Source organism: Oncorhynchus kisutch, linkage group LG9 (genome assembly GCF_002021735.2).
Source record: "Oncorhynchus kisutch isolate 150728-3 linkage group LG9, Okis_V2, whole genome shotgun sequence".
In the NCBI taxonomy this organism is placed as follows: Eukaryota; Metazoa; Chordata; class Actinopteri; order Salmoniformes; family Salmonidae; genus Oncorhynchus; species Oncorhynchus kisutch.
Genome location: NC_034182.2, coordinates 40722075 through 40794163, shown reverse-complemented (window position 1 = coordinate 40794163; position 72089 = coordinate 40722075). Strand labels below are relative to the sequence as shown.

The 72089-nt window shown below is 43.9% G+C and overlaps 1 protein-coding gene across 7 annotated transcripts; it reads right to left on the bottom strand.

The window, feature by feature from the left end:
* Positions 1–18907: 18907 nt before the first annotated feature.
* elavl2 (ELAV like neuron-specific RNA binding protein 2) lies at positions 18908–69724 on the bottom strand. 7 transcript variants are annotated; one of them, XM_031832595.1, is made up of 8 exons: positions 69365–69724; positions 51545–51635; positions 43593–43836; positions 37158–37261; positions 31996–32149; positions 30654–30840; positions 28684–28722; positions 18908–21652 (listed from the first exon to the last, which is right to left on the bottom strand). In XM_031832595.1, the coding sequence occupies exons 2-8, from the start codon at positions 51614–51616 to the stop codon at positions 21322–21324; spliced, it is 1131 nt and encodes a 376-aa protein (XP_031688455.1). In that variant the 5' UTR covers positions 51617–51635; positions 69365–69724; the 3' UTR covers positions 18908–21321. The 7 variants fall into 7 exon arrangements, with proteins under 7 accessions (XP_031688455.1, XP_020347322.1, XP_020347321.1 ...); XM_020491733.2 differs by having other exon boundaries at positions 30615–30840; positions 69365–69722; XM_020491732.2 differs by lacking the exon at positions 69365–69724 and adding an exon at positions 67444–67628 and having other exon boundaries at positions 30615–30840.
* Positions 69725–72089: the final 2365 nt, after the last annotated feature.

The following is a 72089-nucleotide window of genomic DNA, read 5'->3' as shown; positions in this document are numbered from 1 at the left end:
GACATTAGACTGGTGGAAATCTGTCCTTTGGTCTGATGAGTCCAAATTTGAGATTTATGGTTCCAACCGCCGTGTCGTTGTGAGACACAGAGTAGGTGAACGGATGATCTCCGCATGTGTGGTTCCCACTGTGAAGCATGGAGGAGGAGGTGTGATAGTGTGGGGGTGGATTGCTGGTGACACTGTCTGATTTATTTAGAATTCAATGCACACTTAACCAGCATGGCTACCACAGCATTCTACAGTGATACACCATCCTATCTAGTTTGTGCTTAGTGGGACTATCATTTGTTTTTATACGGGACAACGACCCAACACACCTCCAGCCTGTGTAAGGGCTATTTGACCAGAAGGAGAGTGATGGAGTGCTGCATAAGATGGCCTGGCCTCAACAATCACCTGACCTCAACCTAATCGAGATGGTTTGGGATGATTTGGACCGCAGAGTGAAGGAAAAGCAGCCGACAAGTGCTAAGCAATGTGGGAAATCCTTCAAGACTATTGGAAAATATTCCAGGTGAAGCTGGTTGAGAGAATGCCAAGAGTGGTGCAAAGCTGTCATCAAGACAAAGGGTGGCTACTTTGAAGAATCTAAAATATATTTTGATTTGTTTAACACTTTTTTTGGTTGACATCTTCACTATTATTCTACAATGTAGAAAATATTAAAAGAAAAATCCTTGAATAAATATATATATATATATACACACACACATACACACAGTGGGGCAAAAAAGTATTTTGTCAGCCACCAATTGTGCAAGTTCTCCCACTTAAAAAGATGAGGCCTGTAATTTTCCCAAACCTTCTGTAATGAATGGGGCCATGTATCGTGAGATTTGAGTGAAAACCTCCTTCCATCAGCAAGGATATTGAAGATGAAACGTGGCTGGGTCTTTCAGCATGAATGATCCCAAACACACCGCCCGGGCAATGAAGGAGTGGCTTCGTAAGAAGCATTTCAAGGTCCTGGAGTGGCCTAGCCAGTCTCCAGATCTCAACCCCATAGAAAATCTTTGGAGGGAGTTGAAAGTCTGTGTTGCCCAGCAACAGCCCCAAAACATCACTGCTCTAGAGGAGATCTGCATGGAGGAATGGGCCAAAATACCAGCAACAGTGTGTGAAAACCTTGTGAAGACTTACAGAAAACGTTTGACCTCTGTCATTGCCAACAAAGGGTATATAACAAAGTATTGAGATAAACTTTTGTTATTGACCACATACTTATTTCCACCATAATTTGCAAATAAATTAATAAAAAATCCTACAATGTGATTTTCTGGATTTTTTTCTGATTTTGTCTGTCATAGTTGAAGTGTACCTATGATGAAAATTACAGGCCTCATCTTTTTAAGTGGTAGAACTTGCACAATTGGTGCTGACTAAATACTTTTTTGCCCCACTGTATACACACACACACACACACACATACACTACCAAAAGTATGTGAACACCTGCTCGTCGAACATCTCATACCAAAATCATGGACATTAATGTAGAGTTGGTCCCCACTTTGCTGCTACAACAGCCTCCACCCTTCTGGGAAGGCTTTCCCCTCATTGTTGGAACATTGCGGCAGGGAAATTCTTCCATTCAGCCACAAGTGCATTAGTTAGGTCGGGCACTGATGTTGGGCGATTAGGCCTTGCTCGCAGTCGATGTTCCAATTTATCCCAAAGGTGTTCGATAGGGTTGAGGTCAGGGCTCTGTGCAGGCCAGTCGAGTTCTTCCACACCATTCTTGACAAACCATTTCTTTATGGACCTTGCTTTGTGCACTGGGGCATTGTCATGCTGAAACAGGATATCCCTTGCTTGGAACTAAGGGGCCATGGAAAAACAGTCCCTGAATATTATACCCAGTTCACAAATTATTTTATATTTTTTATTTTACTAGGCATAGTTGGCACTATGCATTGGGGCAGGTAGCGTTCTCCTAGCATCCGCCAAACCCAGATTGATCCCTAGGACTGAAAGATGGGGAAGCGTGATGCATCACTCCAGAGAACGCGTTTCCACTGTTCCAGGGTCCAATGGTGATTGCTGCAACCACCCGAGCTTCAGCACTCGGTGGTCCCGTTCTGTGACCTTGTTGCTCCTAGACATTTCCACTTCACAATAACAGCAATTACAGTTGACCGGGGCAGCTGTAGCAGGGCAGAAATTGTACAAATTTGACTTGTTGGAAAGGTGGCATCCTATGACGGTACCACGTTGAATGTCACGGAGCTCTTCAGTAAGGTCCTTCTACTGCTTCTATGTTCGTCTTTGGAGATTAAACACCTGTCAGCAACAGGTGTGGCTGAAATAGCCAAATCCACTCATTTATCCACGTAGTTTTGTACATATAGTGTATCAACACACACCGTAGGAGGGTTATGGCCCCAGCTAGTGCAATCTATAAGAGTGTCCGGTCTGTCTGCCATGGAGGGAGGAAAAAACAGTCCGCTTCGCCTCCCCCACTCTCTCTCTCTAGTCTCCTCGGGCCCTCAATTACGTTTTACGGGGGCCCGGCGAGTGGCTGTGTGTGCCGAGGAAATGGAATGGGCATCGGCGGCAGGTACTCACGGGGCTCCCGGTGTGTGACTCTTTCTCTGTCAGGGGCCAATGCACAGTGGGACAAAAACAAGGAATTTGGCTTTTTGAAATCGCTGGCACACAGGGACCCGCACTGCACAATGCCCCACGAATACGCCTACAGCACTTGTACGGTAACTGTGAAACGGACATTCTATTATGCGTTTGTATTGTTCCACTAGGCTGTATGAGAGAATGGCTGGTGTGTCAGCTGTTGTCGTGTGCGGTCACAGTGCGAGTCCTCAGAAGAAGCGGTGTATTGAATTCATATAATAAACCTGACATGCTCGTACTGTAGAGGTCAGAGTAATGCTGCCTCGTACTGTAGAGGTCAGAGTGACGCTACCTCGTACTGTAGAGGTCAGAGTGACGCTGCCTCGTACTGTAGAGGTCCGAGTGACGCTGCCTCGTACTGTAGAGGTCAGAGTGATGCTGCCTCGTACTGTAGCGGACAGAGTAACGCTGCCGCGTACTGTAGAGGTCAGAGTGATGCTGCCTCCATTGTCATTCAGGTCAGTGTTTGCATCCCGGAAGGAAATGAGCAGCGGCCTCCTCCACCATTCAGTAGATCTGGACATGTAGGTATGATGATTTCATCGACTTGATTACTGTAAGGCTGCTACTCTACTTCCTAAGTTAAACACACTAGTTACACCAAGTGTCATTATTCCATGCCATCTATGGAAGCATTGGAAGTTATAGGCCGTCTAGTAGTACAATGAAAAATTGTTGCTTTTCTTGACATGCTTGCCGATCCCAAAAGCAGACCACAGAATCATCCCGGCCATCCCTTCACCACGAAGACTGAATGACAGTCGACATGTCCCCTGTTCTTCCAGCTGAACCCTTGAGGAAGACTTGTTGATAATGAGCATTGGAATAGCCCTCACAGTAGCCCTCCCCCTTGCTTCATCTGGGATGATTACTGATGGGCAGCAGTCAGAGGAATGTATTTCTTCTCTATTTCCTAACAACCGATATTGCGAGAGAGGAGGAGAGGAAAGGACTGTTTTGTTGATGCTGTCCTTGCGCCAGCGGTCTTCCACCACAGAATGTTTCTTCTCTGGGCTTGTTTTTTTTTGCGTGGGGGGGGGTGGGGGATTTTTCAGTCACACTGCGAAATGGGAAATTACATGCTTTCCCCCACGCGCGACGCCTCATCGGCCTGATATGGATTAGTTAAGGATGTTATTCTAATCTTCCCCTCTTTTCTTCATAGCCTCATTATGAAATGGAGGTGCCAAGACCTCAGAGAGAGTTACAGTACAGAGCACAGCTCGAGTGCTTTCTAAAAACACATGCTTCTTCCTCACTGAAGGTGATCACTACATCCGAAGGCCGGTCGCTACATCCGAAGGTCGGTCGCTACATCCGAAGGCCGGGGCGCTACATCCGAAGGCCGGGGCGCTACATCCGAAGGCCGGTCGCTACATCCGAAGGCCGGGGCGCTACATCCGAAGGCCGGTCGCTACATCCGAAAGGCGGGCGCTACATCCGAAAGGCGGGCGCTACATCCGAAGGCCGGTCGCTACATCCGAAAGGCGGGCGCTACATCCGAAAGGCCGGTCGCTACATCCGAAGGCCGGTCGCTACATTTGAAAGGCGGGCACTACATCCGAAAGCGGCGCTACATCCGAAGGCCGGGGCTCTATATCCGATGCCCGGGGCGCTACATCCGAAAGGCGGGCGCTACATCCGATGGCCGGGGCGCTACATCCGAAGGCCGGGGCGCTACATCCGAAGGCCGGGGCGCTACATCCGAAAGGCGGGCGCTGCATCCGATGGCCGGGGCGCTACATCCGAAGGCCGGACGCTACATCCGAAAGGCCGGGCGCTACATCCGATGGCCGGGGCGCTACATCCGAAAGGCGGGCGCTACATCCGATGGCCGGGTCGCTACATCCGATGGCCGGGGCGCTACATCCGAAGGCCGGGTCGCTACATCCGATGGACGGGTCGCTACATCCGAAAGGCGGGGCGCTACATCCGAAAGGCGGGGCGCTACATCCGAAGGCCGGTCGCTACATCCGATGGACGGGGCGCTACATCCGATGGCCCGGGGCTCTACATCCGATGGCCCGGGGCTCTACATCCGATGGCCCGGGGCTCTACATCCGATGGCCCGGGGCTCTACATCCGATGGCCCGGGGCTCTACATCCGATGGCCCGGGGCTCTACATCCGATGGCCCGGGGCTCTACATCCGATGGCCCGGGGCGCTACATCCGATGGCCCGGGGCTCTACATCCGATGGCCCGGGGCTCTACATCCGATGGCCCGGGGCTCTACATCCGAAGGCCGGGGCGCTACATCCGATGGCCGGGGCGCTACATCCGAAAGGCGGGCGCTGCATCCGATGGCCGGGGCGCTACATCCGAAGGCCGGACGCTACATCCGAAAGGCGGGCGCTACATCCGATGGCCGGGGCGCTACATCCGAAAGGCGGGCGCTACATCCGATGGCCGGGGCGCTACATCCGATGGCCGGGGCGCTACATCCGATGGCCGGGGCGCTACATCCGAAGGCCGGTCGCTACATCCGATGGACGGGTCGCTACATCCGAAAGGCGGGGCGCTACATCCGAAAGGCGGGGCGCTACATCCGAAGGCCGGTCGCTACATCCGATGGCCCGGGGCGCTACATCCGATGGCCCGGGGCTCTACATCCGATGGCCCGGGGCTCTACATCCGATGGCCCGGGGCTCTACATCCGATGGCCCGGGGCTCTACATCCGATGGCCCGGGGCTCTACATCCGATGGCCCGGGGCTCTACATCCGATGGCCCGGGGCTCTACATCCGATGGCCCGGGGCTCTACATCCGATGGCCCGGGGCTCTACATCCGACGGCCCGGGGCTCTACATCCGACGGCCCGGGGCTCTACATCCGACGGCCCGGGGCTCTACATCCGACGGCCCGGGGCTCTACATCCGACGGCCCGGGGCTCTACATCCGACGGCCCGGGGCTCTACATCCGACGGCCCGGGGCTCTACATCCGACGGCCCGGGGCTCTACATCCGACGGCCAGGGGCTCTACATCCGACGGCCAGGGGCTCTACATCCGATGGCCGGGGCGCTATATCCGAAGGCCGAGGCGCTACATCCGATGGCCGGGGCGCTACATCCGATGGCCGGGGCACTACATCCGAAAGGTGGGCGCTACATCCGAAGGCGACCGCTACTTCTGACAGTAGGTGCAAACCCAAGTGGAGGTAATGGCTCCGCACCATATTACTCCAACTGTTGGCCAGTCGGATCCTTGATCACTTGGACTATGGAGGGCTATAGGACGGAGACAGTGCCACTGACTGGCATGAATACAGTATGTGCCTTGTGAATGTGAATTCTGTAGTTCTGTATGGAACAAATGAATCATTTCAGTCACTAGAGCAAAAAGGTTGTTCCACAGAACTGTGACCATCCTATCCATCATTTTACTATGGCCTGCATGGTGTACACGTTTTAGCTGTAGGATACGTTGTAAACTGTCACCTCTCATTTTGATTGGCCTAAAATTGACAACAACCATAGAGTGTGAACCCAAAGTATTAGGCAATTATCCTTTTTAAACCTGCATGAAAATGTCTAAACCTCTGTCGTTAATTACTTCAAAAAGGATGTTTCAGAAGGTGCTCGTTGAAAAATCACTGCAGAGAGGGCCCTTGTGACTGTATCGTTGAAGTATCTGTGATACTTTGCCATTAGAAAGGACCACTCAACGTCATCCACTTAAGGTCTTTTCATTTAATACGTTCAAGTGTTAAACCGGCAGATGAAAGACATTCGTATTAGGCCACATTTTTTAATGAATAGCCGTTTCGTGAGCGACCTTGTTTTTTTTTTTTTGTAGAGCTCTGGTCAACAGTAGTGCACTACAGTATATAGTGAATAGGGTTGCATTTGGGACACGGCCGTTGAGACCCTCTGGGTTTCATCCTCTGCTTTTTAAATGTATTTATTTAACTAGTCTGTTAAGAATTTGGTTCTTATTTACAATGACGGCCTACCGGGGAACAGTGGTGCAGAATGACAGGGATTCGATCCAGCAACCTTTCGGTTACCGCCACTCCACTCTAACCACTAGGCTACCTGCCGCCCCTCCACTCTAACCACTAGGCTACCTGCCGCCCCTCCACTCTAACCACTAGGCTACCTGCCGCCCCTACACTCTAACCACTAGGCTACCTGCCGCCTCTCCACTCTAACCACTAGGCTACCTGCCGCCCCTCCACTCTAACCACTAGGCTACCTGCCGCCCCTACACTCTAACCACTAGGCTACCTGCCGCCTCTCCACTCTAACCACTAGGCTACCTGCCGCCTCTACACTCTAACCACTAGGCTACCTGCCGCCTCTACACTCTAACCACTAGGCTACCTGCCGCCCTGCTACAAATGAAAATCCATTGAGTTATTTTATCAATACAAATAGCCAATGCAACCGATTATGTATTCAAGCATGAACCCTTTCAACGAAAGGAATTACGTTTTGTTTAGCTCCTGAAACTACCACTTATTTTTTTAAATGATTGAATAACGGGCCCCTTGCTTTTGGGATTCCATGCCAAAATATCTCTTGTTCACCGGACAAAATAAGATTGTCAAACTTTGTGGTAGCTGTATCCATGGGGTACGATTACATTTGCACTGAAACAGTGACACTACAAAGATACAGGTTTCCTTCCTCTCTGGCAACTGAGTTAGGAAGGACGGCTGTATCTTTGTAGTGACTGGGTGTAATGATACACCATCCAAAGTGTAATTAATAACTTCACCATGCTCAAAGGGATATTCAATGTCTGCTTTAAAAATTAAAATAATAAAAAACACCAATAGGTGTCCTTTGCGAGGCATTGGAAGAACCTCCCTGGTCTTTATGGTCGAATCTGTGTTTGAAATGTACTGCTCGACCGAGGGACCTTACAGATAACTGTACGTGTGGGGTACAGAGATGAGGTAGTCATTAAAACTAATGTTAAACAATATTATTGTACACACCGAGTCCATGCAACATATGTGACTTGTTAAGCAGATTTTTACTCCTAAAATTATTAAATAGGAGTTGGATACAGCTTTTTAAATGTTTTATTAATTAGTAGAAATTTCATCAACAAATTCCACTTCGACATTACGGGGTATTGTGTGTAAGCCAGTGACATTACGGGGTATTGTGTGTAAGCCAGTGACATTACGGGGTATTGTGTGTAAGCCAGTGACATTACGGGGTATTGTGTGTAAGCCAGTGACATTACGGGGTATTGTGTGTAAGCCAGTGACATTACGGGGTATTGTGTGTAAGCCAGTGACATTACGGGGTATTGTGTGTAAGCCAGTGACATTACGGGGTATTGTGTGTAAGCCAGTGACATTACGGGGTATTGTGTGTAAGCCAGTGACATTACGGGGTATTGTGTGTAAGCCAGTGACATTACGGGGTATTGTGTGTAAGCCAGTGACATTACGGGGTATTGTGTGTAAGCCAGTGACATTACGGGGTATTGTGTGTAAGCCAGTGACATTACGGGGTATTGTGTGTAAGCCAGTGACATTACGGGGTATTGTGTGTAAGCCAGTGGAAAAAGGGGCCATGGGATGGGACTACTTTCTGAAGGCACTGTAGTAACACCCACCCGCAGAGAAAAGAGGAGACGAAAATGGCTTCATTGTCGTTCGTCTGCCGAGCAGTGTTGTTGACAGGAAGATAGGTGCTATAAATGAGTGTAATAGAAAATCCGGCGTACCATATATCACGTCGACAGACAGCCGCATGTAAATGTGTTTATGGCGTCTTGCTGACAGCGGCGCCAGACCGAATTTACTGACATGTCCCATTCCACCCCCCCACCCGACTGTGATTTGAGCTAGTGGAGGGGGGGGAGGGAGGAGAGGAGGGGGAGGACAGGGGTAAATAACGGATGGGAGAGGAGCTAGGGGGAAGTAAGAGATGGGAGGACAGCTAGGGGAGGGGGGAGGAGGGTTAGTAAGGGTTGGGATGGGAGAGGGGGATGGGAGGAGGGGTAGTAAAGGATGGGAGGAGAGCTAGGGGCAGGAGAGCTGGGGGATGGGAGGAGGGGTAGTAAAGGATGGGAGGAGAGCTAGGGGGAGGAGAGCTGGGGGAGGGTTAGTAAGTGTTGGGAGGGGAGCTAGGAGGGGTAGTAAGGGATGGTACGAGAGCTAGGGGGAGCTAGGAGGAGGGGTAGTAAGGGATGGGAGGAGATCTAGGGGGAGGAGGGGTGTAAGGGATGAGAGGAGAGCTAGGGGGAGGAGGGGTAGAAGGGATGAGAGGAGAGCTAGGGGGAGGAGGGGTAGAAGGGATGAGAGGAGAGCTAGGGGGAGGAGGGGTAGAAGGGATGGGAGGAGAGCTAGGGGGAGGAGGGGTAGAAGGGATGGGAGGAGAGCTAGGGGGAGGAGGGGTGTAAGGGATGGGAGGAGGGCTAGGAGGAGGGGTGTAAGGGATGGGAGGAAAGCTAGGAGGAGGGGTAGAAGGGATGGGAGGAGAGCTAGGAGGGGTAGAAGGGATGGGAGGGGTTGACAATGGATAAAACATGAAATGCTAATTAGCTGCTAAAGTGGCTATCATAAAGAACTACAAATACCATGATGATCTGGACGAGACTGCCGAATCGAGGCAAAGGTAAGAATCTCTGGATTAACTACAGCAGCTAACGTTACCTAAATGTAGTAATGAATGCATGCTTAAAAAAAAATGGACAAGTCTGAACTGTCTTGCGCAAGTTTTACATTTACACAATATCTGTTAGCAAAGGTGTCAGTCAGAAAGAGATGACGTGTAGGAGCTTGCAGGGATTTGTAGTTTTGCATGATGTCTACTTTGACACTAATTACCAAATTTTAGAATCTGAGAGGAAAGAGAGACAAATATAATGATAAAAGTCACCTTGTCCGAGAGAGATTTACTCGGTTATCAAAATGTCACTCCAGCGTAAGCCGATACGAAAAACAACCCTTATTTTTAGCTTTTCTAAAATCCCCTATGGAAAAAAAATGAATGGTGGAAAAACTGTTTAGAACCATTTCCTTGTTTAACAACTAGGTATTTATGGGTATTATGACACGCCCACAGTGGGGCTCTATACTTTCTAGAGAAGCATCTTTTGGCAGCGATTACAGCTGTGAGTCTTTCTGGTTAAGTCTAAGAGCTTTCCACACCTAGATTGTGCAACATTTTCCAATTATTATTTTCAAAAATGTTCAAGCGCTGTCATAATTGGTTGATGATCATTAGACAACCATTATGTCTTGCCATAGATTTTCAAGTAGATTTAAGTCAAAACAGTAACTCGGCCACTCAGGAACGTTCACTGCATTCTTGATACGCAACTCGTGTCGATTTGGCCTCATTGTCCTGCTGAAAGGTGAATTCATATCCCACTGTCTGGTGGAAAGCAGACAACCAGGTTTTCCTCTAGGGTTTTGCCTGTTCTTAGGGCCATTCAGTTTCTTGCTTCATCCTGAAAAACTTCCCGGTCCTTAACGATTACAGGCATACCTGTAACATGACGCAGCCACCAATATGCTTAAAAATGGAGCGATACTCAGTAATGTGTTGTATTGGATTTTACTTCAGTGCCTTATTGCGAACAGGATAAAAAATATTTATATTCTGTTAACGTTTCCTTTTCACACTGTCAATTAGGTTAGTATTGTGGAGTAACTACAACATTGATCCACCCTCACTTTTCTCCCATCACAGCCATTAAACTCTGATTTAAAGTCACCATTGGCATTATTGTGAAATCCCCGAGCAGTTTCCTTCCTCTCTGGCAACTGAGTTAGGAAGGACGGCTGTATCTTTGTAGTGACTGGGTGTATTGATACACCATCCGAAGTGTAAATAGTAACATCATCATGCTCAAAGGGATATTCAATATCACCTTTATTATTTTACCCATCTCCCCCATAGGTTCCCTTTTTTGTGAGGCATTGGAAAAATATTCCTGAATTTGTCTGAAATTCACTGCTCGACCTTACAGCTAGATACTTGTGTGGGGTAGAGAGATGAGGTAGTCATTCAAAAATAAATGTTAAACAATATTGCACAGAGTCCATGCAATTTGTGACTTAAGTACATTTTTACTCCTGAACTTATTTAAAGCCCTAACAAAAGGGTTTGAATACTTACATTTCAGCTTCTTATTTTAAATTAAATTGACAAAAAATGTCTAAAAACATTTCAACTTTATTATTTTTTTTTAAATTCAGGCTGTATCACAACTAAATGTGGGAAAAAGTCAAGGTGCGTGAATAGTTGGCACCTGTAGTAAAAAATAAATAAGATACTGAATGCAGTTTAGCCCAATGGTCTTGGCTAGTTTTAAACCATGGCTTTCAATCCAAATGCAATGTCATATTTTGGCCCCTGCTGCGTGCGCTTAAAGGGTCACAGAAAGTAAATTTGGCGAGCTCTTACATTTTTAAAACCCATTCTAGCCCTTACACTTACTCATCATTCACTTCTGTGGCTAGCAAACACCATCTGAATGTCTACTCGCTGAAAGAATACTATATTTAAAAAGTCTCTTTATAGAGTACAGGTAGAGAAATCACTCACAATATATTACCATAAGTCAAAATGATATCAACTTAAAACTAACCCTGTGAGCTGCTGTTTAGCCTCTGTAGTGGTATTAGCAAAATCCTGTCACCGTGTAAATCAAGACATCGCTAGCCTGTAGTAGCTCAATCACGTTGTTTTCCGCCAGTCTGGCATGGTAAGGAGAGTCTACAGCTGGGAACAACTGTCACAAGCGCGCATTGGAATAAGGGTACACACGGAGTCAGTCAAAGACCTCAGATATGATCACTTCTGTTGCCACAAGCAGACTTCAAATGGACCAGTGTGTTTGAGGATGCTTTAAAGACCCTAAAAGCACACAGATTAGATCCCGTATCCTTTACCAGCCATGCAGAAACACTAAGATGACTTCATGATTGAGCACAAGGTAAATATTGTCTTCATTAAACTAAAAGTGGTTTGGCTCTTTTAAACCCCCCCCCCCCGACCCTTTGCTTAAGGGGCAATCTGGGTTTCATAACACAAAAGAATTCACTCCAACTTGTTTATTAAACACCTGAAGGAAGTTCTATTCTTCAAAGAATCAATGGCTATATTTACACAAGCCTCCCCCCCCCCCCAAATGAACTGTTAACGACAGCTGTTGTATCCCTGCATCCGTCCAATGCCACTTAAATGACAGACTGACAGCGCGAGGTGTCTCCGCAGCAGGGAAGCGCACTTCAAAGCAGGTCATTTCATTGCAGAAGCGGTTGGCCCTCAAGTGGAGCGTGAGGTAAGGAAAATCAATGCTCTATATCAAGCTTTCCTACAGCCCTTTTTTTGCCTGGCTCAGTGACAGCAGCAGTGCATTCTGGTGCCTGAACTATACTTCAATTAACTGTTGGGGGCAGCTCGTAAAACAGTTGGAGTTTTCTAGGACTACGTTCCAAATGGAACCCCACTCCATGTATAGTCCCCTACTTTTGACCATGACCCATAGGGTGCTGTCTCAGGATGGTAAGTTGGTGGTTGAAGATATCCCTCTGGTAGTGTGGGGGCTGTGCTTTGGCACAGTGGGTGGGGTTATATCCTTCCTGTTTGTCCCTGTCCAGGGGTATCATCGGATGGGGCCACAGTGTCTCCTGACCCCTCCTGTCTCAGCCTCCAGTATTTATGCTGCAGTAGTTTGTGTCGGGGGGGCTAGGGTCAGTCTGTTATATCTGGAGTACTTCTCCTGTCTTATCCAGTGTCCTGTGTGAATTTAAGTATGCTCTCTCTAATTCTCTTTCTCTCTCTCGGAGGACCTGAGCCCTAGGACCATGCCTCAGGACTACCTGGCATGATGACTCCTGCTGTCTCCAGTCCACCTGGCCGTGCAGCTGCTCCAGTTTCAAATGTTCTGCCTGCGGCTATGGAACCCTGACCTGTTCACCGGACGTGCTCCCTGTCCCAGACCTGCTGTTTTCAACTCTCTAGAGACAGCAGGAGCGGTAGAGATATTCTTAATGATTGGCTATGAAAAGCCAACTGACATTTACTCCTGAGGTGCTGACTTGTTGCACCCTCTACAACTACTGTGATTATTATTATTTGACCATGCTGGGCATTTATGAACATTTGAACATCTTGGCCATGTTCTGTTATAATCTCCACCCGGCACAGCCAGAAGAGGACTGGCCACCCCTCATAGCCTGCTTCCTCTCTAGGTTTCTTCCTAGGTTTTGGCCTAGCCACCGTGCTTCTACACCTGCATTGCTTTCTGTTTGGGGTTTTAGGCTGGGTTTCTGTTCAGCTGATGTAAGAAGGGCTATGTAAATAAAGTTGGGATGTTCACAGACATCCAAGTTGAAGTCAAAGCAGAACAATGATTGGCATTCTTTAACGTCCACCATTCACAGTGCAGACAAAATGACAAATCAACCGGAGCAACAGTGTTCATTATATAAAACATTCCACTATGGGAGATTACATTTCTAAAATTGTTGCAAATGTCCATCATGCACCTCTAGCCAGAGTGAAACTTAGTGGTTTTTAGTGATTACCTCACCACAATGACCACCAGTGAAAGAGACCTGTCATAACAGCGGAGCCTCGATAGGTGAATGACCTGAGAAACTTAAAGCTACAGTCTGCCATTTGAAAAGCAACTTGTCCCCCACTTGTTTTGGTATACAGCTGGGTATAGGGAGTAGTGGAGATCTGAACCCGCTCAAATTCAGACAGCGCTCTAGATGCAAGGATTGACAACTCATCACATCCGAGAGATCGTTTTAACCCTATTTTGAAACTATACAGTTTACATTTTGGGGGGGGGGAATAATGGATATATAAAAGTTAATATTTTGGGTAATTTTGAAGACCGTTGTGTTCCGCTCATGAGGCATGTATTTGTTTTTTCACCAAGAATCAATGGGAAAATATCAAGGACAGACATGACCAACGGACAGCTTTCCAAATCCAAGACTGTCGCTCTAAACACAGCACATGGGAGTGGTCACCATTACCTAAAAAAGGTGTCACAGGAACTATAGTAGCCCGGCGCTATAGGGGAGTAAGTAACAGTAACCTGCTGATACAGGGGGGGCTACAGTAACCTGCTGATACAGGGGGGGGGGACCTACAGTAACCTGCTGATACAGGGGGGGGGACCTACAGTAACCTGCTGATACAGGGGGGGGGGGGGCCTACAGTAACCTGCTGATACGGGGGGGACCTATAGTAACCTGCTCATACAGGGGGGGGGGGGGGGCTACAGTAACCTGCTGATACAGGGGGGGGCTACAGCAACCTGCTGATACAGGAGGGGGGCTACAGTAACCTGATACAGGGGGGGGCTACAGTAACCTCCTGATACAGGGGGGGGGGGGGGGCCCCTACAGTAACCTGCTGAAAAGGGGGGGGCTACAGTAACCTGCTGATACAGGGGGGGGGACCTACAGTAGCCTGCTGATACAGGGGGGGGGACCTACAGTAGCCTGCTGATACAGGGGGGGGGGGGGGGCCTACAGTAACCTGCTGATACAGGGGGGGACCTACAGTAACCTGCTGATACAGGGGGGGTACCACAGTAACCTGCTGATACAGGGGGGGGGAGGTACCTACAGTAACCTGCTGATACAGGGGGGGGGCTACAGTAACCTGCTGAAACAGGGGGGGGGCTAAAGTAACCTGCTGAAACAGGGGGGGGGCTAAAGTAACCTGCTGATACAGGGGGGGCTACAGTAACCTGCTGATACGGGGGGGCTACAGTAACCTGCTGATATGGGGGGGGGGCCACAGTAACCTGCTGATACAGGGGGGGGAGGTACCTACAGTAACCTGCTGATACAGGGGGGGGGCTACAGTAACCTGCTGAAACAGGGGGGGGGCTAAAGTAACCTGCTGAAACAGGGGGGGGGCTAAAGTAACCTGCTGATACAGGCGGGGCTACAGTAACCTGCTGATACGGGGGGGCTACAGTAACCTGCTGATACGGGGGGGGGGGGGGGGCCACAGTAACCTGCTGATACGGGGGGGGACCTACAGTAACCTGCTGATAGAGGGGGGGCTACAGTAACCTGCTGAGACAGGGGGGGGGGGGGGCTACAGTAACCTGCTGATACGGGGGGGACTACAGTAACCTGCTGATACGGGGGGGGGGGGGGGGGGGGCTACAGTAACCTGCTGATACAGGGGGGGGGGGGCCTACAGTAACCTGCTGATACAGGGGGGGAGACCTACAGTAACCTGCTGATACAGGGGGGGGGACCTACAGTAACCTGCTGATAGAGGGGGGGGGGACCTACAGTAACCTGCTGATAGAGGGGGGGGGGCTACAGTAACCTGCTGATACAGGGGGGGCTACAGTAACCTGCTGATACAGGGGGGGGGACCTACAGTAACCTGCTGATACAGGGGGGGGCTACAGTAACCTGCTGATACAGGGGGGGCTACAGTATCCTGCTGATACAGGGGGGGCTACAGTAACCTGCTGATACAGGGGGGGCTACAGTATCCTGCTGATACAGGGGGGGCTACAGTAACCTGCTGATAGAGGGGGGGGCTACAGTAACCTGCTGATACAGGGGGGGGCTACAGTAACCTGCTGATACAGGGGGGATACAGTATCCTGCTGATACAGGGGGGGATACAGTATCCTGCTGATACAGGGGGGGCTACAGTAACCTGCTGATACAGGGGGGGGCTACAGTAACCTGCTGATACGGGGGGGGACGGCTACAGTAACCTGCTGATACGGGGGGGACTACAGTAACCTGCTGATACAGGGGGGGGGCTACAGTAACCTGCTGATACAGGGGGGGCTACAGTAACCTGCTGAGACAGGGGGGGGCTACAGTAACCTGCTGATACAGGGGGGGGCTACAGTAACCTGCTGATACAGGGGGGAGGGGTACAGTAACCTGCTGATACAGGGGGGGGGCTACAGTAACCTGCTGATACAGGGGGGGGGGGACCTACAGTAACCTGCTGATACAGGGGGGGGGGGGGGAACTACAGTAACCTGCTGATACAGGGAGGGGCAACACAGTAACCTGCTGATACAGGGGGGGGGCTACAGTAACCTGCTGATACAGGGGGGGGCTACAGTAACCTGCTGATACAGGGGGGGGGGGGTACAGTAACCTGCTGATACAGGGGGGGGGCTACAGTAACCTGCTGATACAGGGGGTGCTACAGTAACCTGCTGATACAGGGGGTGCTACAGTAACCTGCTGATACAGGGGGGGCTACAGTAACCTGCTGATACAGGGGGGGCTACAGTTACCTGCTGATACAGGGGTGGGGCTACAGTTACCTGCTGATACAGGGGGGGGCTACAGTTACCTGCTGATACAGGGGGGGATACAGTTACCTGCTGATACAGGGGGGACCTACAGTAACCTGCTGATACAGGGGGGACCTACAGTAACCTGCTGATACAGGGGGGGCTACAGTAACCTGCTGAGACAGGGGGGGCTACAGTAACCTGCTGAGACAGGGGGGGCTACAGTAACCTGCTGAGACGGGGGGGGCTACAGTAACCTGCTGACACAGGGGGGGGCTACAGTAACCTGCTGACACAGGGGGGGGCTACAGTAACCTGCTGATACAGGGGGGGCTACAGTAACCTGCTGATACAGGGGGGGCTACAGTAACCTGCTGATACAGGGGGGGCTACAGTAACCTGCTGATACAGGGGGGGCTACAGTAACCTGCTGATACAGGGGGGGGCTACAGTAACCTGCTGATACAGGGGGGGGCTACAGTAACCTGCTGATACGGGGGGGGGACGGCTACAGTAACCTGCTGAGACAGGGGGGGCTACAGTAACCTGCTGAGACAGGGGGGGGGCAGTAACCTGCTGATACAGGGGGGGCTACAGTAACCTGCTGATACAGGGGGGGCTACAGTAACCTGCTGATACAGGGGGGGCTACAGTAACCTGCTGATACAGGGGGGGCTACAGTAACCTGCTGACACAGGGGGGGAAGTAACCTGCTGATACAGGGGGGGGGGGCTACAGTAACCTGCTGATACAGGGGGGGGGGGCTACAGTAACCTGCTGATACAGGGGGGGGGGGCTACAGTAACCTGCTGATACAGGGGGGGGCTACAGTAACCTGCTGATACGGGGGGGGGGCTACAGTAACCTGCTGATACGGGGGGGGGGGCTACAGTAACCTGCTGATATAGGGGGGACCTACAGTAACCTGCTGATACAGGGGGGGGCTACAGTAACCTGCTGATACAGGGGGGAGAGTCTACAGTAACCTCCTCATACAGGGGGGCGGGGGACCTACAGTAACATGGTCATTTCTCAGGTTGCCTGAACACACACTTCCATATGGGTTGTGGTCTGACGCCTGCGACCTTGTGATATGGGCCACACCCTCAGGACCAGGGACACTAAGAGTAGGAAGGAAACTAAGACAGTCATCTTTAGAACTGTACCTACCAAAAAAAAAACAAAGTGAAACATCTATATTATCAGCAACAACACAAAAATACCTCAAACTAATGACCTCCAACCAGGTTGAGTGCATTTTGCTGTGGCCAGGGATCATTGAGTCGAACTATCTACCTTGTATCTACCAGGGTGGTCTTCCTACCTGCTTTGCCGTGTCTACTGTCTGGTGGCCAGGCACCAGCCGTTCCCTTAGGGGTAAAAAAGCATTCTAAAACAGAATAATGAAAGGATGGAGATCAATCACAACCAACAATAAAGTCAAATCCACATGGACATGCTTTGCAACACATTGCGTCTAGATTGCATTTTCCACTCAATACACACAAAAGTATGTGGACACCCCTTCAGAATTAGTAGATTCGGCCATTTCAGCTACACCTGCTACTGATAGGGGCACAAAATTGAGCACACAACCATGCAATCTCCATAGGAAACCATTGGTGGTAGAACGGCCTTACTGAAGAGCTCAGTGACATTCCAACGCCATCTTTCCAACAAGTCAGTTTGTCAAATTCCTGCCCTTTGTCAACAGTTAAGTACTGTTATTGCGAAAAAATTGGCAACATCGGCGCAACGGCTCATCCGCGAACAATTAGGCAACACGAGCTCACAGAGCGTGGACAACCCGAAGTGCTGAAGAATTAGGCAACACGAGCTCACAGAACGTGGACAACCCGAAGTGCTGAAGAATTAGGCAACACGAGCTCACAGAACGTGGACAACCCGAAGTGCTGAAGAATTAGGCAACACGAGCTCACAGAACGTGGACAACCCGAAGTGCTGAAGAATTAGGCAACACGAGCTCACAGAGCGTGGACAACCCGAAGTGCTGAAGAATTAGGCAACACGAGCTCACAGAGCGTGGACAACCCGAAGTGCTGAAGAATTAGGCAACACGAGCTCACAGAGCGTGGACAACCCGAAGTGCTGAAGAATTAGGCAACACGAGCTCACAGAGCGTGGACAACCCGAAGTGCTGAAGCGTGTATTTTTATTGTTATCCAACTCACTATAGGTGTTCCGAAACTGCCTTGAAGCAACAACCCGAAAGCAGAACTGTTCGTCGGGAGCTTCAATGAAATGGGTTTCCGTAGCCAAGCTGCCGCACGTACACAAGCCTAAGATCCACCCCTGTGCTCAATGTCAAGCGTCGGCTGGAGTGGTGCAAAGCTCGCCGCCATTGGGACTCGGGAGCAGTGAAAACGCCTTTCTCTGGAGCGATGAATCACACTTCACCATCTGGCAGTCTGACGGATGCATCCGAGTTCGGCAGATGTTAGGAGACACTACCTGCCACAATGCAAAAGTGCCAACTGTAGAGTTTGGTAGAGGCTACGCCCCTTAGTTTATGTGAAGGGATATCTTAACGCTACAGCATACTATGACATTCTAGATGATTCTGTGCTTCCAACTTTGTGGCAACAGTTGGGGAAGGCCCTAAGCCAGTTTCAGCATGACGAAGTGACAGAAATGGTTTGTCGAGATCGGTGTGGAATAACTTGACTGGCCTGCGCACAAAGCCCTGACTTCAACCCCCTTCGAACACCTTTGTGGATGAATTGGAATGCTGATTTTGAGCCAGTCGTAAATCGCCCCAACATCAATCCCTGACAGTCACTAACGCTCTTGCTGCTGTCCACAACAGCAATGTTCCAGCACCTAGTGGAAAACCTTCCCAGAGGAGTGGAGGATGTTATAGCTGCCAAGGGGAGAGACCAACACCATATTAATGCCTCTGGTTTTGGAATGAGATATTTTTTTGACGAGCAGGTGTCAACATACTGTTGGTCGTGTAGTGTAATATGAGACATGTGTGGGGGGGGGGGGGGGGGGGGGGGTGCTGAACACACAGGGTCCATCCACAGGGCTGCATTTCCCTCCAACGGATTTATTGATGTACTGAACATGAAAAAAAAAAATTACAAAGTATTCCAAACAAAGAAAATAACATGTACATCCTCTTAAATACTCAAGATATATTCTATCCCCCCCCCCCCCCCCCCAAAAAAACCGCTGTGGAACCAAGTAATACTGTACAACTTCAAATAAATAGTAATCCTCACATTTAGAATTTAAATAAAGTGGTGGGGGGGGGGGGGGGGGGCTCATTTTGCCATGCCTAGATCGTCAGAGAGCCCCCTCGGGTCCGGTATCCTCAATCAAGACCCGTGAGAGGCCGGGCATGAACAAAATGGGCGGGGCCCCCCCCCTCCCCCACAGCAGCAATGTCACAGCTAATCTATAATCAAAATTGAACTTGTACAAGTAAACAAAAAAATTAAAAAGAACCAAATAAAAGTCTAAGAAAAGCAGTTGGTAAATATATAAATGTATATATATATATATATATATATATATAATGCACAGCACACTGCTCGATAAGGAGACGCATGACTAGTAAATGAGCTCAAGACAAAGCAGGATGCAGGTGCAGTACTCAGTGCATCTAAGGGCTTGATCAGACTCTGTTCGAGAGAAGAAAGATGTTGTTCGGCAATCTGTTGCAACCCTTTCTGATATGGTCACGGAACCACTTCAAGTGAATAGAGCGATATATACACACACACACCTTTTACGATTTTTAAAGACAGGTTATTATGCATTACATATATATGAATGAAAGAAAATCAGAAAGCTAAAACAGGTTTATATCCATTCTTTACCACATAAATATATATCTATATATATCTATATATATATATAAAACAAACCAACTTAAATGTCTATAGTTTTCTTAATAGCAGAAGCAAGACCATCTAAAGACCAAATCACCAACAAATCTGACACTGTAATGCTAGTCCATAGGACAACAAATCAAGTATTTTAACTGAATGTGAACTTTCAAAGTCGAACTGAAATCAAAGTAAGGCAATATCTCCCCTGAAAAAAAAAAAAAAATCTGTAAATCACACTGTAGTTAATCAAATAAAAATAAGCACTTTGCCATAAAGTCCCCCCCCCCCTCCCAAAAAAGAACAAATCTGCTAGCTAAATAGTCAACATAAAAAAGGACTTATTTACATTGCACTAAAGTCCAGGAGTAATCTTCCCCATCGTTCATTCAAACTAGTTTACTTAAATCAGCTGCCTTCGTCAGCTTGTCCTCTCCCTCCTTTCATACAAAGTAGGTAAAAACCTTTGTTTACTATAAAGACAAAATGGAGTAAATTATATAGTAAGTACACCACAAACCACCATGAGCTCTGTCTGAAGGGAATTCTTTAGGAAGAACTGATTTTTTTTATTTTTTATCCCCCAACCCCTTTACCTTGAAGGTATTTCCAGTATAATTTTGCATGCACTTTTGCAAATAAACCTTCGGATTATTTTTTTCTGTCTGAATTTCCAAAATGAAAAGTGAATGGGAGTTGCTAGTCATAATAGCCAGGATGATCGGACAACCCCAAAGACGATTATACAAAATGAAACCATCACTGCCATTGATTCTAGAATCAAAAGATAATACAAAGATCTCAAAAAGGTATCTTTTTACATCAGAAATCTCTCCAGAAATGTCAACCACTGCAAACTTCCTGGTAAGGTGTCATATGAAGATATTTCTCAAAGTATCCCAAGTCAAAATATTTTTTCCAGGTCCAGTAAAAAGTTTCTCCAAATTTGTCTTTTTATAAAAATAGATGCTTTTTTAAACCCACATCAAAGAGGTTCTTAGCTCTTTGGCAAGGTATACTGCTTTAAGATATTTGTGTGTTTTTCTCCATTAAACTTTACAATAAGCAATATTATGCAGCCAACCAATAACTAACTAACTCATATTACAATAAACATAATACTAACATTTTTTTTTTTTTTTTTTTTTTTTACGGAATAAATCAAAAATAAATACTTCGTTAACCACTTAAGACGCAAAAAGCACCAAGGCAAATCAAGACACAGAAGAAAGAAAAAAAATACAAAAAGAAAAATATCACTACACAAAGCCTTACAAAACTTCCTGTTTTTTTTTTTACAGCAGATGTGCAACAAAACAAAAGAAACTAAGAAACCTTTAGTAACATTTTAAAAGGTCCAGCTTTAAAGACAGGCGTGAAAACCTGCACTATTTTTTTTCTGGTTTACCGCAAAGTATTTTAAGAAGTTTCAAAGCCTAGCAATGAAGGAAAAGAAATTAACACATTTGGACGCTAAGTATAGTTTCCCTTCGTAACACTGATTTACAAAGATGTTTTTACTAATGTAGAAAGTTTTACGGTCAGTAGGTTTCCATTTTAGGTTTTTTCCATTTTCTGTAGAGTTTTCTATAAACAATCCGAGATGGAGATTAGGCTTTGTGCGTTTTGTTGGTTTTGAAAGAGACTTGCAGAACTCTGTCCCCGAGGCGGTATCCGTTCAAGCTGGCGATGGCCATGGCTGCCTCGTCGTAGTTAGTCATGGTGACAAATCCGAACCCTTTGCACTTGTTTGTGTTGAAGTCCCGGATGACCTTGACGTTTGTGACGGCGCCAAACGGCCCAAACATCTGCCACAGAATGCTTTCATCTGCATCCGGAGCCAGGTTATAGACGAAGATGCACCAGCCGGTGCCCGCGTGCCCTGGGATGTTGATGCCAGCCAGGCTGGTTACCCCATCGATGGCCATGGGGGAGAACCGGCTGTAAAAAACAAAGACAAGCACGGGTCAGTACAAAACCCAGACAGCAGACAAGCATCATTGAAGGTGGTGACAGTATTATTTGTCATGAAATACAGTACTGCATTTCAGTGACTTTTCATTGAACTCATTAAATAGCTTTTAGGTTTATATAACTGCACAAAAACTAAATGTTCACTTGACACAATCACTTGCAACTGCATGTTTATGACCACATTTAAGGTTGAGCCAAAACGTACCTCATTTAGGGATGACCATTTTGGTCAATTTAACTGCTGACAAAACTGACCCTCATTAAACCAATCAACAGTAAAATGAAGTGACCAACAGAAAATACTAATCAGAGACCTGTATATAAATGACACAATGCTTAATGTTTCCCGACCCAAGGAGGAAGGCAGGTGACAAGCTTACGCACCAAATAAGCCTATAGAAACGCAAATGAGCTTATTTCAGGACAGATTTTGGTGAGCATGAAATCTCTCGCTTCGCCCTCTCTGATACTATGCGTGTATACATGGACTGGACATTTTTCCCCACAAACAGCTTAATAGAAACCAACAACAATAGCAAGCCTATCGGTCTTAGTTAAAAGACTATATAGCCTACTATTAAGCATGTCAAAATGCAACGTAGAGGAAGACCACATTCTAAAAACAACACAACACGAGTAATTCCACGTGACATGAAAATCCTAGGTTAAGAAATAGAGGAATCTAATTTTTATTTATTTCACCTTTATTTAACCAGGTAGGCTAGTTGAGAACAAGTTCTCATTTGCAACTGCGACCTGGCCAAGATAAAGCATAGCAGTGTGAACAGACAACACAGAGTTACACATGGAGTAAACAATTAATAAGTCAATAACACAGTAGAAAACAAAGGGGGAGTCGATATACAATGTGTGCAAAAGGCATGAGGTAGGCAAATAATTAAAATTTTGCAGATTAACACTGGAGTGATGAATGATCAGATGGTCATGTACAGGTAGAGATATTGGTGTGCAAAAGAGCAGAAAAGTAAATAAATAAAAACAGTATGGGGATGAGGTAGGTGAAAAAGGGTGGGCTATTTACCAATAGACTATGTACAGCTGCAGCGATCGGTTAGCTGCTCAGATAGCTGATGTTTAAAGTTGGTGAGGGAGATAAGTCTCCAACTTCAGCGATTTTTGCAATTCGTTCCAGTCACAGGCAGCAGAGTACTGGAACGAAAGGCGGCCAAATGAGGTGTTGGCTTTAGGGATGATCAGTGAGATACACCTGCTGGAGCGCGTGCTACGGATGGGTGTTGCCATCGTGACCAGTGAGCTGAGATAAGGCGGAGCTTTACCTAGCATGGACTTGTAGATGACCTGGAGCCAGTGGGTCTGGCGACGAATATGTAGCGAGGGCCAGCCGACTAGAGCATACATGTCGCAGTGGTGGGTGGTATAAGGTGCTTTAGTGACAAAACGGATGGCACTGTGATAGACTGCATCCAGTTTGCTGAGTAGAGTGTTGGAAGCCATTTTGTAGATGACATCGCCGAAGTCAAGGATCGGTAGGATAGTCAGTTTTACTAGGGTAAGCTTGGCGGCGTGAGTGAAGGAGGCTTTGTTGCGGAATAGAAAGCCGACTCTTGATTTGATTTTCGATTGGAGATGTTTGATATGAGTCTGGAAGGAGAGTTTAGTCTAGCCAGACACCTAGGCACTTATAGACGTCGACATATTCTAGGTCGGAACCATCCAGGGTGGTGATGCTAGTCGGGCATGCGGGTGCAGGCAGCGACCGGTTGAAAAGCATGCATTTGGTTTTACTAGCGTTTAAGAGCAGTTGGAGGCCACGGCAGGAGTGTTGTATGGCATTGAAGCTTGTTTGGAGGTTAGATAGCACAGTGTCCAAAGACGGGCCGAAAGTATATAGAATGGTGTCGTCTGCGTAGAGGTGGATCAGGGAATCACCCGCAGCAAGAGCAACATCATTGATATACACAGAGAAAAGAGTCGGCCCGAGAATTGAACCCTGTGGCACCCCCATAGAGACTGCCAGAGGACCGGACAACATGCCCTCCGATTTGACACACTGAACTCTGTCTGCAAAGTAATTGGTGAACCAGGCAAGGCAGTCATCCGAAAAACCGAGGCTACTGAGTCTGCCGATAAGAATATGGTGATTGACAGAGTCGAAAGCCTTGGCAAGGTCGATGAAGACGGCTGCACAGTACTGTCTTTTATCGATGGCGGTTATGATATCGTTTAGTACCTTGAGTGTGGCTCAAGGTACTAAACGACTACGATGGGTTGCTAATACCAACAACTACGATGGGTTGCTAATATGACCAGCATTGTGCCTTTTGGCTTCTGGGCAATTGAAAGAACGTTGATCTGAAAACCAATAGGAGAGAAATGCCAGTTAAATGGCATAATAAAACAATAACTGCCTCCATGTTTCTGTGGATGGACCTTCACTAGGCTACTTATTTAAATTAAAACATTGAGGTTTCAAAACAATTACACTGCCTCTCAAGCTCCCAGTGCAAAGTGGTCAAGCAGTGGGTGATGCGCTGAGAGTCAACGGTAGGCAGGCTATGGTTGCAACCCTATTCAGGCGAATGGGAGGCGTGGTTTAATTACAAGTTGAGACTGAAAAATAATAAATAGCTCCTTTTTTTTATTTTTATCATGGCCATCAAAGTTAACACTCGATTGCATCTAGAAATGGTTATTTGTTGTGCAATGACTGGGCTGACCAATGACTGGGCTGACCAATGACTGGGCTGACCAATGACTGGGCTGACCAATGACTGGGCTGATAAAAGCAGACTTCACTACAGTAGCCTACAGACCTTTTGAAGATCTACTCTGGTGCTGTCTGATAGGTGGTAGACTATTCCTCTCCTATAACTAGTCTCTGTATGCTGTCTGACAGGTGGTAGACTATTCCTCTCCTATAACTAGTCTCTGTATGCTGTCTGACAGTTGGTAGACTATTCCTCTCCTATAACTAGTCTCTGTATGCTTTCTGACAGGTGGTAGACTATTCCTCTCCTATAACTAGTCTCTGTCTGACAGGTGGTAGACTATTCCTCCACTATAACTAGTCTCTGTATGCTGTCTGACAGTTGGTAGACTATTCCGCTCCTAAACTCAAAGAAAATAAACTTCCCTTTTTCAGGACCCTGTCTTTCAAAGATAATTCGTAAACATTCAAATAACACTTTACAATGAAGATCTGTGAAGTTACAACACTGTTTCCCATGCTTGTTCAATTAACCATAAACAATTAATGAACATGCACCTGTGGAACGGTCGTTAAGACACTAATAGTTTACAGAGGGTAGGCAATTAAGCTCACAGTTATGAACACTTAGGACACTAGAGGCCTTCCTACTGACTCTGAAAAACACCAACCAGAAAGATTCCCTGCTCATCTGCGTGAACATGCCTTAGGCATGCTGCAGGGAGGCATGAGGACTGCAGATGTGGCCAAGGCAATAAATTGCCATGTCCGTACTGTGAGACACCCAAGATAGCACTACAGGGAGACAGGACAGACAGCTGATCGTCCTCGCAGTGGCAGGCCACGTGTAACAATACCTGCACAGGATCGGTACAGCCGAACTTCACACCTGCGGGACAGATACAGGATGGCAACAACTGTCCAAGTTACACCAGGAACACACAATCCCTCCATCAGTGCTCAGCCTGTCCGCAATAGGCTGAGAGAGGCTGGACTGAGGGCTTATAGGCCTGTTGTAAGGCAGGTCCTCAGACTTCACCGGCAACGTTGTCTATGGGCACAAAACCACCGTAGCTGGACCAGACAGGATTGGCAAAGGGTGCTCTTCTCTGACGAGTTGTGGTTTTGTTTCACCAGGGGTGATGGTCAGATTTGCGTTTATCGTCGAAGGAATGAGCGTTACACCGAGGCCTGTACTCTGAAGCAGGATCGATTTGGAGGTGGAGGGTCCGTCATGGTGTGTCACAGCATCATCGGACTGAGCTTGTTGTCATTGCAGGCAATCAACGCTGTGCGTTACAGGGAAGACATCCTCCTCCCTCATGTGGTACCCTTCCTGCAGGCTCATCCTGACATGACCCACCAGCATGACAATGCCACCAGCCATGCTGCTTGTTCTGTGTGTGATTTCCTGCAAGACAGGAATGTCAGTGTTCTGCCATGGCCAGCGAGGAGCCCGGATCTCAATCCCATTGAGCACGTCTGGGACGTGTTGGATCGGAGGGCGAGGGCTAGGGCCATTCCCCCCAGAAATATCAGCGAACTTGCAGGTGCCTTGGTAGAAGAGTGGGGTAACATCTCACAGCAAGAACTGGCAAATCTGGTGCAGTCCATGAGGAGGAGATGCACTGCAGTACTTAATGCAGCTGGTGGCCACACCAGATACTGACTGTTACTTTTGATTTTGACCCCCACTTTGTTCAGGGACACATTATTCCATTTCTGTTACTCACATGTCTGTGGAACTTCGAGTTTGTCTCAGTTGTTGAATCTTATGTTCATACAAATATTTACGTTACGTTTGCTGAAAATAAACACAGTTGACAGTGAGAGGATATTTTTTTGCTGAGTTTATAACTAGGCTCTGTACACGGTCTGACAGGTAATAATCCTCTCAAATTAGGCTCTGATAGATAAAAATGCATGACGATTAGCAAAAATACACACATCAATTTAACTTCACTAAATGATACATATTAACCCAAAAGCAAATGTATTTTCGGTGACTAACCGATTAAACCACCATAACCCTACTTTCTCATTGCCACTTGACCACCTTAAGGGGGGAGAAGGAAGAAAATGGGATACATCCTAAATAGCACAAAACCAGGAAGGAAATCCCACCATTTCAGGTTACAAAGACAATAATGAAGTCCCCTGAAATCTCAGCTCATAGGTAATCGTGGTTTTGCAGTTTGAGAGAGAGAGAAAAAAAAAGCAAAGTGCACAGGAGAGCATGAATTATTTCCGCAGTTGTCAGATGAGATGAGCTGCTTCAGTTGTCCTCTCTGGGAACATGCATCATGACAGGTGTGCTCAGAGCATCACGGAACCAAGACACCAGCCCACGAGCAGTAAGAAATCACAAGTCTACCAGTGAAGGAAAAGGAGAGCCTTCAGAAGGCTTGAACTTCAATCAGACTTCTGGAAGAAAGGGGGGGGTGAAATGAAGCGGAAACAAAATGCCAGATTGGAGTCAAGTTCCTGAGAGGCGGCTGACACTGCCGTCTCGGTTGTTTAAAAACGGGACACGATTGTCAATAATGGATCAAGGTAAGAGCGCGAGAGGTAGAGCGCGCGCAAGAGAGAAAGGCGGAGTGAGAGCGAGAGAGAAAGGAGGAGTGAGAGAGGCAGAAAGAGTGCCCGGGATTATAGGATCAGGTAGGCACTCACTGTCTGACATGTGACCCCTTCACTGGCATCTCTCCTGCCAGCGTGAATCACCCTCAGAACCCAGCAGCGTGTTCGCCCCCTGACCGGCTCTCCTTCACACACACACACGATGCGCGGGTTGACCCGCAGTTCCTACGGTGATATCCGTGGGGCGAGTCGAATCCCGAAAAAATAAAACTTTGAAAAACATCACGTTCTTGTGCAATTTCTATCTATAGGCTACATTGAAGTTTTCGGTTTCATTAGTGAAGTCTATCTGGTATTAGTGAGTCTGAGCTTTAGAGAATAACTGTACATGGGGCCCAGTAACCTACACACCAAATACTTTTGGGAACGAGGAAGAAAAGGTTCATGTCCATCCACAGAGGTATAAAAAAAAAAAAAGGACAACGTCAACATTTAATTCAATAAGAGAAAGCCTGTGGAATGGAGAGTTGAAAAGGAGGGAGGCTCAGAACAGTAATGTTTGGGGAAAGATTTTAAGGGGTAAAAGAGGATGATGGCGGTGCCTACCTGGTTAAATAAAGGTGTTCTCTTCTATTTTTGTGTGTGATTGTGAAGCGCTATACAAATTTAAACAATCAAGATGGGGGACTTCAAATAGGCCTACGGCACCTTAAGGGAACTGTAGCCTACTGTTCAGATGGGTTGAAATGGAAACTGATATCTGGACACTGACTGTAGGTCTATAAACTCTCACAGCCTTAATATTAACTCCTGCAGAATAACATTTTACACCAAATGTTGACTCTGGAACAGGAGTGGGAGACAAAGGTTTAATTCATTCAACATTTTGAATGTTTAGTTCATAAACATCTGTGTTGACGTGCAACTTTTATCAGCATCATAAAAGCTGATTGAAAAATATTAACACAAAATAAAAAATATGTATCCAAGCCAAACTGAAATCTTATCAGAAACATGTTGGGTCATTTTCAAAGCTTTCTATGACCTTACAACCGGTCAAACTGATGCCATTTCGCACCAACATTTTTTTGGGGGGGTTGCATTGTCTCCCCGGTCCCTAAACGTCTTTGTTCCGCGAAAGAAGCAGAGATCACAGAACTTTACAGATGTGAACTAGATTGAAGCATTCATTCTATCATTCTGGTGAGCAAGGGTTTATTTAGTCTTGCAGGGCAACATAATGACAAAAGAGAAGCTGCATGTATATATAAATTATAGTCAAGTTGACTAAATAGCTTTCCCCAAAAAAATACTGGAAGATATACGCAGAAACGTATCTAAAAATCAGGCCAACAAAATCCTGCTTCCCCCTGTCAAAATCATCCCGCCATCCGACTGTAGTCTACAGAACATGTTCTATATTAGAGGGTTAGGGGTCGGGTGCAGCCCTCGGATTGTCATATCTAGTCGGGTGGTTGAGGAACAAACAGTTGACCCACACTCCACTAACACACACACCACCCCCCCCCAAAGCCCTCACACTTGCTTTACACAAAATGCCAGAATATTTGACCGACAACCTCAAAAATTCTAGTCAGTATGGGGTTCAGGGAACAGCTGAAAACAGGTCATGGAAAATGATCTAGGCCTCACCTCGGATGGAAAACACCCAATGTGTCCCAAAGAATTTCCTAATGCAAAACTGCAACTGTAGTAATAGATTAATTACCTCTTGACTCCATATGCCATGTTTAGCAGATTGTCCAACCTGAAATGAAAGTGGAGTTCAGTTGTAGCAAATACTACACAGTCTGCAGAACATTGATGAAGATCAACACATTCATAAAAGAGATACCCAATGAGCATGTGTTGTTTTCAGAGATCGTCTCTCATAATTGACTGGCTAACGGCGAGCTAAGCAATTTAACTCTGGGAATCCCCAGGGAAATTACATCCAAATGGCCTTGTTTACATTGTGTGGTATAGATGCACTAATGTTGATGTAAAAAAAGGACAAGCGTATGCCATTATATGGTTTAACAAGAATAATGAAAAGAAATACAAAACCATTGTGCACTACAAAAGTGCAACACATGAAATTAAAAAATATATATATAATTTAAAAAGGGCAATTTAAAAAAAGTGTCACTAGGGAAGATAAGTATTGTTAAAAGTCCCAGTGCAGTCAAATGTGATTTTCCTGTGTTTTATATACACAATTCCACACTATGAAGGACAGAATAATAATGTGGAAATCATCATAATGCCATTTTTGTGTTTGAAAAAACTGCCTGGATTCTCTGCCCGTTTTGGTGGGATGGAGTTTTGGCTTTGCATAGTGACCACCAATCACCATGCAGTAAATGAGCTAAATGACCAATAAGAGAGAGTTCCAAACCTCGACCAATAACAACAAATGTTCTCTTTTGTCATCCCCACTCAGTCCTAGCTAAAGGCTTTTTAAAATTGAAAACCAAAATTACAGTAAGGTACTTAAATAATTCCCCAGAAGTGGTTTGATAAAGATGTTTATTTTTTAAGACTGCATTGTCCCTTAAAATAAATATTCAGCTTTCATGATAGTTAGAATACACTACATTTCTTATACCAAGACTGACAAAAATGTATATTTGGACAGCTCAATAAGAAGTCATTCAGCAGCAATAGGAAGGGTGGCAATACAAAACATAAGCTAATTCGTTTTTTGTTGTCGTCTCTTTTCCTTGAGGTGGGGGGGGTTCAAATAGTTAAGTGTTTTAATGACCAGAATACTAAAATCCCTCAGACCCACATTCAACAAGATTAGATATTTGCAACAGGAGGAGTACAAAGTAAAAATGTGAATAGCGTAATTATTTTTGAATAACTCTGGGATGTTTTGATAGTAAGTAAAACAGAACGTTATAGCGTCATGCAGTCTAGAGTATTTCAATGTAAAATGAGACAATTCAAATTAGGTTTTTAAAATGTTTTCCCCCTGAGGAATAAATGGATTTCATGTCATTGTAGGTAGGCTCTAATCATAAACGCAGTAGGAGGGTTTGTTTTTGGTATACCCCTTTACCTGAAGCGCTGTGCCTGCTATGGTAGGTGGGTCTTTTTGGTATACCCCTTTACCTGAAGTGCTGTGCCTGCTATGGTAGGTGGGTCTTTTTGGTATACCCCTTTACCTGACGCGCTGTGCCTGCTATGGTAGGTGGGTCTGTTTTTGGTATACCCCTTTACCTGAAGTGCTGTGCCTGCTATGGTAGGTGGGTCTTTTTGGTATACCCCTTTACCTGAAGTGCTGTGCCTGCTATGGTAGGTGGGTCTTTTTGGTATACCCCTTTACCTGAAGTGCTGTGCCTGCTATGGTAGGTGGGTCTGTTTTTGGTATACCCCTTTACCTGACGCGCTGTGCCTGCAGTGGTAGGTGGGTCTGTTTTTGGTATACCCCTTTACCTGACGCGCTGTGCATGCGGTGGTAGGTGGGTTTGTTTTTGGTATACCCCTTTACCTGAAGCGCTGTGCCTGCTATGGTAGGTGGGTCTTTTTGGTATACCCCTTTACCTGAAGTGCTGTGCCTGCTATGGTAGGTGGGTCTGTTTTTGGTATACCCCTTTACCTGACGCGCTGTGCCTGCGGTGGTAGGTGGGTCTGTTTTTGGTATACCCCTTTTACCTGAAGCGCTGTGCCTGCTGTGCGAGGGGTCCGGGGTACCTTCGATTGGGCGACTGGTACAGCTGGGAGAGCAGAGCCTGGCTCGTCTTCTGGCTGGGGTTGTTGGCGAACTTCACGGTGATGGGCTCTGTGGCGCCCGGTGGCTTCTGGCCATTCAGGCCCTTGATGGCTTCTTCTGCTTCGATTCGCCGGTCAAACCGGATAAAACCCACCCCTCTGGAGACACCTGGGAAACACAAACATCATGTTTAGACAGGTGGCAATATTGTGGCGCTCTCTGACTTGGTTAGCTACACGTCATATTAGTAAGCCTAGTCTGAGCCAGAACTGTGGAAAAAGTGAGACAACTTGACGTACAAGTACACCGCCTGGACAGGATACGAGTGAAGACGCTAGTTGCCAGGACCGTGAATAAGAAACACTGCTAGTTTATTGCAAGGCAATGTCAATATACTTGGGAAAAAAAGTTTAAAAAACAAAAAAGCTGTATAACAGACATTTGTGGTCGACCTGGGTCATCAAAACATCAAGCCTACAACTGCTATTAGAAAATGTAGTTATTTTTCAAAAATCAGCACAACAAATCCCATAAGGCAACGATATCATTTAGTCAATAAGCTAACTGATTGAACCCATCCACAGACGAAGAAGCATGAATAAGATTCCTTCTCCAAAACCCACTGTTGGCACACATCCTTACAACAACAAAAAATTATAGTTGTATTGGCAACAAAATTACATTTGGAAGCCTTGTCCTTGACTGAATATTATACATTTCTACAGCAGAGGTTCTGTTTATTAGTATTTCATAAGGAGCATACAGATTCCATTTCCACATGGCAGTTTGGAAACGGAGGCAATAAAATGTATATCATTTCAAGCCATGAAACGGGCATTACAGCTATACCTTCAGGGGCAATACGGAGGGAGAGCAGAGAGCGAGGGCAGAGAGCGAGGGGAGGGCAGGGCAGAGAGCGAGGGGAGGGCAGGGAAGAGAGCGAGGGGAGGGCAGGGAAGAGAGCGAGGGGAGGGCAGGGCAGAGAGCGAGGGGAGGGCAGGGCAGAGAGCGAGGGCGAGGGCAGAGGGCGAAGGCAGAAAACGAGGGCAGAGAGCGAGGGCAGAGAGCGAGGGCAGAGAGCAGAAGGAAGTTGTAGAGATAGAGGGAAGACGTACATACTATTAAATTACTACACTTCAATCGTTCTACTCTACAATCAATTTCGTATTTTATCCAGCTATGTACATTTATGAAAGGCTGCAGCAGTACCATGGAATGTTGGGACCCAGTGGTTCCTCAGATCCATTCCTGAAGCCTGGCTGGGAGGGAGGGGGGGGGTACTGGGACAAAAAAAAAAAGAGCAAGTGGGGGCTTCCTACTCACCAGTCACTTGGTCCACCAGAATGCGTGAGGTAATGATTCGTCCGTACTGAGAGAAGAGCTGCTCTAGTTCTTTCTGAGTCATGGTTTTTGGTAAGCCACTGACGTACAAATTTGCATCTCTAATGGAGGCCGAGCTTGGACGAGCGTAGGACACCTAGAGCGGGAGCAATTACAAGAGACTGGCTAAGTGTCCTCTTCAATACACCAACCACAGACTGGTGTATTGAAGAGGACACTAACCAATGACAGTTCACAGTGAAGAATACCACTAGTGCCCTTACAGAAAACGGTGACGACAGCCTTGAGACACTACCAGAAGTGGAGAAACCCCCCCCCCCCCCCCCTCACGTGTTTATGTCTAACGAGTGCAGGGCCAATCAAAAGCATTGAATTCAATGATAAACATTCAGTGCTCTGAATAAATTGTTCTTTATTTGAAAAAAAAAAAAAATCTACATCTGACACAATTATGGGGAAATTCATATTCACGAGTCTCAATCTCCATGACGGTTTCTGGAACGTTCCAAACCCAAGGGAACAGAACCAGGGTGGGCGTGACATCAAGTGTTTTCTGCACTGATGAAAAACTTTCAGGTTCCAGGCTTAGTCTGGTTCCAGGCCTTTTTGTAAACAGTAGGCTTGTTTGATAAGTATTGTAGGATAATATTAAGTGGGCTTTTGCGTGAGGTTGTATTAGGGATAGGCACGATTATTCTAATATCCAAAAGGGATGTTAGTATTTGATTACTTGATTGAGTTTATTTGTTAGACCCATTTATAAAAAATAAAAAAATAAAATTGTATTATCCTTGTGACATCGTCTGTCACACATATTACACCACAATATAGTGTATTGAAAGCAGGTGTTTCCCAAGTTGATTAAGCAATTAACATCCCATAATGCTTAGAGTCACTTATTCAAATGCTCTGTGGGCCATTATTTTGACTACCATGGGTATGCCCCCATAGGATGACAAAGCCCCCATCCACAGGGCACGAGTAGTCTCTGAATGGTTTCCATGAGCATGAAAATCATGTAAACCACATGACCATCTCAGTCACCAGATCTCAAACCAATTGAACATGTATGGGAGTTTCTGGAGCAACACCTGAGACAGCGTTTTCCAACTTGGTTGTGTATGGTAGGGGTGAAGCCTCACATAGGGACCCTCTGGTCCAGAATCTGAAGGGGCGTAGGACCTAGGGGGGCAGGGAGAATTCGAAGGGGCGTAGAACCTAGGGGGGGGGGGGGGGGGGGAGAATCTGAAGGGGCGTAGGACCTAGGGGGGGGCGGGGAGAATCCGAAGGGGCGCAGGACCTAGGGGGGGCGGGGAGAATCCGAAGGGGCGTAGGACCTAGGGGGGGGGGGGGGAGAATCCGAAGGGGCGTAGGACCTAGGGGGGGGGAGAATCCGAAGGGGCGCAGGACCTAGGGGGGGCGGGGAGAATCCGAAGGGGCGTAGGACCTAGGGGGGGGGCGGGGAGAATCCGAAGGGGCGTAGGACCTAGGGGGGGGCGGGGAGAATCCGAAGGGGCGTAGGACCTAGGGGGGGCAGGGAGAATCTGAAGGGGCGCCTGAAGAATAGAGTTCCAGACAGTTGTAGAATATATGTCAACTTGCATTGCGGCTGTTCTGGTGGCCCAAACGCCCAATTAAAAAGACAACCTGTACTATGACATGCTTACTTTAATAAAAACAAGTTGACCATCGGGGGGGGGGGGGGGGGGGGACAGCGATGCACTAACTTCAAAATAGCAATTATAGGCTCACACTCATCCATCCAAGTTCTTCTGTACACAACCTGTAGGTGTGTTTTGCCTGAACACTGGGACCAAAACTAACTGCTCCGGGTTAGCCAGAAGAATGTGTGTGTGTGTGTGTGTGTGTGTGTGTGTGTGTGTGTGTGTGTTAGATTGTGTTTTTGAAAAACACATCCATGTAATAGAAACAAGGATACCAGATAGTCCACTAGACATGAAGATCAATAGAAACCACAAGGATACCAGATGGTCCACTAGAAAACACAAGGGTACCAGATGGTCCACTAGACATGAAGATCAATAGAAAACACAAGGATACCAGATAGTCCACTAGACATGAAGATCAATAGAAAACACACCTCAAGTCACCTCATTATCTGAGGATACCAATCCCCTTCTACACAGGGCACATACACACAGAGTGAGAGTTTAAGCGTGGGGACAGTGTTGAGCAGTGTGGGTTGCTGCCTCATGGCTGCCCACAGGTCTGTGTGATCTGGACAGTTTACCACGGCCCTATTTCATTAGGTGTCAAACCTGCTAAACGGTCCTCTGCCAAAACCAGCTTCGCAATCTGGCCCAATGGATTTGATCAATAAAAGTCACTCACTCCAATTAAAAATCCCCCCCCCCCCATCCTCACCTTCACACTGCATTTGATGCCAATACAAAGTACCTTCTACTGGCTCGTGTTATGTTTTTTTGCACTTCTGAAAGAGCAGCTGGAGAATTGTGTGTGATACATCTCTATATCTCTCACTTTCGGTGTATGTGGACAACCCTTCCAAATAGTGGATTCTGCTGTTTTCAGCCACACCCCGTTACTGACCGATGTATAGAATCGAGCACAGCCACACAATCTCCATAGACAAACACTGGCAGTAGAATGGGCCTCAGTGACTTTCAATATGGCACCGTCATTAGGATGCCACCTTTCCAACAAGTCAGTTCGTCAAATTTCTGCCCTGCTTGAGCTGCCTTGGTAAACTGTAAGTGCTGTTATTGTGAAGTAAAAACTGCCTCTGGAAGCAACATCAGCACAAGAACTGTTCGTCGGAAGCTTCATTTTACTTTCTTTTAAAAAGGAGAGTCGGTTAAGAACAAATTATTTTTTATTATTACAATGACAGCCCAGGAACAGTGGGTTAACTGTCTTGTTCAGGGGCAGAAGGACAGATGCAACCTTTGGGTTACTGGCCCAAAGCTCTGACCACTAGGCTACCTGCCGCACCTTTCTTCATGAAATGGGTTTCCATGTCCGAGCAGCAGCACACAAGCCTAAGATCACCATGTGCAATGCCGAGCATTGGCTGGAGTGGTGTATAACTCGCCGCCATTGAACTCTGGATCAGTGGAAACACATTCTCTGGAATGATAATCACGCCTCAACATCTGGCAGTCCGACAGACGAATCTGGGTTTGGCAGAAGCCAGGAGAACGCTACCTGCCCCAATGCATAGTACCAACTGTAAAGTTAGGTGGAGGAGGAATAATGGTCTGGGGCTGTTTTCATGGTTCGGGCCTCTTATTTACAGTGAAGGGAAATCTTAACGCTACAGCATACAATGACATTCTAGACAATTCTGTGCTTTGTGGCAACAGTTTGGGGAAGGCCCTTTCCTGTTTCAGCATGACAATGCCCCAGTGCACAAAGAGGAAGTCCATACAGAAATAGTTTGTCAAGATCGGTGTGGAAGAACTTGACTGGCCTGCAGAGAGCCCTGACCTCAGCCCCATCGAACACCTTTGGGATGAATTGGAACGCCGACTGCAAGCCAGGACTAATCACCACCAACATCAGTGCCCAACCTCACTAATGCTCGTTGCTGAATAGAAGCAAGTCCCCGCAGCAAATGATCACAACATCTATTGGAAAGCCTTCCCAGCAGAGTAGAGGCTGTTATTGCAGCAAAGGGGGACAACTCCATATTAATGCCAGTGTGCTAATTTCAAAGTATTCAAAATAATTTCACTATTCAAAACAATAAAAATATGGATATCGAGATAGCATCAAGTTACAAAACCATTAATTGAGGACTTTCTGCACAGGGCAACTCAGGAGAGAAGGTGCAGAGGGAGATGAGCAGGGGCTGGCATGTGACATGGGGCATAGGAGAGATACAGTAGCCAGAGCCAGGCTAGATCAATACTTGTAGCTGCCATAGGTGGTCTATGAACTGACCTGTAAGAGGCCGTCTTTAGCGCTACGTTAGCTAGCCAGCTAGGCTAACTGGAGGAAGGTTTTTGCTTTGCTACACTCCTCATCTACAACAACAACGCCATTCAGATTAAAACATGCTACCCTGTTGGTTACTTGTTGTAGCCTGCTCCTAATTTAGCTAACTTAACTCCGCTCATTTATTTAATTATATTTAGCATCTGCGATCTCCCACTTCACGTCGCTACACATGGAACCTCTGACTAACGAGCGCGACTAGCCTAGTGGTTAGAGCGTTGGACGAGTAACCGGAAGGTTGCAAGATCGAAATCGAACAAATCATTTGTTCAGAGGGCTGTCATTGAAAATAAGAATTTGTTAAAGGACTTAACTAGTTAAATAAAGGCTATTTACTTAACGTCCCTATGTATATTTGAATAAATGTGCCCATTCCTATTTAAGAGGTTTGGGGGGGTTTAGAGACGCAGAACACGTTTTCACAAGCAGCCATTTTCTCCCTCTCTTGGATCAGTGTATGTACCGTGGAAAATCACATCCAATAAAAATCAGCCCCAGCGTTCACAGGTCCTGACGCACTGCATGAAGCAAATGAGTTTCTCCAGCACATCAATACCGGCTCTGCCACACGAATACCAATAAGAGAGCCACCTCCCTGTACCGGCATCATACACAGGCGCTCGGGCACACTACAGCAGCACATGCAACCATAGAAACAGCTCTGCTCTACATATTACAGGCTCCCTCTCCTTGCTTCACAATGACTCTACTTAATACCAAACAGGAAGTTAGAACATTTGGACAGCGCACAATTACCGTGCAATGGTCCATTTTTTGCAACTGGATACTAAGCGTATGGAAATGGCTTAGAATAACAGAATAGAACATTAGAATATAACAGAGTAACATAATAGAACATTAGAATATAACAGTAACATAATAGAACATTGTTATATTCTAAGGTAACATAACAGAACATTGTTATATTCTAAAGTAACATAACAGAACATTGTTATATTCTAAAGTAACATAATAGAACATTAGAATATAACAGATTCTAAAGTAACATAATAGAACATTGTTATATTCTAAAGTAACATAACAGAACATTAGGATAACAGAATAGAACAATAAGAATAAAGTTACCAGGTTAAAATTCCATCATAGTGGACAATTGGATGAAGAATCCCATGTGATCCTTGAGGCATCGGTGGGTGTTTGCTTACCTTAATGGTTTTGGTCTGTAGTCTCAGGCCATTTAATGTGTTAATGGCTTTCTCTGCATCTTTCGGGTCCACGTAATTCACAAATCCATAACCTAGGCTCTGCCCTGCAATCAGAAAACAAAACCAATTAGAATTACTAAAGTTAAACTGTGGGCAGATCAGGTCTGTCTTTTATTTAACGAGGCAAGTCAGTTAAGAACAAAATTGTTATTTACAATGACGGCCTACCGGGGAAAAGTGGGTTAACTGCCTTGTTCAGAATGACAGATTTTTACCTTGTCAGCTAGGGGATTAGATCCAGCAACCTTTCGGTTACTGTGCTTAACGCTCTAACCACGAGGCTACCTGCCACCCTACCCACACAAACCAATGCATAAAGACTGGAACTGTTGTACATCTATCTACTTTAAAGAGCCTATGATGAACTTGAAGCCTCAAAATGTTTGAGCTTAAAGTCACACAAAAAAAAAAAAAAATCCAGATTCCAGACTTTGAATATCACAGATTTAGGTGTTTGGAAGTGGAAAATGTCGCCGAGTCTGTTGAACACAGAGGGAAAACAAGTCCTGGAGGCCTCCCATTCTCATAACTTGACTTTACATACTGCACATCTTTGGCCTCATTTCTCTTCATGTTCTGTTTGAACTGGCTGGTGATTTAGAGTCTCCCATGGCCCAGTGTATTTAGCTTAAGCCGTATGCTGCTCGTGCTAGCTACCTCAGATATTGGGTAAATCACGAGACGTCCCTCCCCCTTCTAGCTCGCAACCCTGCACGTCCCTCCCCCTTCTAGCTCGCAACCCTGCACGTCCCTCCCCCTTCTAGCTCGCAACCCTGCACGTCCCTCCCCCTTCTAGCTCGCAACCCTGCACGTCCCTCCCCCTTCTAGCTCGCAACCCTGCACGTCCCTCCCCCTTCTAGCTCGCAACCCTGCACGTCCCTCCCCCTTCTAGCTCGCAACCCTGCACGTCCCTCCCCCTTCTAGCTCGCAACCCTGCACGTCCCTCCCCCTTCTAGCTCACAACCCTGCACGTCCCTCCCCCTTCTAGCTCGCAACCCTGCACGTCCCTCCCCCTTCTAGCTCACAACCCTGTATCCTGGATATCTACAATAGAGGACATCCCATGTCTTTCAATAACAATGGATTCAACCACAGGAAATTCTATTTAAAAAAATAAAAAATAAAAATCCACATGCCAACTGGCAACATTTGAAACAGCTATTAAGGGCTAGGCTCAGAATCTTGGCCCATCTTGACAAAAGGTCGTGAAGTCACCAATTGCCGGAAGATTCCTCTGCTTCGAAGTGAGTCATCTGACACAGACGAGCGCCGAGGTTCAACGTGTTCCCCTCTTATCATATATTTCCAAAATCTACAATAGATTTGACACCCACTCCTTATGGGCACACTGTCAATTCAATTTCCTCCACCCACTCCATTTAGTCTGCAATTCCACCGGTGGTCAAGTTCACAAGCAACTTCAAAATATATGAATAAATATAGATATGAATAAATTAAGATATGGAAACCTAATATGAGATTAGATTGAAATATTGGGAGGGGGGCATTTTCATAATCCCATGGTAGCACCCACAAATGACCCTTTAAACCAAATGCACAAAACGTACACAATGTACGTAATGCTTCAATGTGGGATGTAGATTCAACAAAAGGGTGACTTTCTACAGGCCTCTCTTCAGTCTGTCATTTTACATGCTATAAAAAAATAAAAAAATAAAAAGACTCACTCCCATTCTGGCTTCAATGTGGACCATCACCGTGAGTCAGTGCTTGCACGGGTTCCTCAACTGCTATAAAGAACAGTTGATAAATTCACCTTGCATTAAAAAATATATATATATATATAAAAATAAATATTTACAAAAATTGGGGAAAGCTATAGAGCCAGGAGAAAACACAGTGAGCCTTTGAAATGAGCTGGTAGGATGACACTTCCATTTGAACCTAGAGGGCAAACAAATCCTGACTGGATTCTGCTATGTTGAGAAAAATACAGAGCTTCTTATGGGTAGTCTTTTCCTATGGATAATCCCTTTGTTCTGATTAGGCAGATGTTTGAGGAGCCCATACTCTAATTGGTTCCCCAGACATCGCAGGCAATCCAGTCAAAACAGGGAGATTGCACTAGAGGACATACAGGTTCATCTCTCAGGATGTCTGGTGATTACGCAACATCTTGAGGTAGCTAGCACGAGACACTTCCTGTTGTTCACACTCGTCTGAAGATTTAAAAAAAAAAATAATAACAATTTAAATCCATACCCAACAGCTATAAAAGCTCACCAACGCAGGCAATCCCACCTAGTCCAAACCATCATAACAGTCCTTAACCACCTCATAGTTACATTGTTCAAAGACGGTTGTCAGATTAACAATTCAGGTGTATTCCAGACATGTTCCACTAATAAATCTTGTCTGTCAAAAGTAACACACAACTCAAGATTGATCCGTTTGTTTAGAAGACTACCAAGAGAATAAAAGAAACAGGCTTCAATGTAAATATCATAATTTAAGATTGTTCAATCCTAGTCCATTATTAGAGCCAGGACAATGCCAGTATTGCAATTTGTTTCATGGTAACAACAAAAAAAGCTGCTGCTGTAAGTATAAAATAGTGTGATTATAGCTTGGATGACAATGTTTCCAACATTAGGGCCGATTTCCGAAAGAAGTTAAAACCACTGTGTTTTATTTCCTTGCCACAACAAGAATGAGTATTGCGTCGCTAGTATCGTCCCGACCCCCCCTATCCATTATGCATTCATACGGTTTCCATACGCATCTCTCATGGGAGAAAAGGCCTTAATCCAGACATCATCCCGCGTGACAGTCTAAATAGTATAGCCAGTTTACATGCAAATGCATCACTTTTTCAAAATGGAACAAGCAGAATATGGCACAAAGCACAGTGATTTCACAGGTTGTTAGCCTCGCTGCGTATTGTGTATAATTATGGAGAGTGGCTTTATTTCCCCCAGAGAGAAATGGGTATCCCTCATTAGAGACAGAGCACAGTGTAGTACCGGGCATGCAGGGACATGGATGCATTTAGCTCAAAAACACAGAGCATTATATTTTTAGACTTGGAACACACCATTATGAGGTGGAGTTACGGAGAAGCACAGGAGCCTAACCAGGAGACCGTCTTTCTTTTGAAAGCTTCTCAGCTATATGTAAGCATGGTAAAATATTCAACACCATTCATATTTTAGAAGGGAGAGGGTTGTTCGTGTACAGGTAAGGCCTATTTAATGAAGACGGGCTACACCGGGAATAGATCAACGTCATTGACAATCACCTACGGCTCTATTGCAATGGGACTAGTATTACTAGAGATGTTGGTTGTGTAACTCTTAGCCGAGCAGGTGCCTTATTCCTAAGGACGATTGACACGGGATTCCTTTTTACAAACTACACCATGTAAAAAACAATATATACTTTAAAAAACAATTTTTTAAAACTTCTCTCATTCAATTGATTCATGAGCTGGAGACTTTATTCTTGGGTATGAATATCGTCAACAGCCTGTCTAGACAATATAAGGCTTCACTAATAACTCGTGCTACGCTTCCAAATGTATAGGTGTCCCCATAATATTTTGAGGCAGTGTGATCATTACTTTAATGAGCCACAGTAGACCCCCCCCTCCCTCCCTCTCCGTGATGTGCTGAACAGCTTGAGATGCGTTATTAGGAAGTGAACTTGCCATTTCCAAAAAGTTTACCTCAGTAGGGAAACCTGGGATTTTTATTGTCCTTTAATTAAAACTGAGCGATTTGGAGATGTTTACTTTCTGTTCATTGGCATAAAACACGCCTATAAAACACAAGTACTCACTGTGAAACTTGATAAAATAATGTAGGTAATTCATATGAACTATATGCACAGCACTTGATCAAACTGCAGCAGCATCTGTCAAAGGAACGTCTGGTAAAACACAGGCCTGTTGCACGGGGCTAGTATTATCAGAGGACCTTGGAGTTTGCCAAAATAAATAAATAAAACCACTCGCCCGCCATATTAAAAAAATAACCGACAAGGCAGGTACACACACGGGACTAAAATGTACAAACTTATGAATGTTTGCTCAAATATATTTTGCACGGAGCAAATGTGTTGTGCTGAGCGAGAACTTGAATATTGTAAAAAAATAAAAAACTCTGCAACTTCCAGCGCTCATTTACTGTTAACACGGAGGCTGTACCAGTTATGTTAGTAGCCTGTTTGGCCACTTAAAACTACGGCTATATTAATAATGTAGGCCTACCATCAAAAACTAAATGGGGAAAAAGCATACCATTACATTTTACCAGCTGTTCTGTCAGTCAGCATACAGACTATTGGCTAATATATTGAACACCACACGTTGGCTATGTACATTCCATGAGACTTTTGGAAAAAAACATGCACCTGTTTATCCACTTGTCCTTCATACACAGTGAAAGAATGTTTTTTTTTTTTAATGTAAATTTGACCCTTTTTTCCCCTCCCTAATTTCATGGTATCCAATTGTTAGTAATTACTATCTTGTCTCATCGCTACAACTCCCATACGGGCTCGGGAGAGACGAAGGTTGAAAGTCATGCGTCCTCCGAAACACAACCCAACCAAGCCGTACTGCTTCTTAACACAGCCCGCATCCAACCCGGAAGCCAGCCACACCAATGTGTCGGAGGAAACACCGTGCACCTGGCAACCTTGGTTAGCGCGCACTGCGCCTGGCCCGCCACAGGAGTCGCTGGTGCGCGATGAGACAAGGAAGGATATCCCTACCGGCCAAACCCTCCCCAACCCGGACGACGCTAGGCCAATTGTGCGTCGCCCCACGGATCTCCCGGTCGCGGCCGCCTGCGACAGAGCTTGGGCTCAAACCCAGAGTCTCTGGTGGCACAGCTAGCGCTGCGATGCAGTGCCCTAGACCACCGCGACACCCGGGAGGCGTGTGACTGAATGTTTGATGCAAGAAACCACTTTACCAAATAAAGACTCATAATATTATTACAGAAGACGAATTATACTACCCTCTTCCTATTGGCTAATTCAAGCCCATTAAACTACAACACCCCTTTAAGACAAAGAAACAAAAAGCTCGCTTTTCAAATACGTATAGAAATGCACACATTTGGTGCTCTTGTAGGAAGCCCAATTGCTGACTATAAAATATCTATAACTGGGGAAATAACTCACTAACTAGCACAGAATATAATAAAAAATGTGCACACGTGGCTACTATGCAGGGGGGGGGGGGGTCTTATGATCTTCAGAGTCTACCAACGGTATAAGGCAACGCACTACACTGAGGCAAGGTTCAAACGCAAATGAAAACAGATAGAATTCTCACTATAGCTACAGACTATAGCTACAGACTCACTACCAAGTCCCTGTGTGCGAGTTATAACCAGCAGAGATGTCTAGGTAACCTTAATACACTGAGCAGTCACGGTCCAGCAACGTCGGCCTCATCTGGGGTCTCAAACTCTTTCCATGGAAGGTCTAGTGTCTAGCTGTTTTTTTTACCTTCAATTAGGACCTAGACAACAAGGTGAGGGGAGTTCCTAACTAAATCATTGACCTTAATTCAATCAATCAAGTACAAGGGAGGATCAAAAACAGGCAGACACTCTTCCCTCAGCGGAATGAAGTTTGACACATGATCTACAGTCATGTCAATGTTATGCCTTTGAGCTCGGCAGCGTTTCCCCTTCCTTCACACAGCCACGGATATAAATATGATATTTTAGATTTCCACCTAGAAAAGACACTGAAACAAATACAGGTGTATATTGCAGTGAAAAATGTCACCTCAGGTAAAAAAAATTCTGGACAAAAAAAATCCTGTGAAATGTTAAGCCTAGGAAGTAGTCGTTTTCCATTAAAAAGGAAAACTAATGTTTCATGTCCAGATACCCAAAGGGGTGCCATTGCTTGTGACATAATGGATGACAGGAGCAAGCCATCTTAAAAGAACAAGTTAAAAACCAGTGATATTGTAACTTTTTTTTTTCTTTTTTCTTTTTAAAATCAGTCCTTTCTCAAGTCAATCTCAGGTTTGCTGCTGGGTAAGTTTTCATAATGGCTTTCACTTAGAGATGCCATCTAATTATAACATTTTGCTCAGAGACTTATCGCCTCACTAAATATAATCTTTAAAAAGCGAGATCCATGCTTTAATTGGGGATAAAAAGCACAACGTTCCATAATTCATGACACTGGAGAATAAAATGGCATCACGTTAGCGAGGGGGGGGGGGTGTATGCAACAGAGACAAATGCCCATGACATCATCCACCCATAAACCACCACATGGCTGTTCTCAACTGATAACCCCCCCCCCCCAAAAAAAATCAACATTTACAACTTCAAAAGAAAACAATTGAGCACCTGTTAACAATTCAATAGCATCTGCATACCTTACCTGTTATTTTGTCTCGAACTAATTTACAGGACTCAATTTCCCCGATGCTCCCAAACAAACTCTTGAGCTCTTCTTGGGTCATGTTCTGAGGCAGGTAGTTGACTATCAAGTTAGTTTTACTGTCCTCCATGCTCCCCGACTCTACCGGAGAGGAGCAGTTGTTTGAGATTGTTGAGGGACCGTTGCTCGTGTTGTTGCAAGTGGGCCCATTGGACAGCTGTGTTTCCATGGCTGCGATTACCTGCTAAAAGGAGACAGAAAAATAAACACTACTTCAAAAACATTAATTACTTCTACATACATTCAAGGTTTTAATATATTTGATTTGAAAACACACTTTTGATATTAACGAATTTGTAAATAAAACTTGGAAAGCATTTTAAATTCTAAAATGCATTTACCCTCTAGGGTAGGGGGCAGCATTTGGAATTTTGGATGAAAAGCATGCCCAAATTAAACGGCCTGCTACTCGGGCCCGGAAGATATATGCATATAACTGGTAGATTTGGATAGAAAACTCTAAAGTTTCCAAAACTGTTAAAATAGTGTCTGAGTATAACAGAACTGATTAGTAGGCGAAAACCTGAGAAAAATCCATTCAGGATGTTTGTTTTTGTAGTTTTCTATTCAATGCCATTACAGTATCCATTGACATTAGTACTCAATTTGCAGTTCCTATGCCTTCCACTAGACCACTTCTTATAAATGAGGGAGTAAGACCAGTCTGAACGAGTGGACCTTAACGTGCCTTTCTTGTTTACCTTTTATATTGATGACGTTATTGTCCGGTTGAAATATTATAGATCGTTTAGGCAAAAAAAAAAAAAGAGGATTGAATATAAACATCGTTTGACATGTTTCTATGAACTTTAAGGATACATTTTTGATTTTTTTTGTCTGCCTGTTTTGACTTAGTTTGAGCCTGTGGATTACTGAAGAAAACACGCTAACAAAACGGAGGTTTTTGGATATATAGAGACTTCATCGAACAAAAGGAAGATTTATTGAGTAAATGAATGTCTTCTGATTAACACCATATGAAGATCATCAAAAGACAAGGGATTAATTTTCTATTTCTGAGTTTTGTTATAGTTTGTAATAATTTGTCAACCTGGGCTATGTTCTGGGCTAGGTATGTTCTGGGCTAGGTATGTTCTGGGCTAGGTATGCTTTCGCCAAAAAGCCTTTTATAAATATGACACTGGTTGGTTTAACAAGAAGTTCATCTTTAAACCTATGTTTTGTTTTCAGAATTTTTATAAATGAGCATTTCTGTAATTGAATTTGGTGCTCTGCAACCTCACTGGATATTGGCCAGATGGGACCACAACCTCTCTAGTGGCGTCCCACATAACCTCTCTAGGGTAACCCCAGTATTTGAAAACTGTACAAATAAAATTTTGGTAAACTTTCACAAATAACCCTTAAAATACTCAAATAAAAACACTTGTATATTTAAATGCACTGATAAATAAAATAAGGTATATTAAATACCAGATACTCAAATACATACGTATTTGAAGCCAGCTAATGTTAATAAATCCAACAGCAAGCTGACAAATTTGATAGTTAAAGGATGCTCTTTACATGGAGGATTCAAACTGAAGCCATATCACTCTTATAGCCTCACTTTTGGGAAGAGTAAAGTTGGACCTGAACTGTAAAAACACACGTGTGTTAGTGTTGTATATTTTTTAGCAGTGTATATGTATATGATTGTTCATTCAAATCGCCACCAGGTTTTTTTTCAGCTGTTCAGAAATATGAGGTAGGCATAGGGTACATCATGTCGATCAAATGGGTTGAGGGTTCAGAAGGAGGGCGAGAACAAAGCATAGTGAAAAACTTGAATGTGTAAAATAACACGCGCAAAAGGTGATTTGGATCCTTAGTTCTGAGAAGTACGTTTCCAGAAGGGCAAAAACTATTTGTACCCTCTGCCTAGGGCCTATATAAATTTAACTTCCAAGACCATAGCAGAGGTTAAATAAACTGTCAGGATGCTGCAGCAATGTGTAATTTCCCTTCGTGTGACAGGGATGGGACCTTAAAGGACCATGAAAAGTGCAATGTGTTACTGTAATCAAGTTATCAACTTCCTGGATTCCATAATTACAGTTAAGTTGGTCCTGGTCAGGACTTGTCAGAAATAAATAAATCCTTCAATTTTAACTAACCCATCCTTCAAATGGTATCTCAAATATGAGACAGAGGTGCATCGACTGCCTTTGAATAAGTGTAAAGTGGAGTCGTGTTCAGGGAAACCAAAATGGTTCCAGCAGGCTGCGCATTCCTCTTAGAGGCCAATATGAGAAACTCTTCATTTGTAATGTCAAGCGGATATCAAGCTGGCAGAATACCCTGATCAACTAAAGTGAGATTCTGCACTGTGGTAGGTTTGCACAATAGGTTGTTTGCAACTAAGTGTTGACCAAATATCGCTATTGAGACTTCCAAAACAAACTTGGGTGAACTGTTAGAATCATAGCAATGAAACAAGTATATGATTGGAATAGTGTTTCCCAGGGGACCCTAGTGACATTTGAACACTGAAAATTCTCTTCCCATTCCTGTCCGATTCAGAACATGTGGTAGCACAAATATGCAGATCTAGGTATACCACCACTGTATTAGAGCTAAAGTTTCCTAACCAGAATTGCATATGTGTAGCTTGCTAAGACTAACTAGCATTTTGCAGATAGCAATTTGGAAACTAACAGTAATCTGCCGGAGAACTGGCACCTGTGCCTGCCTGATTGAGTGACAGGGAAAGGGGGATACCTAGTCAATTGTACAACTGAATGCCTTCAACTGAAATTTGTCGTCCTCATTTTGCCCAACCTCTGAATCAGAGAGGTGCCGATGGGCTGCTTTTCTACATTGGCAGTAGAATGGCCTTACTGAAGAGCTCAGTGACTTAATGTCACACAGTCATAGGATTCCACCTTCCCAACAAGTCAGTGTCAGGTTTCTGCCCTGCTAGAGCTGCCACGGTCTACCGTAAGTGTTGTTATTGTGAAGTGGAAACGTCTAGGACAGGGCTGCCCAACCCTCTTCCTGGAGATCTACAGTCCTGAGGGTTTTCAGTCAACCATAATTTAGCATATCTGATTTGGCTAGTTAAGGTCTTGTTGAGCAGCTAAATTAGTAGAATCAAAGTGTGTTAAATTAGGGTTGGACTGAAAACCCACAGGACAGTAGATCTCCAGGAAGGTGGTTGGGGAGCCCTGATCTAGGAGCAAAAACGGTTAGGCCCAGGAAGTGGTAAGCCACACAAGTTCTCAGAGTGGGACCGCAAAGTGCTGAAACATGTAAAAACAGTCTGTCCTTGGTTGCAACACCCACTACCGAGTCCCAAACTTCCTCTGGAAGCAACATTAGCACAAGGACTGTTCGTCGGGAGCTTAATGAAATGGGTTTCCATGGGCAAGCAGCTGCACACAAGCCTAAGATCACCATGCTAAGCATTGGCTGGAGTGGTGTAAAGCTTGCCGCCATTTAACTCTGGAGCAGTGGAAATGCGTTCTCTGGAGTGATGAATCACGCTTCACCATCAGACACCGACAGACAAATCTGGGTTTGGCGGATGCCATTAGAACTCTACCTGCCCCAATACATAGTGCCAAATGTAAAGTTTGGTGGAGGAGGAATAATGGTCTGGGCTTGTTTTTCCATGGTTCGGGCTACGCCCCTTAGTTCCAGTGAAGGAAAATCCTAACGACAGCATAAACAGTGGGTTAACTACCTTGTTCAGGCGCAGAACGACAGATTTTAATCTTGTCAGCTCGGGGATTCATTTACTGGCCCAACATTAACCACTACGCTACCTGCCACCCCAAAAGTGACATACTAGATGGTTTGTCGAGATCGGTGTGGAAGAACTTGACTGGCCTGCAGAGCCCTGACCTCAACCCCATGGAACACCACTGGGATGAATTGGAAAGCAGACTGCGAGCCATGCCTAATCTCCCAACATCAGTGCCCGACCTCACTAATTCTTGTGGGTAAATGGAAGCAAGTCCCCGCAGCAGTATTCCAACATCTAGTGGAAAGCCTACTCAGAAGAGTGGAGGCTGTTACAGCAGCAACGTGGGGGGACTAACTCCATATTAATGCTCGTGATTTTGGAATGAGATGTTCAACGAGCAGGTGTCCACATATTTTTGGTCATGTAGAGATGGATATATAGATACACGCACACCAAGAATAAACGCAACATGTAAAGTGTTGGTCCTATGTTTTATTAGCTGAAAGATACTATAAAATGTTCCATACACAAAAATATTATTTATCTCAAATTTTGTGCATAAATGTGTGTTTGCATTTGTGTGTGAGTATTTCTCTTTTGCCAAGATAAACCATCCACCTGATATGCCACACCTATCAAGAAGCTGATTAAACAGCATGATCATTGCACTGGTGCACCCTGTGCTGGAGACAAAAGGTCACTAAAAGGCCACTGGTGTCCCAGTGGCTGCACCCATGCACAGTTGTGAAATCCATAGATTAGGGCTTAATGAAATTTAAAATTGACAAATTTATGTATAGAAACTATAACTTGAAATTGTTGCATTTATATTTTTTGTTCAGTATGTATGCATACAAACACTGCATACGGAAAGTATTCAGACCCCTTGACTTTTTCAACATCGTTAGGTTACAGCCTTATTTTAAAAACAGATTAAATAGTTTTCCCCTCAATCTACACACAAACAATAATGACACACCAAACACAGGCTAAGAATGTTTTGCAAATTTCTATACATAATTTTTTTAATCTATACAAAATACTCAGTACTTTGTTGAAGCACCTTTTGCAGCCTTGAGTCTTACCAGGTATGACGCTACAAACTTGGTATACCTGTATTTGGGGAGTTTCTCCCATTCTTCTCTGCAGATTCTCTCAAACTCTGCCAGGTTGGATGAGGAGCGTCACTGCACAGCTATTTTTCAGGTCTCAAGAGACATTTGGTCGGGTTCAAATCCGGCCTCTGGCTGGGCCACTCTGGGACATTCAGAGACTACCCACTCCTGTGTTGTCTTGGCTGGGTGCTTAGGGTCGTTGTGAACCTTCGCCCCGTCGGTGGTCCAGAGCACCCTGGAGCAGGTTTTAAAAGACCTCTGTACTTTGCGCTGTTCATCTTTCCCACTATCCTGACAAGTCTCCCAGTCCCTGCAGCTGAAAACCATCCCCACAGCATGATGCTGCCACCATGCTTCACGGTACGGATGGTTTTGGCCAGGTGATGTGCGGTGCCTGGTTTCTTCCAGATGTGACACTTGGCATTCAGGCCAATTAGTTCCAACTTGGTTTCATCAGACCAGAGAATCTTGTTTCTCATGGTCCGACAGTCCTTTAGGGCTCCCGGGTGGCGCAGCGGTCTAAGGCACTGCATCTCAGGGCTAGAGGCATCACTACAGACAGCCTGGATTTGAAATAGGGTATCACAACCGGCCGTGATTGGGAGTCCCATAGGGTGGCGCATAAGAGGCAGGTTAGGCAGGATGAGGCCGTCATTGTAAATAAGAATTTGTTCTTATGTATATATATATTAAAGTGTTTTATTTAAGGTGCCTTTTGGCAAACTTCAAGCGGGCTGTCATGTGCTGTTTACTGAGGAGTGGCTTCCATTTGGTCACTACCATAAAGGCCTGATTAGTAGAGAGTTGCAGAGATGGTTTTCCTTCTGGAAGGTTCTCCCATCTCCACAGAAGAACTGTCAGAGAGACTATAGTTTTTTGGTCAATTCCCTGACCAAGGCCCTACTTCCCTTGCGCATTTAAGAATGGAGGCCACTGTGTTCTTGGGAACCTTCAAATGCTGCAGACATTTTTTGGTACCCTTCCCAAGATCTGTACTGCGACACAATCCTGTCTGAGCTCTACGGACAATTTCTATTACCTCATGGCTTGTTTTTTTGCACTGACATGCACGGTCAACTGTGGGACCTTCCAAATCATGTCCAAAACAATTGAATGTACCACAGGTGGACTCAAAGTTGTAGAAACATCAAGGTTGATCAATGAAAACAGGATGCATCAGAGGTCAATTTCAAGTCTCATAGCAAAGGGTCTTAATACTTATGTAAATAAAAAAAAGGTGTTTATTTTTCATTAAAATGTGCAAAAACTTTAAAAACCTGTTATCGCTTTGTCATTATGGGTTAGTGTGTGGATTGAAGGGGGAAAAAATATTTCATCCACTTTAGAATAAGGTTGTAACGTAAGAACGCACTGTGTGTATACATACAGTTGAAGTCGGAGGATTACATTAACGAGTTAACGTAACCACTCCACAAATTTCTGGTTAACAAACTATACGTTTCGGCAAGTTGGTTAGGACATTACTTTGTGCATGACAATTTTTCCCAAAAAATGTTAAGACAGATTATTTCACTGTATCACAATTACAGTGGGTCAGAAGTTCATACATTAAGTTGACTGTGCCTTTTAAACAGCTTGGGAAAATTATGTCATGGCTTTAGAAGCTTCTGATAGGCTAATTGACATAATTTGAGTCAATTGGAGGTGTACCTGTACCTATTTCAAGACCTACCTTTAAACTTAGTGCCTCTTTGCTTGACATCATGGGAAAGATAAAAAAATATCATTCAGAAAAATAATTGAAGACCTCCACAAGGCTGGTTCATCCTTGGGAGCAATTTCCAAACGCCTGAAGGAACCACGTTCATCAGTACAAACAATAGTATGCAAGTATAAACACCATGGGACCACGCAGCCATCATACCGGTCAGGAAGGAGACGCGTTCTGTCTCCTAGAGATGAACACACCCTGGTGCGTAAGGTGCAAATCAATCCCAGAATAACAGCCAAGGACCGTGTGAAGATGTAGGCCTTGAAATACATCCACAGGTACACCTTCAATCGACTCAAATTATGTCAATTAGCCTATCAGAAGCCATGACATTTTCTGGAATTTTCCAAGCTGTTTAAAAAGGCACAGTCAACGTATGTAAACTTCTGACCCACTGGAATTGTGAATTTAAAAATCGGTCTGTAAACAATTGTTGGGAAAATATCCTAACCGACTTGCCAAAACTATAGTTTGTTAACCAGAAATTTGTGGAGTGGGTGATTTTTTTTTTTTCATGACTCCAACCTAAATTGTATGTGAACTTCTGTTTTCTGATAGAAAATGGGGCACTATTCAAAAGGGGGGCATACCACAATATTATTTTGGCCGAAATATCGCTACTTTGACTCCAAGGATTGATTTATTTTTTGCTAGGTTGCGTTAGCCAGCGCTAGTTGGCAGTAACTTCGCCAAATCTCAGGTATTTTTCATCCTGTAGCTTGTTCTCCATCTTTGTAAATAGTGAGCCATCATTTCCTCAGCATTTATTTCCATGACGGATCAAAATGACGTGTCTGCAGCAGACCTAGTGAGCGATATGTTTGTAACATCAAATCGCAATATATAAAGAAAATCGCAAAATATATCCTATCGCCACCTAAGTATCGTGACGTCCCTGGCCATTCCCAGCCCTAACGGACCGTGAAAATCAGTAGGTCATCTCCATTATTCAAGTCAGTGTTGTGAATACAAACACAGTTGCTAGACTACACAACTGTGAAAATACTGGGACTACAAAAACAACAAAAAAGTGCAAGGGGATAGGATGTCATACTTCTACAAAAAAAACTACATCTCCCTACAAGTATTTCAAATGCTATACTACTTTAAGTGCATACATTCAGTCATTATCAAAGTGACCGTTTTAGACCATACCAAATGGACAGACTACCACAAATTTCTCGTAACCAAAGTGGAAAAGCAACCGTAAATTTGCCTAATATTGAACACAAAATACATTTCTGGCAAAATTGGTGAGAGCTAGTCAGTCCTTGGTATGGCCTGACACGATGAGCATTTTTTTTTTTTATAGTTAAAAAAATTGGCCCAAATGAATTGAAGATGAAGTGCAACCAACCCCAGTCCAAGGCTCTGTCGCCCACGAACCACTTCTAAGCAGAGAAGCCACGTCGCACAGTCTGACTGCCATGTTAGTTTGGAGTTGCCGTCTGCAAATATGGGACACAAGAAGCACTGCATGTTAGATTCAACGGAACAAAAAGGGGGGGAATCACTTCATTGTTGGGAGAGGGGAGGTCATAATAAGTAAGTCATCTTTAGGAAGGAGCAGAAATGAAAACGGGGAGGAAATATCTGTAGGGAGTTAGAATCAAGAAAGAAAGAAAAAAATCAGGCCACGCAAAACAGGAACAAGCATGAGTAATGATAATTAGTTGAATGGATGGGATGCGTCAGAGGTAAAAACCCATAGAGTTGCACAGTACAGCTTACATCTGAAGCTCGCCCGATACAGCGCCACTGCTTTTTATTATACTGACATTCACTAACCAATGATCAAGTAGCTCACAAAGCACCCCCCCGCCCCCCCCAATCTGATGTCATTCAAAATTACAATTTGCTTGATCACATGAGACACATTGAGCTACAGTCAGGTCTTTGTTAACCCTAAGCCAGGTTATAACCACAACAAGTCAGGTAAATCTAAGCTTTGCTACATCAAAAATAATCAAAGTGGATACGTTTGATATATAATATATATTATATTTTTTTATATATTTTTTTTAATACCATCGTCTCCAGAGGGAGATCTGTCATGCTTTGTTGTGGGTGAACTGGACCTTCCTCAGACTTCCGACTGTGGCGAAACGTATCCACTTTGATTATTTTTTATATATATTTTCATATAAATATATATTTTTTTAAAGCTGTAGTCAAAACGGAAATATCACCTAGTTAAAAAAAAAAAGAAAGAAAAGAAAACGAAATCTTTAACTGCCATAAATGTAACCAGAAAAAAAAGCTAAGCATGACTTGGAAAAAGGTAACCTCTCTCAAAGCAGTGGAAGTGTTAAATCACTGACAACCCCCCCCCCCCCCCCCCCCCAAAAAAAATGTAGGCAAACATTTCAAAGGCTGTTACAGTTCATAGAATGAAAAAAAAATTATAGGTCAATTAAAATGTATTAAATTAGGCCCCAATCTATGGGATGTCACATGACTGGGAATACAGATATGTATAGGTTGGTCAGGTACCTTAAAAAAAAAGGTAGGGGTCAGCTGGATCAGAAAACCAGACAGTATCTAGTGTGACCATATCTCATGCTGCGTCACACTTCTGTCGCATAGAGTTGGATCAGGCTGTTTATTGTGTCCTGTGGAATGTTGTCCCCCTCCTCAATGGCAGTGCGAATTTTGCTGGATATTGGAGGGAACTGGAGAAACGCCGTCGTGGGCAAGCCATGGAAGAAGACATTTTCAGCTTCCCGGAATGTTGTAGAGGAGTTCGACCTTGGCCATGCTGAAACATGAGGTGATGGCGGCAGATTCAGGATCTCAAGGTATCTTTGTGCATTCAAATTGCCATCGATAAAATGCAATTGTGTTCATTGTCTAGCTTATGTATGCCCCAATACCATAACCCCACCATGGGGCATTTTTTCCCCACAATGTCGACATCAGCAAACTGCTCACCCACACGATGCCATACGTGGGTATGCGATTGTGAGGCCGGTTGAAGGTACTGCCAAATTCTCTAAAATGACATTGGAGGCAGCTTATGGTAGAGAAATGAACATTCAACGGTGGACATTCTTGTAGTCAGCATGCCAATTGTATGCGCCCTCAAAACTTGAGACATCTGTGGCATTGCGTTGTAACAAAACTGCACATTTTAGTGCCCTTTTATTGTCCCGAGGACAAGGTCCCCCCCCCTGTGTATTGATGATGCCGTTTAAGCAGATTCTTGATATGCCACAGCTGTCAGGTGGATGAATTACCTTGGCAGCGATAAACAAATGTCACATTTTTTTAGGGGAGAAAAAAAGCTTCTCGTTTGTCTGGAACATTTCTGGGATCTTTTATTTCAGCTCATGAAACCAAACCCATTACATGTTGCGTTTATATTTTTGCTCAATGTACATGTATCAAGTGCTACTCAGTTTAGTGCAAACATGCAATCAACACACATGGGCTCTTATCGTGAAGTCACTACCTTTGCGACTAATAAAACCAATGCAGAAACACCGTCAAAATCCTAATATGTTACAGTTATGTCTGAGCCCTGATGTCCAGCGCGTTCTAATTTACAATTACATGTCAATATGATGTTTGGGATAATGACAAGTCAATTGATGTATGCATTTCTGTAAATATGAACACAAGACTAAGCCCCTGTGTTGCATTTTAAAAATCTATACTTTATTGGTAGGAACAGGACTGTTTGAGCTCTTGATGTCACAACTGCAAAATGGATCGATACTCTGGGTAGTTTAATAGACACGAGAATCTGCAGCCCACTCAAATATATGCACAAAAATGCAATCCAGAAGCAATGTTGCCACTGGCAACAGACCGACATTGAACTATGAAAAGACAACCGACTTGCTTTGAATTGTTTTGAAACAAATACACTTTAAATCAAATGGTTTATCGTCTCCCCGTGAATTCCAATAGTCACTTATGTTTACTTAGCCGGACAAAGCTGAAAAAGAGTAAAACACCTTCAGTTTTACCCATGACTCTTAGCGCTGTACATCATCACCCACATGATGTACCTTAACACATCTCAATTGAAACTAACCTTTCTGTATTTACCCATTGGCTACAAGTGTTCGAGGAAGATTACAAATTATTGAATTTTGATGAGACAAAAATCAAGCTAGCGTGTTCTTATTCGATAGCTATAGTCAAACAACAGGTTGAAGGCTAAGTTGTTAGACGGCAGCATTTCTAAATGAATATTTAGAGTATTATCACAACGCATGTTTTCCCTAGATTTATGTTTCAGGCAGTCAAAAAAAAAAGCCAAAGCCAGCAACCAGGACAGTCAACCTAAAACCAACAGAGTATGCCAAACTTCTACAGTGAGGCAACATCAACAGGCTTTTAGGTAGTAATGTCCCCTCTACCAAGGTCAATGCTGTAACTAAACTAGGGCTCTACAGCTGACCGCACAGAATTACACAGCGCTTTACAACAGTAGTGGCAGTCACAAGGACACACCATAATGAGATCAGTTAGGCTGAACATGGCGGGACTACAATTATTTCCAACATGGTGGGTACTCTGGCTTTTCTGCTCTTAGTCGTGCTTGAACAGCCCTTCATCTGACTGGTGTGGCTTTTATCATTAAATGACAGCCCTTCAGATGATCAAAACAATGGATTCATTTCATTTTCATCTCCAAACCAAATATCAATGTAGGGCCTACACTTCACCTCAAGGTTAATAATCCATTGAGTCATTAGAATATATTTTTTGTTGTTGTTTTGTTTAAAAAAAGGTTGACTGTCAGAACTGGCTTGTTTACTGAAAACACTTTTGGCCATGTAGTGTGTGTGGAACATCCCATCGAACGGCTCATTACAAAATCACGGGTATAAATATGGAGTTGGTCCCCCCTTTGCTGCTATAACAGCCCCTGAAGAGTGGAGAAGGCTTTGCACTAGATTCTGGAACATTGCTGCAGGGACTTGCTTCCATTCATGAGGTCGAGCACTGATGTTGGGCGATTAGGCCTAGCCTGAGGTCGGCGGTCCAATTCTGCCCAAAGGTGTTCGTTGAGGTTTCGGTCAGGGCTCTGTGCAGGCCAGTCAAATTCTTCCACACCAAATCGACAAACCATTCCTGTACGGACCACACTTTGCGCACGGTGGGCAATGTCATGCTGAAACAGGAAAGGGACTTACCAAAAACTGTTGCCACAAAGTTGGAAGCACAGAATCGTCTATAATGTCATTGTATGCATGCTGTTGCGTTAAGGTTTCCCAGTCACTGGAACTTATGGGCTCGGCTCAAACCATTATTCATCTGCCACCAAACTTTCCAGTTGCCACTATGCATTGGGGCAGGTAGTGTTCTTCTTGCATCAGCCAAACCCAGATTCCACTGTCCCAAAGTCCAATGGCAGCGAGCGTCACACCACTCCAGTCGACGCTTTGCATTGCACATGGTGATCTTGGTCTTGTATGCGGCTGCTCAGCCATGGAAACCCAATGCATGAAGCCCCCAACAAACATTTATTGTGCTGACGTTCCAAACTGCGTCTGGACACAACTCGGTAGTGAGTGTTCCAACTGAGGACAGAATTTTTACGCGCCAAACACTTCAGCGGTCCCATTCCGTGAGCTTGTGTGGCCTACCACTTTGTGGCTGAGCCGTTGTTGCTCCTACACATTTCTACTTCACAATAACAGCACTTATGGTCGACCAAGGACGCTCTAGCAAGGGGGGGAGACATTTGGCAAACTGCCTTGTTGTAAAGGTGGCATCCTATGACGGTGCCACATTGAAAAAAGTCTGAGCTCTTCACTAAGGCCATTCTACAGCCAAATGTTTCTCTTCGGAGAGGGCATGGCTGTGTGCTTGATTTTAATACACCCGTCAGCAACGGGTGCGGCTGAAATAGCCAAATCCACTCATTTGAAACTTCACAAGAGCTCCATCTCATCTCCTAGGTTGACAGAAAACTGCCTTCACTCTTGCTGTAGCCTCTGCAGAGTCCAACAACAAACTCCTCCACATTTACTGGATTGGTTGAACAGTGCAGAAGAGAACCTTCCCCTTCCTCCCCAATGTAATGGCTGGAGCGGAATCAAAATGCATCCACCACAGTTTCCATGCGTTTGATACCATTCCATTATTATGAGCCATCCTCCTCTCAGCAGCCTCCACTGAAACCTGGCTGATTTGTTAAGAAATAAATCCCATCAATAAAAAAATACATTAAGCTGAGAAAAGCTGAGAAAAGCAAGAAAATCAGGTTGTAAAGTAAGGTGCCGCTACCCCCCCCCCTGTCCTCAACATCTTAACAGGCACCGTAGTCACAGCAGTCTAGGATCAGATTAGCCTTTCAGATCATAAGAACCTGATCCTAGTTCAGCACTTCTGTGACACACTGAATACAGGACCCTGATGTGTAAAAATAATGCAACAGGTGAAAGGTAAAACCCCATAATGCTTTCATACCGGTCAACCTTTTACAGGTCAGGGCAGATGAGAACAAGGGAATGAAGTCCATTTACATATCAACTCGCTCTCCCCTAATAGAATGTTAACATTACTTCAACAAATCCAACAACAAACAAAGCCTAGTCTCTCCAAATTGGGCCAAAACAGACAACGGTGCCACCAAACACCCAAATGTTGAGGGAAGACTTGCTTTGTCACCTCCCATTCTTAGCGTCACCTTTAATTAGAAGTACAAACATTGGCCATTGTCCCACTGGAGACAATGCTACAAGGCACGAATATTTCATTTAGATAAACACTTAGAAAATGGAACTTGGCAAGGCTCTGCCTCAAAATCTGTCCCAGTACAGGCTTTGTGCATGTGCAGCCAACCAGCAGCCTCATCCTGGCATTTGAGCATGGTGCATCTTGTCCCCCTGGAGGCCTTGCTGAGCAGTTCTTAAAAAATAATAATAATAATAATAATAATAATAATAATAATAATAAAAATAATAAAAACGCAGTTGTTTTTTTAAAACCAGTGTGCTAGGCTAAACCCATCCACCTCAATTTTACCTCAGTGAGCAGACTCCCTTTAAAAAGACTCATTAAAATGCAGCATGCTTAGTTACTGGTTCTCTTGAATCCCACAACCCTTTTCACACAGGGGGGGTGGGGGTGGGGGGGACTATGCACATCATGAAAAGCAACAACACCTGGCAAAGACTGTAGAGAAAGCTTCATTTAAAAAAAAAGAGTTAATGTGTCCGTTTAAATAAGGTGAAAAGATGTCTACCTCTTGTCACTCTTACTAGTCAATATTTCATGACCAGCTGCCTTTAGAGCCTAAACATACTGGCTCGGTCATATTTTCATACAAAGTTAGTGTTGCACTACTGAAATCTGGCTCCAGGTTACATGTCGTTTCAGTTAGTCAGATTACGTACCTCTACTCAAGCCTGGTCTTGGAGGGCCAAAGGGGGGGGGGGGGGGGGGGGTGCAGGTTGTCTCATTGATCAGTGTCCAGGCTAATTAATAGGGTTCAGAAGACACTTTGCTGGGGTGTTTGTAAGTGGGAAAGACATTCTACTGAATGAATCATGCCAGTTAATCAATAGAGACAGTGGGACAATGGCGTCCTGTGGATGCTGCAATCCCTCTGAACTCTCGATTAGCTCCAAACGGATTGCTTTCACAACAGCATTACTGTAAAAAAAAATGTATCGCCATTTCTACCCCTTACTAAAATACACTGAATAAAACTATACAAATATTACCATTTCAAAAGACTTCACTGAGGTGAAGATAGAAGGAAATCAGTCGATTTAAATAAATTCCTTAATCTCCTATGGATGTCACATGGCTAACACAGATATGCATCCGTTGGTCGCAGATGCCTTTTTTTTTTATAAAAAAAAAAAAAAAATCAAAGTAGGGGTGTGGATCAGAAAACTAGTCAGTATCTGATGTGACCATTTGCCTCATGCAGAGCAACACATCTCCTTCGCATAGAGTTGATCAGGCAGTTGATTGTGGAATGTCGTCTCACTCCTCTTCAACGCCAAGTTGATGATATTGGAACACATTGAGCCGGAGCATCCCAAACATGCGCAAATGGGTGACATATTCTGTGAGTCTGCAGGGCACAGAAGAACTGGGACATTTTCAGCTTCCAGGAATTGTGTGCAGATTCTTGCGACATGGGGGCCGAGCATTATCATGCTGAAACATGGTGATGGCGGTGGATAAATGACACGACAACGGGCCTCAGGATATGGTCAGGGTCTCTGTACATTCAAATTGCCATTGATAAAATGCTAAATGTGTACCAATACCCCAGCATTGGGCAATCTATTCACAACATTTACATTAGCAAACCACTCTCCCACACGACACCATACAAGTGGTCTGCCAAAATTCTCTAAAACAATGTTGGAGGCGGCTTATTTTAGATAAATGTCTATTCAATTCTCTGGAAACGTTCCTGCAGTCAACATGCCACTTGTACGCTCCCTCAAAACATGACATCTGTGGCATTGTGTGGTGTGACAAAACTGCACATTAGAGTGGCCTTTTGTCCCCAGCACAAGGCGTACTTATGCAATGACTGTTTAAAAATCAGCTTCTTGATATGCCACACCTGTCAGGTGGATGCATTATCTTGGCAAAGGAGAAAAATGCTCACTAACAGGAATATGCACAACATTTGAGAGAAATTATAAAATTGTGCGTATGGAAAATTTCAGCTCATGAAACTTGGGATGTCGAGCTTATATTTTTGTCTAGTACACACACACACACACACACACACACACACGTGTAGGTGGTGACTAATAACAGTTATGCAGATTTAATTTTCCCCCTAAGAATAGGCTCATTGTGCACGTGATGCTTTTTTTTTTTTATGACAAAGAATTCTACCACTGCAGAATTACCAACTACAATGAACTGCTACTAACATGTAAAAGGTGGCAAGATTTATTACCGCCTTTGATTCAATGAAGTAAAAAGCATTTACTGAAATAACATTAGTTCCAACAAATACTTACAGGTTAAAGTTCATTAATAAAACGTTAACTAGAGTTGCAACCCAGTGTTTTCCATTAACGCCGGCCTTTACGTGGTCAGACTATATATTTTTTTCCCCCGACTTCATATTAACTTAGCTACTTTTCATTTTAAAAGTTTAAAATTAAACTTTTTTTAAACTCAAGCTAGAATGAGAGATGTGAATCTTTTCGCGATCTGTTTATAGGATAGGAGCCTGTCGAAGCAAGCGATGACAGGGAAACGCAGTCGGTCCTGCCTCCCCGGGACAATTTGTGGGTGTTGTGGTTGGTTGCAGTACAATTTCTTTACACGGAGGAGGGGGGGAAAGCATGACGCTAGTGAATTTGCACATCCCATGTAATGCAAGTGGTACCGATGAATCTAAACCCACTTAGCCTCAATTGTTGACACATTTTACTTTGCACGTTTCATACAGCCCGCCACAGAGTTGTGGCGCAGTCTATTGTTGTCCTGAGCTTTGATTGACAAGTGTTGACTCCTTTTTTTAAAAGGTGTCCGATTGGATAGTCTCTCTCCTACGCCCCTTTTGCCATTCAAATCCTGCAATGTGGATGGATATATAATATTATAAACTGGGTGTTTCGAGCCTCGAATGTTGATTGGCTGACAGTCTTAAGCTCCTTAAATTTGCATATGCTACTGGTAGTCCTAGACTCGTTGGCGATTACCTGCTAAAAAACTATATGAAAACATTTGAAGATGGCAAATCATCACTGCAGGAACAATAGGTAGTGGAGAGCCTCATTCCAAATATGACCATTACGGCCCTTACGGAATCAAGGCATTGAAACAGGATTCAAAAAAATATTCTATGAAGTATTTCTCTTAGTAGGGAACCAACTAAATGGATTGAAAATTAACTAAATTTGCCCAAGTGTATCATAAAGCATTAACAGAATGCATCCATGATTCATACTTTCTCAAGAGGCAATGAGAAACGTCGCCGTCTGCGATGCTCTCGTCTCCCTCTGTGTAGCCGTTAGCGATGACGCTAGTGAAAACAGGCTAACCTTCTCAAAATGTTAACGACAAAGTAGCCTACGCTTACCTGCCAGAATGACGATGATTATTTTAAACTCAATCTAGTGGGTACTTGCTTTGTAAACTCAACCATTAAATGTGCGCTACACTCGCTATACAACAACAACCGCCTCTCGCTAAATGTGAATTATGAATGTTAACTACACCCATAAATCTACATTCATCATATTTTTCCCCAGACCTTCAACATGGTCTCCTGGTTTGAACATTGTGGACAAAAAAAATATTTATATATATATTTGGGGAAAAGCCCAAGATGGAATCGTGCAAAAACTGATTTTATAGAGCCCTACCTAATGATAATTTAATAAATTTAGGCTACATAAAACCATAAATATATAATAAGACCAGGGCTCTAAATAAATAGACGTGGCACTGATACTCCCAACAAAGTAAGGAACACCAAAGTAGAATTTATTTTTATTGATTGAGATAACTACAATTCATATAGGCCCAATAAAGGATACTTTTGAAGCACGTGGTGGGCTAGAAACTAATATGTAACCCTGTAAATACATGTATTTATTATAAAGAGCCATAATGTTCATACGAATACCCATCGTTGAGATTCCATTTGTGGAATATTAGGTTGCTACATTGTGTAAAAGCACCATTTCCTGTTGAGATGCCATTACATAGAAAATTGTACACTGTCTCTTTAACATCAAGTTCTCGCTGTGCCCCCAAATGTATGGATATACTGTTACCAGGTTTAGCTAGTTAGCCAACGAGATAACACGACTGAACAAAGAGGAAACAAATGGTGAACGACATCGACGCATGAGTAGTTTTAGAACAGCCCACTATGTAAAAAGCAGTCCCAGTGAGCCGCTATAGGAAGTTTAAAAAAAAATGTGCGCTCTGTAATACAGGTCAGACCTTTTGACCTGGTTGAACTAGAAGGAAGCCGTCTCCACTGTAGTAATGGAGCGACCAAGACACTAACGACTCTGCATTTGCTCGTCTCTAGGGCACTCAACACTACAGCGAATCCACATTACAACAATCATCATCTGGGAGACTCTTTCCCATAGTCGCACAGCCCAAAATAAAAAAAACTCCTGGTCACAAAGCACAATATCTAGTTGCATATGCGACCAATTTGTGTCACTTTAGATCACTGCTTAAGACTGAAAACCCTTTCAATTTAAACATTAATTAAATTTTTCAAGATAGCTGGACCATTTACGCAATTTGTTTTAACCTTGACTAGGGGGCAGTATTTTCATTTTTGGAGAAAAAAAACGTTCCCGTAGTAAACGGGATATTTTGTCAGGACAAGATGCTAGAATATGCATATAATTGACAGCTTAGGATAGAAAACACTAAAGTTTCCAAAACTGTAAAAATATTGTCTGAGTATAACAGAACTGATGTTGCAGTCGAAAACCTGAGAAAAATCCAAACCGGAAGTGCCTCGTGTTTTGAAAGCGCTGCGTTCCAATGCATCCCTATTAATGGGCTTATCAACCAGATTACTTTTTCTCCGTATTCCCCAAGGTGTTGCATTGTGACGTAGTTTTACGCATTTATGTTGAAGAATAGCCGTAGGCGGCTACATTGCGTAAGTGGTCATCTGATGCTCCCAGGGTGACTCTCGTGTAAAATACAGAGTTAGCCATTACTCTAATCGGTCCTACTGAAAAACTAATTGTCCCGATGGATATATTATCGAATAGATATTTGAAAAACACCTTGAGGATTGATTATAAACAATGTTTGCCATGTTTGACGATATTATGGAGCTAATTTGGAATATTTTTCGCCGTTTTCGTGACTTCACGAGAAATTGCCTGGAAATTGAAGAACAAACGGAGCTATTTCCCCTACAAAAATAATATTTTTGGTAAAAGGAACATTTGCTATCTAACTGGGAGTCTCGTGATTGAAAACATCTGAAGCTCATCAAATCGTGGATCATGGATCGGGACGCCTGGCTGGCTACTCCATGTACTTGTGGAAAACCCTGGTAGCGTATGGGCCAGATAATTCCACTACAGTAGGCAGTTTAGAGTTAAGAGCGGAGCATGCTGTGGGAAAAAGGAACCTCACCTTCCACACAAGCCACATCAAATCAAGGATTTTTTTTTTAAGAAATATGATTAGGTACAGCAAATGCAGATTAAGGCAATTTTCTGTGAACAGAAGAAAAAAAACTTTAATGGATTAATATTTTCTGTTTTTCAGATTGTGAAAAACAGAGTAGCCTAATCACGTTTCTCTGGTGAGTGCTTTGCAATGACCACTGACTGACATCAGTGAGTGCATCTAGTTAGTGTACAAATGCATTGTACAGAGTTGCAGATATTAGCAGTAGGTTTTGCAATATTAGTTTACACTGATAACGTAAGTCTACTTGGGTATGTGAGTTAAAGGGATAGTTCAGGATTTTGGCAGCGAGACCTTTTATTTACTTCCTCAGTCAGATGAACTCATGGGTAAAAAAAAATCATTTGTCTGTGTGCAGTTTGAAGGAAGCTGCTAACTAGCGTTAGCGCAATTGCTAACTAGCGAAACCACCTAATGTCCTTCATACTGGACGCAGATACATAAAACCGTTATGCACGAGATCAGACTCTGGGGGAAGTAGATTAAAGGGCCTAATTTGCCTGGACTAAGCAAGTTCAACAGCGTTCCATGTTCTAAGTATACAATATTTCTGAAAGAACGTTTCTGAATCAATGCTGATGCGAAACAAACATCTGCTAACTAGATAGTCAGCCACCCACTTCAAAGTGACGGCAAAACCAGCCCCTCAGTGTTTCTCAGCTAAAATGACACTATTGATCTCTTAGGACTGCAGTTAGCACTTCATGGAAGGAGCATGCAGATGCACAGGCCGTACTAGACTACGGGAGAATCATAGTTTTGTGTTGATAAGGTCAGGGTGTTCCAAAGGGCCCTTTTCAGTGTGTGTGTGTGTGTGTGTGTGTGTGTGTGTGTGTCCTTGAACATTAATGCATAGCACTTCATCACTTACAATGAGCCCTGACATTTCTTTTGTTCACGTCACAAGAGTAGCTACTCTACCACCACAAATTGGCTAAGACAACCAAGCCACACACACACACACACACACAACTTTTGCTATTACAGCACTGCAATAGTTACAGAAATGGCACCTTTTGAGAAACAGGACTAAGAAAATACAACACACACACGTAAAGTGTATGTAAGGCCAATAAAATGTGCAGTTGTCACAACGCCACAGATGTCTTAAGTTGAGGGGGCATACACCAGAGCTGTTGCCAGAGTTTAGAATGTTAATTTCTCTACCATAAGCCGCGACCAATGTTTTAGAGAATTTGGCAGTATGTCCAAACTGCCTGACAACGTTAGACCAAGTATAACCACGCCAGCCGAGGACATCCAAATCTGGCTTCACCTACGGGGGGGGGGGCACACGGACAGCTTACTGAGTATATCAGTCTGTAATAAAGCCCTTTTGTGGGGAAGTACTCATTCTGACTAGCTGGGCCTGGCTCCCCAGTGGGTGGGCCTGGGCTGCACCCCTGCTCATTCATGTGAAATGCGTAGATTAAGGCCTGATGAATTTACTTCAATTGACCGATTTCATAATAAACTTCACCTCAGTATAAAAAAAAATATATATGTAAAATGCAATTTTCTTTTTGTTTAGTATGATAGAAAAAGACACCTACTTTACCCGTAGAAAATATTTCCTTTAAAATTATGTTTTCTGAAGTGGCACCGACTGTACAGGGAAAATAGCTATGAAATGGCCTGCAGTCCGGAGCATGATTGGTATTGCACTAAGAGCATATTGCACTAAGCTTCATAGGACCTTCCCAGACGCCATTCAAGTCATACCAATGCTGTCAAAACAAATATAGGAGGCCAAAAAATGTAAAGCCTCACTTATGTGCAGGCCAATCTGTATGTATGTATGTATGTATATTTAGTTTTTTTGGTTCATCTTTCCTAACATAAAACTCATATTTGCCAAGAGAACAACTTGACGTTGATAAATGGGGAGTTAAAACATTTCTAGGATAATTAAATTGCATTGTGGGTTAGAGGCAGGGGTGGGTCTGGAAGGTGTAGGTCCTCTACAATTAAATTCAAGTAGAGAATCAGACTTGGGGAGGGGCAGAACTTCTACTTAATAAGCAAAATAATTTTACAAGCAAGTAATATTTTTTATATATATATATAGATATATATATATATATATAAAATAATTTTTTTTTAAAAGTAAGACCAAGGAGTTCTACTTGAGTGTGTGATGTAAACATTGATGAAAAAAAATAAAGCTATTGCTACCTGCCTTGACCACTGCATTAGAAGGCAGAGAAGTTTAGTCACGGCTAAACAGCATCTGCTTCATTTTGGGGGGGGCAACCACATGCCATGAGTTGAGGGAGGTCTACCATGACGCAGATACAGGTCCAAGGACACTGCGGCTGCTGGCCTTGGGTAATGACCTGCACCCACTGTGGGGAGGGACACCTTGTGGCCAACATATAGCACGAGGGCATGAGCTCCACATACCATCTACACCACAGGACTCAACCTTCCTTCACTGCAGAGAGAAAGAAGGAGATAGAGCTGGGACATTTATTTTTTTTTGCACCTTTTCTTGTTTTGACCAGTGGTGATTGTAACACACGTCCTTTTAAAAAAAACACACACATTTTGAAATTGTTCACATAAAAATTGGCCATTTTTGAACAGGAACTTGTTTCGAATTTTCGGGAGTAACATTATTCAGCTGGAACCAACCACTGTAAACTAACCCATTTCTCTTGACAGGGCTGCACACTGACATGGCCTTTGGAAGTTCACTCACTCTCATGCGCTTTAAGCGTTCTGTCAGCAGTCTTTTATTTAGAAAAGGCTAAAATGTCTGGGCTCAAAAAAAAACAGCAAGACAACCACTCGTAATCCCCTCTTATGTCACAGTATCTGTTGAAGTCATGGAAGGAACATGAGATATGAGGAAGGGAATTGCCCAAACAGCATCTTAGGCCGATGAATAACAGCAATTCTTAGAAACTTTTAGAGACTTGCAGGAAAGATTCAAAAAAGAAACTAGCTCAATTTATGCTCCCCGAACATCAACTTAAAAATAGCAAGCAAATTCTAGTTTCTATTTATCAACTACCACCTTGCCAATGAATTATTTTAAACCTATTTTTTTTCCCTACTTTGTCCTAAGCCAGCATTTCCACAAACTCAGTCTTCAGGACCCCAAGGGGGTGCACATTTTGTATTTTGATTCAAATTATCAAAGCTTGAATAGTTGATTACAGGAATCAGCTGTGTAGTGCTAGGACAAAAAAACATTTAAGTGCAACCCTTGGAGTCTGACAACCGAGTTTGGGAATCCCTGGCTTAGTGTGGCAATATTGTTCAGGGAGAAGAGATGAGACTTGAGCTAGCTACAAGAGGGAAGCACTGAACCACGCCCTCCCACCACCCCTCCCTACAAGACCAGAGAGGACACATGAGTCAGCAGCCTCCTAGTAAATATTCACTGGCCACGTTTCCAGTTGCTGCCTTGATGATTCGTAATCTATTCATGACCTTCTGACTGATTACTCACTGCAGACTGCCTACTCACTGGAAAACAAAACGCCTGAGACAATGCTTAAGCATCGACAGACACTGCTTGTTCAGTACCCAAGGTCAGATAACAACCGTGAGCACCTAGGGATGCCAACTGAGTATTTCACTGGTCGAACTATAAGAAGACCAATAAGTAACAGAATCTAACAGAAAATTATAAACCACTAGATGAAAAGTTGTTTCCCCATGTGTCCGTACACCACTTTCATGAGAGGTGTGGACAAATGGTATAACAAGATGAGTGAACTAATGTATAAATACAGTAATAACACGTCTTAGATTTTAAGAAGTTTAGACATTGAACCCAGTTAGTTTCATGTGCTATTTCTATTCAAGCGTATTCTGATTGGAGGCCGTTTAAGATTAATTATAAACTGGGTGGTTCAAGCCCTGAATGCTGATTGGCTGACAGCCGTGGTATAACAAAACCGTATACCACGGGTATGACAAATAATGTATTTGTAACGCTCAGAATTACATTGGTAACCAGTTTATAATAACGGTAAGGCGTTGCGTCATGCCATGGTATATTAGCCACCACACCCTCGTGCCTTATCGTTGTATTAAAGCATCCATGTGAGGCGTCAACCTGGAACACAGGCCTTACAATAACATGAGGGTGGGATGCATAATGTTATATTTTAATACCATAGCTAGCTATAAAAGATTGGAAGTTCGAACCAACCAGAACCAGCAATTACCTCAATAGCTGGAATATACCTCAATAGGTGTCCGCTTCACGGAGAGGAATGCCACACTGCATGCAGGGAGACGAGAGCTGCCATTACAATTAGTTCATCTTTGCCACCTGCGTTAATTGCTCGAGTAACAAATGTGCTGACCTCGCGCTGCATTACCAATCAATTGTCTCCTACATCGTGTGCTATGGGTGAATATGCACCCGTGATTTGTTATCTCGAGTCTGTGCATATAAACTAGATACAAGTACTAATATTACATGTATTGACTGTGAGACAAGCCAACTCGTGGGTACACATCTTGACATGAACCCGCATGACAATCTGCATGCCGGTATAACGTTACTGCATAGCCAGCAATTGACCCGTGGCTAATTAAAAACACGCTGCCCGTTTCAAATGGCCTTCAACGAAGCAGTAGACAGTCAACTATTTCAACCCAGGTTCCTCAGCCGACCGGTCACTAACATACATTATAGCACTGCGTTGCCTATCAAATAAGTTGACCAGGTAACTAAACCCGTGACTGAAATTTGTTTAACTAGACTAACAGTAAGCGGGTTAGCTAGTGTGGCCACGTCGTTAATATATTGTCTACGGCAGCTAACGTGACCTATTTAGTTAGCTGGCATACATTGGTTCACTTTCTAAACGTTAGTCGGCTACAATGGACTAGCTACCTGGACCAGTACAAAACATTGACTAACAACAACAAAAAAGGGCAAAAACATCATGCATGTGCAAATTGTAGCCGGCTGACGTTAGAAAGTGAACCAATACATACTGTGGATAGGCACGCTGAGATGTCCCTGCAAAAGGTTGGCTCACGAACACCAAACCAAACTAGCTAGCAAGCTTTAGCATTTGAAAGAGCATGCCGTTTTCTTTAGTCGTTTTTACGGTTTGGCTTCTTCGTTGGATACAGTAAAATATTATTTACAGTTCTTACCTTGGGTAATAAACACAGTTTTACAAAAATTTGTATAATTGACGAAAGTCCATGCAACTAATGACCGGTCCTTCTCCAAAGTTTGCAAGGTCGGGAATGGTTGGACAGTGGCGGGAACGTAACCATCCTAAATAAAGCGACAAGATAGGCAGCCAATAGCAGAGTTATCTTACTTGGATTTGTAGGATTTGGAATATTCCACTTGTCAATCAGCCCAAATAGAAGGGAGGCACATTTTAATTTGCATCAGGTGCACAGACCATGGGTCATCTAGGTCAAGGTTCCAGACAGGAAAAGAAAAACATGGTTTTTTTATATTCATGAATCAAAATGAAGACCCTGTAGCCTAGTGCAATGCATTGTTTATTTTTTGCCCTCATGTTTTTTTGTGTGTTTTTTTTTTTTCAATTTGAAGTTCCTTCTGTTTGACTAATTGAAGGGCCAATCTGCAATAGCAAACAAAGCCCATTCCCGCCACTGTTTTGGTTAACAGCTGAGGAATTCTTAGACAGATTCAATGGATACAAACACTGACCCTCCATGAAATTCAAATTATAGTTTAAACCATGTTGAGGTTATAGTGTTTGTTTACAAACAATAGTAAACAAATGTATTATGGGTTCTGATGGGGTACCACAGTTGATTTAAGGGGAATGTATCAATATTAAATAATCTATGGCTATATAATTAATTTAAAAGTTAAAATTGATGTATCAATCTCAGATTGCCCATTTAAAGCAGGGTGCAGGTGAAAGAATTGGGGTACTTTTAATTATGCTTTTAAAATGGATAGAGCCCTTGAAAAGTCCCACCACTGCATCTCTGATTTACAGCCTTTTTTAAAGACATCACAGGAAGATGGTGGCACCTTAATTGTGGAGGACCACTTCGTTGTAATGGCTGGAGTAGAATTATATGAAATACATGGGTTCCATGTGTTTTGATGCCATTCCATTATCTCCGTAATCAACCATTATGAGTGAACCTCCCCTCAGCAGCCTCCTTTGGTAGACATCCACCTGAATGTGGGTCTTCGTGGTGCATAGGCTAGTCTCAGGTAGTCTGGGTTTAAATGCAAATCGCACGTGAATTCGCAAGCAAAATGTTTCACACCTTAGACCTACATCATCGATTCTTCAATTAATTCCAGGGCCTGTTTAAAATAGCCAATCCAAATCGTATTGTCAAACGAGTGAGTGCATAAATGACATGTGTTTAGTTGTATTTATCAATTAGTGTATTTAGAGATTAATGCACCAAGTTTTAAATCGATGAAGCAGGCAAGGCTACCACCAATCCATAGTTGACCCCCCCAAAAAAACTATGGCACTTTTTTTGTCGTGCAGTTTAGACCATAACCTATCCTAGTTACGTAGGATAGGGTCTGAGATTGCGACCCTAATCATGTAAACTGGTAATAAGCTAAATAACCATCCATGTGCAGAGACCGGCTTACTTATCAGTACATGTGTCACTCCCATTGTATAGAAAAGAAGACTACAGAATATGTAACCAGTTTAACCAATACCATTGAAGACAACGCGCTGCCTATAGCCTATCAAATCCATATTGTAGTATTCACACTCGTGGCTTGGTTACCAATAAGACATGCGAAACCCAAAGATTCGCGTTCACCTGACACACATAATGTAGCTTGACATGGGTAGCAAAGAATCTAGGCGCAGATGGATTGATCTAATCGAGATATTCATATTTATGCATCGCAATTCTACACAATTAATCTCTGGAAAAAAAAAATAGACCACAACAAAAATGTAACTGAAACATTTGGCTATGGTTCTCATGCGATGAGAGTGCAGGCTACGATATCAAACAATAGCCTACAATCATATTGTTATAAAAAACTTGGAAGTCACAAAATATCGATTTCACATAGGCTAATAATGAATAAATGTCTTACCGTTTCTACAAATGAAAGTTACGGACGTCCTTAGCCAAACAATCTCTTTAAAAATAGAGAATGAAGAAGACACTTGCAAATAGGCTATAAAAAGATGAATTCGGCCTTTCTCTTAGTTCAAACTTGGAAACAGAAATCAACACATAAACAAGATAAAATGATTAAATTAAATATTTATTTAACCAAAATACAGAAATGAGTCCCTTTCAGCCAATGGATTAAATAAAATCAAAATAACTGAAGAAATAAAATGAATCAAATCATTAAAAAAGCTGGCTTCTGCCTGTCTTGCTCTTTACAGGTTCACCACACAAATACGCGACATCACTAAGTGAAAACCAATGTAAGGAGGAGGTTGTCTTTAAAAGGAAGATAGTCCTGTCAGCAAATATATAGGGCCGTATCACAGCAACGCTATACCTCTCCGCTCTCGTTGTTTCATCCATTCAACCTACACACACGAGCACGCATGCACGCGGAAGTATACCCGGAGTAGCTCCGTTTACCGTGATGAATCTCGGTGCCTGAATGTAATTGGCTATAACGCGTCCTCGTCGGTCTTCTCATTGGTTCTATTTGATGCCATTCAAAAAGATCAAGTTTTTTTTTTCCTTAATATGGAATTTGATGTCTAACAATACTGACTTGCCACATAATATCTGGCACGCAGGAATGACACAATGTCTTGCTTGATAATTAATTTTTCGTGGATTGAACAGAAAAATACGCTTTAGAATCTTGCCGTTTTATAGGTTACAGTAAGATCCTTTACCTATTGAAAGAGTCGATCATGTAAGGACACATTTCCAACACGTGGGAACATATTTTCAATTGAATGAAGTAGGCTATAATCTAAAGCCCCTCTCAACTTTTCGTTATTCGTTGAGGCATCTAAACTGCCAATTTGAAAAGCTGTGAAGTAAAGTCAATATAGCCTAGTCTACTCCGTGTGCCATAGGTCTACGATATTAAAATGCTATATCCTACAGATCTTTACTGCACATTATAAAAGCCAATATGTTGCACCAACGCAAAATAGTGTGTGGAATAAGAGGCATTGCTGTCGTATTTCCATGCACACCGCACGAAGAAATCCTGAAATCGGCATTCAGCCCCACAGCTTTCAGCACCAGGGACAGCGAACCAGAGTTCTGACAGAGAACACGAGGTTTTCCTATGCGCTTTGTACTTCCTAAGCGGGTGTAGACATTTCGCCTACTGCTTTCCCCACAGCGTTTTAGCTATGTTATTCATAACAAGGTGTACGTAAGCGTAAGCATTACCCCAGTACAAGTAGAAGTCACGTTTTCAAAATATCTACATGTTGAATAGTGGATAGACCTACATTGTGCATCATCAAAAATGGTATGGATAACTATATTGTGTGTGGAAACCTACATAACCTATAATAGGTTATTGCCCCCAAACAACAGGTCCAAGAACTGTTTTGTTGTTTATCTGTGCAATGTTTAAAGGCAGGGCTAAGGGCGTGAAACATGATCCTAGATCAGCTATGAAAGGCCGAATATATAGGACTACTAAGTCTTTTAATGATGGGCAATTCCAACACAGAATGATAATGACTCTGATTTTTCACTTTAAAATGTATGCCAATCAAAAACCAGTGAAAGTTATACATACCACACAACTTTATCCACACAGACGACTTGTAAAGGCCCAGTGCAGTCCAAAACATGATTTACCTGTGTTATATATATATATACACACACATTTCCACACTATGAGGTTGGAATAATATGGTGGAAATTATGATAATGCCCTTTTAGTGTAAGAGCTGCTTGAAAAGACCATCTGGAATTTTTAAGTCTGTTGGAAGGTTTGAGTTTTGGCCTGCCTGGTGACATCACCTGTCTGTAAATTAGTTAGTAGTCCAATAAGAACGAGAGTTCCAAACCTGTCTGCCAATAACAGCTAGTTTTCAGTGCTCCCCTCCCCACTCAGACCACTCCCAGACAGTCCTAGCAAAATTCTTGCTTGAGAAATTGATCTTTGCTAAGAAGCTATTTGTTTTAAATTAAAATGGTCAAAAATAAACAAAATCACAGTAAGGTACTTAAATGTTACCCAGAAAAGATTTGATATTGAGATAAAAATGGCTGCATTGAACCTTTACCAATTTCCTCAGAACATTTGACAGAAACACATTTACTTGAAGAACAGTGCAGATGCAAAGTTTGGTAACAGAATGACGGCACCGACAGCACAATTGACACATTTTAAAGTGATAAATCTGAGTATCAGCATCACCCTGTGCATTTTTCATGTTCTCAAGATGGTCGTCAAGCAGGCCTACATAATATAAGCCTCGTCTGCATTTACATCAGAATTAATTTGAGCACTCAGTGTTTTATTTAGGTAATGCAACCTGATGGTAATTCGTCAAAGTGCTGCACGTTGCTTTGTTGTACTGAATGACAATTTCAAATTGCATCAAAAAGTTCCACTGGCACAGCCATAACAGTGAATTATGTTACACAATGGCCTCGTTCGAATACTTTAAGAATACATTTCTCCTTTCTGCTTTCCTTAAAGAAATCCTTGATGTGACATGACTGGATTGGTTGTGTTTACACCTATCAATTTGTGCTCAATCTGGGATTAGTTCATGGAAGGGAGAAAATAGTGTTTAAAAGCAGTGTTTCCCCAACCCTGGTCCTCCAGCACCCCAAACAGTACATGTATTTTTTATTTGAACCCTGGACAA

Bases quoted from the DNA above. Each gene is read 5' to 3' on its own strand.
- elavl2 (XM_020491733.2), bottom strand. From the start codon at position 51,616: ATGGCAGTCAGACTGTGCGACGTGGCTTCTCTGCTTAGAAGTGGTTCG. The intron at 32,150-37,157 runs GTAAGCAAACAC...CTCCCGCTCTAG, and splicing joins TACAGACCAAAACCATTAAG to GTGTCCTACGCTCGTCCAAG. The intron at 28,723-30,614 runs GTAAAAGGGGTA...CTTTCATTTCAG, and splicing joins CAGCAGGCACAGCGCTTCAG to GTTGGACAATCTGCTAAACA.